Source organism: Dipteris shenzhenensis, chromosome 12, assembly GCF_047967505.1.
Source record: "Dipteris shenzhenensis isolate YYH24624 ecotype China chromosome 12, Dip_SZ_1.0, whole genome shotgun sequence".
NCBI lineage: Eukaryota > Viridiplantae > Streptophyta > Polypodiopsida > Gleicheniales > Dipteridaceae > Dipteris > Dipteris shenzhenensis.
Window position 1 is genome coordinate 36,593,562 of NC_141607.1, and position 70,710 is coordinate 36,664,271.

General features: G+C 44.0%; 1 protein-coding gene across 4 annotated transcripts; it reads right to left on the minus strand.

Moving 5' to 3' along the window:
- Positions 1-210: 210 nt before the first annotated feature.
- LOC147896164 (OVARIAN TUMOR DOMAIN-containing deubiquitinating enzyme 12-like) lies at positions 211-55,384 on the minus strand. Of its 4 annotated transcripts, none has more exons than XM_087382412.1 (11): positions 55,262-55,384; positions 54,289-54,621; positions 53,961-54,127; positions 52,461-52,534; positions 52,286-52,340; positions 8,457-8,531; positions 8,208-8,281; positions 7,992-8,040; positions 861-945; positions 720-776; positions 211-558 (listed from the first exon to the last, which is right to left on the minus strand). In XM_087382412.1, the coding sequence occupies exons 2-11, from the start codon at positions 54,557-54,559 to the stop codon at positions 482-484; spliced, it is 984 nt and encodes a 327-aa protein (XP_087238538.1). In that variant the 5' UTR covers positions 54,560-54,621; positions 55,262-55,384; the 3' UTR covers positions 211-481. The 4 variants fall into 4 exon arrangements, with proteins under 4 accessions (XP_087238538.1, XP_087238535.1, XP_087238537.1 ...); XM_087382409.1 differs by having other exon boundaries at positions 53,961-54,184; XM_087382411.1 differs by having other exon boundaries at positions 211-631; positions 53,961-54,184.
- Positions 55,385-70,710: the final 15,326 nt, after the last annotated feature.

The window sequence follows — 70,710 nt, forward strand, 5'->3', positions numbered from 1 at the left end:
CATTTTTTACTTCTTGTCTAATAACCAAACAAGCAAAACACTTGAAAAGACTCCATATAAGCAACACCAAATGTAAGTCCCTTTCTAATAAACAATTGAGCAAAATATGTCCAAGTATCTCCAAGACGGAAACATGTCAGCAATATGAAAATATAAAGCATTAACAAGTATGTAAAATACTTGAGTTTTCAAAAAATGCAAAATATATTGGCAAGAACCAAGTCTGGATAGTTACAGCAGGTGTTTAATAATAAAAGCCTGCCTCATAAACGCCCTTCTTTGTCAGCACGTATTACATAAATAAAACAATGGCACCATTACATTGGAACCATCTCATAGAAGTTAGAGCTGTAAACAAAAGGAACCTTCAGGAGCCCATATGATCCATCAAAATAAAGGCCTCTTTACAAAGGAGAACTCAATACACCATGTTACATAGCAGATCTCCATCTCCTGGGAGCACTGCAATAACATCTGATCTTCATAATTTTAGCTTATTTTTGAAATATTGCCCCCAATGTCTTTTCTTCTTCTTTTGTCCAAAGAACAAAGGGACGTCTGCCATGCAGGCAAACAAAAAGGGAGGTTCAGAAAGAGAGTGTTCCTTCTTGCATTGTAACCCTCTCTAATCCTAAAAACCGCCCACTATAAACAGTTAAGATTATGCAAGATACCTGCAGGAATTTCAAGGCATTTAACTGGAATTAAAAGATAATTACCTCCTTCAGGATAAACAGAATTATAATGCACCTCAGACCAGAAGCTTAGGAAGATTACTGCAAAACCATACAATTTTCAAATTGATGCAATAATGAAGACAGAGATCACTAAGGAAAACTAAATCTTGAAAAATGGCGAACCTCTTTCAGATCGTTTCTGCCTTGGTAGGATTTGAACAAAACATGTGTCCTTGAATGAAGTCAAGAGACATATCCTCACTCCATACTGACAACCAATTCCACACAAACAAAAAGAACAACTTAGGCTTACGCTCAAAAAGGTTGGGAGGGGAGACACATCACATATACCAGCTCTCTCTCTCTCTCTCTCTCTCTCACACACACACAAAGATGAACACAAGAAGATACTGGAACATCAGCCTAGAACAAATATCCTAAAAGTGCCACAAGCTTAATTCAGCCTGCATGAGGGGTTTAAGGCTGAGAAGACAGAAGTAGACCAAGCCACCCATTTGGAGGGCGATACAAGCACCCTAGGCAACAGGCTCGGGCAGGAAAGGGCTGCTCAAGGCTCTCCTTTAAGGCAGTCCAGCCTGCTGGGAAAGGAGGCAGCAAAGCTAAAAAGGGGGCAGAAAAACTGAAGAGGTATGGCAAGAAACGAAAGGGAAGCGACTTTAAGGAAGGGGGAAAACTGGGGGGGCAGTGGAGGCACAGGAAGAGGTAGGGGGGCAGAAGGCTGGAAGCAGGAGGGGCGGGGCAGGCTATGGCCAGGGAGGGAGGAGCAGCACGCAAGGAGGGAGAGCAGCTCATCGGTCAATGTTGTGTCATGGAAGATGCACCCAGTGTTTCATGTGCAATAACACCTAAAAATATTTGAGACTCCGGAAAAGCAAGCAATTTTTTCTTTTTAAGAACCTTGAAAAAGTATCTAACATCTAGTGCATTGCGAAAAGAGCGCTACTCAACTTCAAATATAACTGCTTCTCAAGACATTATTGAGAACTCATCATACAGGGGTCAATAGGGGATCCTGTTAAGGGGTCAATATGGGGATCCTGTAAGAATAACAGATGGAGATTGCTTCTGTAGCCAACACTTCGCAGCAGAAGAAGATACCCAAGGGTCACACAATGATCATATCAAATCTCACTTCGTCTTGTGCACAAAAGTGTGTTGTGCGGTCTTCTCCCCCTCTCTCCTTCGCTCTTCTCCCCCTCTCTCCTTCCTAATTTCGTGTACTCGCCTAGCTGAATTGTTGCTACCCTTCACTGCTTGAGTTCCCAGCACGCAGTATTGGTCATGGATCCGCAATTCGAAGTGTCTAGAGCTGGTGTGTTTTGATGAAGATACAGAAGTTTGCAAGTCTGCTGAGTTTCACAATGAGTTCAAAGGATCTGGATGGGTGCCCTCCAGACGTTTGCCGATACACAGAGGTTTACAGCAGAACTTCACTTGGGGGACGGGACAGGAGTCGTGCCTTCTCCATTGATCCAGCCTCTCAAACCTACACGATCCAGGGCCTGCGCATTTTCGGGATAGACACACATGATGCAATGCCTCATCCCCGCCCATGCCCTTTGCCTTCACGAAAGGACAGTGTATGGGAGACCATGGTTGACGTGTATGATCGTTCTGATGCATATCATTCGACATTAGTGCAGTACTAAATGAACTAAAAATCTTGAGTGTATGTCTGATGGTATGTTCAATACAACAAAAAAAGACTGATTTAGAGTAGGTACTTGTATAAGCCTTTGAAACTTATTGAAACACAAATATGAACATAGATGCTTGATGGAGATGGACATGGAGAGGAGAGGGGGAGAGAAAGATTCTTGGTGAGACATGGAAGCGGAGATAGCTTGAGCCTTGTCCCTTGATGAAGATGGAGAGGGGAGACTCAAAAGTCGAGAGGTAGATGCTTTGGGTGAGATCATAGTGTGGAGAGAGGGGTTAATATGAACTTTTGGGAGGCCCAAAATCAGTTCGGCAACAACAACAACAACAAAACAAAATCACAACCCCCCCAAAAAAAAGGATGTATGGGACGGTTCCATGAGAGATGGTGTCCAACATCACTGCCTAGAACATCTAGGTTGCCCATTGCAGTTTTGTGATGGAAGGCCAGTAGGTTCCCCCAGCAGCTCCACTCTTCACCATCTTGCAAGAAATTATTGACACCTTGTGCACCATTTGGGAGCCCCAGACTTCAGGATCCAAGATGACCGTCGAGTGGGAGCTGCAAGGCTTGGCCTGCAGGTATATTTCATGTTTTTACCGAGCCAGCTATTCGCTGGATATATGGACCTCCACCTTGGTAGTTAGCCCCTGTTCCAGAGATTCCCTAGGCCGTGAACTAGATTCTCCAGAAACAGGCTGGTTTTTCTGACAGCCCAGTTCCTCTCTTTTTCCCCATGATTAATGCCTTTCAGCTGCTGATTTGTATGGTTGATTTTTCAAGCAGTTATTTTCTCAGGAAAGAAAAACCAAACATTCATAGGGGTTTTACCGACGATACACAGGATGGTTTTAGATGAGCAGCCATGCGTGAACAGAAAGACATTAGAACAAAGCAGCATGCTTTAAAATGCCATGCCTACTCTCACAAGAAGGAAATGGTTGACAAAGTTTTGAGTATATCACCCTAAAAGTTTGTCAAATGGCACCTATTTGCTAGAGGTTCCCAAGCTCTGTCGAATGGCAAATGGAATATATCAATCTGTGAAGGTAATTTGTTCAAGGACACCCACGGATATAGAAGTTTAGCCCATATATGGTGCATGTGTGTGCACGCACACCCACAGCACAGCCACCATTATCTTTATTCATTGGGCATCTCATGTTTCTTGTACTTATACGTTTGGGTCCTAAAGAAAAAATAAACATAAAAATCTCTCTCTGCATGCATTTGCAAATGCTACAAGAAATTTCTTGTGGCCATGACCACATCAACCTTACAAAAAAAATCAAATCTATACAAACATCTTACTCACAGGCTACTAGTTGTATTCTCTCTCCCCACCACTATAGTAACATAATAAAGGCATACATAGAACCCCGCCCCCCCGCCCACATCCTTCCAAAAAGAGTAGCATACCTACTATATCCACTACATTTATGGATCATTATTGGATATCCTATTTTCATTTATTTTTCTTATGATCACATGTTTACTGACTACATGTGTCAGTTCTTGTGAAAAGACTTCACACCCCAGCCAGTTTATCTTCTACAAACCTTGTGCACATGGTTATAACAATTCGGAGCATCTCTTATCATGGTTCATCACCATGTATGCTAACCCTTCAGTATAGCTCTTATCACCTTCAGTGTGACCATGTCACCTCCAATGTGCCTACATTATTTATAGTGTTATCTTTAGTATAACGTATGACTCCTTCACTAGCCTTGGGACCTGGGCTGGTCTCGATGAGCTGTTCCAGTACTATGAGCCTTCTTGGAGAACAAGCGGGGCTCGCTGGGTATCTCAGCCTATTTGTTGATTAAACATTTTAATGCATTTGATGAGCAAAAGAACTCTTAGTGTGAAGTCCTTCTCCTGGTTCAAGATTCCATGGATGCTAGCTGAAAGTTTATGCTTCATTTCTTACTTAGAAGGAGTAGGTGGTGCCAAGTATTGGTTGCTAGGAACAGGCCTAATCTGTGTGCAATTGTTTTGGAACTAAAAAGGCTGCCTATTTGCCATGTTTGGTGGGAGCCATTCTCAGCAAAGAATACGCATTGTTTATGGATGCCTAACGGGCTGTGTAATGTCATTGATGCCAGAGGGATGGTACTTGTATGACTGCCATATTGTTTGCAGTCTTGAGATGCAAGTTCTCCTGTGGGAAATAAGTTGATGTTCAGGATGAATGCTGCCCATAGGGTGAGAGACTATTGGTAGTGACAGTCCTCGACAGTGGCGAAAGCTTCCATATGCTTTCTTTTTCTGCTTTGAGCAGATAGTTAAACTTTTTTGGGCACTAGTGACAGCTATGGGGAATTGTGGGGCTAGGGGTGGTTACTAGTAACAGTTCTGGATAGAGTGCAAGCTTCTTGGATTAGGGATGGAGACCTACTGCCAAGAGTAGTGAGAGCAATGAGCAGTAAAGGCTATGCAGGGTATATGGATGCCTAATGGGATGTGGAATGCCCCGTAACAATTCTGGACAGTGTGCAAGCTTCTTGGATTAGGGATGGAGACCTACAAACCCAGCTAGGCACACAAAGCTAACTGGAAGTTTTTCAAGAAGCAGTACAAGGACCATCCCGAACTGTTCGAGGGTCAGAGGAGAGTTGCGAGGAGATGGTTGGACTCCGTAGGTACTTTGCACTTTGGTGCAGGCGGACGGTTGGCGTTTGAGGCAACCGTGGTAAGTCTACTTCTTCTCATTTAATTTATTGTTCTATTTATTTTATTACATATTGCATGCACTTTATCTAACTCTCATAAATTGAGCCCACAGCAAGCTGCAATGGGTCGCCTTCCCACAGACACATAGAGACAAGACGCACATTTCACATAGGAACAAAGCCGTGGTTTTTTGAGATGAAGGCCATAGGAGCGACGGTCAATTAGGCTGAGGTGACTGCTCGCACGGTATTAATTGTAATCTCACTTTTTAAATTGTTTTATTCTTTAAGTTCCAATCTAATTTTCAATTAATATGGTTTCACTCTTAGAGTGCAAGCTCGAACATCCCATCAGCAGAGGTGCCGTGATGACGAGAGATTAGGCTTACACAGCTTCGACGAGGGCCAGGGATCAGGCGCAACTCATGACAGCCAGGGATCAGGCGTAGCTCACGAGGGCCAGAGATTAGGCCAACGCGACCACGATGAGGACGAGGATGAGAATGACGATTCGAATGAGCAGTAGTAGTAGTAGCATTAGTAGTAATTTGTATATACTTCAGCATGTATATGCTTCTCTATATCGGCTCGTTTGAGCGATTTTGTATCACCCTTTTCAAAAGGGTAATTTTGTTACAAACAATGTTATATATCTTCGGCATGTATATGCTTTTGTCGCTCGGCTCGTTTGAGCGACTTTGTATCACCCATTTCACAATGAAAATTTTATAACAAAGAACATTCTTTTGTAATTACTTTTAAAAAAACATTGGTGGGACAAAACAGGGCTTGATGTGGCCCTGTTTAGCCCCACTAATGTTTTTTTTAAGCTTTTGTTAATCGTCGCTATATAGTGACGTTTACCAGTGTCGCTATATAGCGATGTTTACTAGTGTCGCTATATAGCGACACTTATATAGCGGCCGTTCTTTTCCGACGCTAATAGCGACATAAATATCGACCTTTGCGTCCGTTTTTAAAAAAAAACTTTAGTATAAAAAAGGTCGGTATTTCCGTCGAAAAATAGCATGTGCCTTGTAGTGAGGACCTCCTGATCAAAGATGGGAGAAGGGGCTTCAGACTGCCACAGGAGAGAAGGGAGTGCTGATGATTAGGGAGAAGGGACACTAGACCGCAGGGAAGAAGGGACTCCTGATGATTGGGCGGAAGGCGTACGGCTTTGTAGCCTACTGGACTGTCTCAACTCCACAGGAGTAATCTCAGCTGGTGTGGGATTGGGGTGGTTTGGAATCTGTACTGCCGACTCCTGGGGGGTGTTTAGAGTACCTGTCATATATGTGTATAACTCTCCAAGAGTGGAAGGATGCCCCAAAATGTTATATAACTCCAAAAAAATGACATCCCGAAGATTAGGCGAGGCTGAAGAGCTTCTTGGCCACATGATGAATTGAAGAAAAGAAAAAAAGAAAAAGAAGATTACCATCGAGCATGCCCTCTTTTCATCATGCATGCAATCATTGGGACAAAAGAAAAAATAGAGTGACAGCCTGACATTGAGCAAGCATTTACAAACTCCTACATTCTTTGAATTAGAGTGACAGAAGTCTGTATCTGCTTGCTCAATGTCAGGCTATTGAAGCTTCACGTGTGAAAAAAGAGAGGAGAAAAGAAAGGAGAAGAGAGGGGAAAGAGAGAGGAAAAGAGAGGGAAAAAGAGAGGAAAAGCGAGAACGAAAGAGAGGAGAAAAGAGAGAAAAAGAGAGAAGGAAAGAGAGAAAAAGAGAGAAGGAAAGAGAGAAAAAGAGGGAAAAAAAGAGAGGAGAAGAAAGAGAGAAAAAAAGAGGATAAAAGAGAGAAAAAGAGAGAAGGAAAGAGAGGAGAAAAGAGACGGGAAAAGAGAGGAGAAAAAGAGACAAAAAGAGAGAGAAAAAGAGAGGATAAGAGAGGATAAAAGAAAGAGAAGGAAAGAGAGAAGAAAAGAGAGAAGAAAAAGAGAGGAGATAACAGAGAAAAAGAGAGGAAAAAAGAGGAGGAAAAAGAGGAAAAGAGAGGAGAAAAAAGAGAGGAAAAAAGAGAAGGAAAGAGAGGAGAAAAGAGGGGAAAAGAGGGGAACAAAAAGGAGAAAAAAGAGAGAAAGAATGCTCCATCATGCATGCCCTCTTTCTTTATCCTGCCCTCATGCTTCAGTCCAATTTTCCTCTTTCTTGGACCCACGCTTATGCAATCCCTTATTTCCTCACGAATGCTTAAGGCATTGAAAATTGAGAGAAAGCACCATCTTACCATACCCAATGTTTTTAATATTATCTTATACATGGGGATTCTCCTACTGCCAAGAGTCATGAGAGCAGTGAGCAGTAAAGGCTATGCAGAGTATATGGATGCCTAATGGGATGTGGAATGCCCCGTAACAGTTCTGGACAGTATGCAAGCTTCTTGGATTAGGGATGGAGACCTACTGCCAGGAGTGATGAGAGCAGTGAACAGTAAAGGCTATGTAGGGTATGTAGATGCCTAATGGGATGTGGAATGCCCCAGATGTAAGAAAGAATGTATCCTTTACGTAGCCTGGAATTCCGTGCCTCTCACTTAATTAAAGAAATACTGAAAAAGGTGCCAAGGTTTGGGGCCAATCTGTGTCTTTGTCTTGGTGCAAGGGCGCTCTAGCTCCCAATCTGCTAGTTATACTTTTGCTGAATTATTGATATAACAGTGTTGGCTGGTTATTTGTTAGTTCTACTGCTCTTTAATTTATTGCAGGCCGGTTTCAGTCTCCAGCACCAGAAAGATATGTGTGTGATTGTTAATTTCTAAGTAATGGCTATCTAAGTTTATCGAGTAATTAAATCGAAATTGCACTTCGGCATAAGCACAACTCTAACAAAAAGAAACAGAAAAAACAAAAACCACCATATGCTATTGCAACAAATGTTACAACAAATGCATCTTTTAGATCATGAACCTAACCATAAATCAATCAAACGAGGTTCAGACATACAAAATCAGCAGCAGCTTGCAAAGTAACATGATCGCCCCACTCCCCAGGCCTTGCAAAATAGAAATACATGATGTTAATAATTTGGTTAAGCCAACAAATGACATGCATTCAAGTAAGCTAGAATGTCATCTTTGTTTCGCTCGGAGTTATCAGATATCAGGGCCTTCTCCTGCCAAGATTCCCAAATTTAAACCTCAGGTAGATGAGAAGATATACTTGGCGATTTTTTTGACGTATTCATTGTATGTCATGGGTACATATCCCTCATAAAACTCAGGATGTGCTCTCAGCTGCAAATATCAAAATAATACATAAGAACAACATTTTCTATGACAACAAAAACAAGCTTGTAAAATGGAAGGTTGAAGAGCTTTGCAACACTAATTGAGAACAGAGTATTAAATCAGGTAAAAGCACACCTTCAATGAAAATTTGGCAAGGCAAAAAGGGCAACCTAAAGTATACCTGTTTTACAACATCATCTCTCACAGATTTGTGATGTACAGGCGTCCGATATAGCTGATCTGAGAATGCCCGAAACTGATTTCAAACCATGCATCAACAACAGTAGTAAATCACTACCAAGGCACTGCTTGGCAACTAGAACGAACTCACTCACTCATACTGCCATGTCCTTGGCCATTCCAGCTAGAGCTTATTCCCAGGTAAACAACCATGAAATCATGATTAACATAAAAAATGAATAGATATAAGGATCAAAGCAAACAAGTGTCCAAAGAGCGCAGGAAAAACAGAGAGTGGCTATGCTATACTTCCTTTTTACATAGCAACCCAAAGTGTGGTGTGTGTAAACTGTGGAGTAGGAATGAGTGTCTATGATTCATATATGAATCCATGTAACATGTATGTGTCTCTGTTCATGAGAATACATATATTATGAAAGTATGCATGGATGTCGTATATATGGAAACATGAGTGGAAACTGTGAATGTATACATGGGTGCATGTACTTCACCAGTTGTAACCTAAATTACCACCACCATTGGTCTCCCTTTCTTACAGAAAAAAGGAGGATAGCAGATCACACAGTCAACGACATTAGTTCTTGAAAAAAACCAAAGACACTATTTCCCAAAGTACAATTTACAGGCATGATACTGGCAGACTTTCCATCTTATATGGGTCTCATTTTTGCCCAGAAGAATATCAGTCGCAAGCAATTTCCAGAGTAAGCAATAAGTGTATCATCTGGAAAAAGCCACAGGCTATTCTGAGCTTAAGGGTGGACAACATAATAAGGACACACCAACAATCTGCATTTTGCTGCTGAGGGCATAAAAATTGAAAATACTCTCACAATGTATTCAAGGGCAGAGTCCATTAGCACTTATTTTGTGAATCCTTTCACTGGATAGAATGTTCAATTGGCATGGAAAATGCATGGAAATAGTGTTTTGGTATCTTGTGCGCATTTAAGTGACGTGCATAAACTGTAAGTGTCTGAGAAGCAATCGGCATCTTTAATTCATATGTAGATGCACTGGGTACATGGATGAATTATGAAGGACTCAATCCAGGAGGTCTCACTATTCATAGACCTTCAAAGCCCAGATTTGGAGTGGTGTACATTGTCGTGGAGAGGCTAGTATCAGTGTGGCACCATCTCATGCAAACCGTGTCATGGAGAAATTGAAAAGATAGTAAGAAGACTGGATTTGATCCCACTTGCCTGTGGAGTTCATGTTTGTAGTGTATTATCATGAGATCTCTCTATTCCATTTTACGTATCACAACTCGAGAGGGATTTACTATGGGCCTCTTGTTTGCATCCATGACACGTGCTTAGGAGTCTATAGAGAAGGGACACCCAGATCAGTAACACATGCGAGAGGTGTATAAATTTGGATTTATAACCAATTAGTAATGCAACAATTTTAGTGATGCAACATGCCTTCTTTCTTTTATGGACTTTAAGAACTGTCAATGTTCAAGATGATGGATCTATAGACGTCACACATTGGAATTGGTTTCAAAGACCCATCCATTGTGTTGCCCTCTTTCAAATCCTTTGTAGCGAGCAGATGCAAGTGCAAAAATAAATAAACAACTCACCAAGGGCTGGTTGGCTTACGTTCGTAAAACTTATGACACAAGTAAGGCCACCTATTATATGACCCAATGTTATCATTCCGTAACTAAGTGGGGTTTTTAAGCCATGCAATGGAAAAAAGCCGTAAGGCAGCTAGAAGTCATGTTTCTTGGTGGGAGAAATATTGCAGAAGGTGCAAACATAGACTATTAGGGTCTTATCATAAGTTTCACATTTAGACCTTGAAGCTCTAAACTACACCCTCGCCATTTATTATTCCAATGGATAGATTTAGGAGCTTGCCATTTCAGTTCAGTTTTGTCTTTCCCAACTAGTTGAGTCTTAGCTCTTGACACATGCTACATATACATACTATTGTATACAAGATTGGTCCTCTAGGGCATGCGAGAGATATTGTAGTACACATGCCTTAGTGCCACACAAAGAGGAGAAACAAGGTCTATAATGCCCATATAGAGAGACTTATATTCTGTAGGGAGAAGCAAACCTTTGAGAGCCTTGTTGGACCCATGCAGGTAATATACTTCATGATGACTTGAAATTTTAATCATGACACTGTTACACTTTGACATCTCTTGTATGTACAGTAGGGACTCGGGAGCGAGGACTGCTTCGTGAGTGTGCCCACCTAGTGTGAGGTAGATCATCAAGTTAGGAGGGTGCTAGATCAGTGCTAGGGAAGGGATAGGGGCTGGTTTCTGGACGGAGTCAGGGCCTATGTGGGGCTAGAGTGCCATTTGGAGGCCATCGAGGGACTATTGGAGCGTGCTGCTGAGAGGCTGGGCAGATCGGGTGCGGTTTCTTGACCGAGTCAGGGTCTGTATGTGGGCTAGAGCGCCACGTCAGGCCACCCCAACAGCTAGAGGTTGGGGGCCAGATCGGCCACCCAACCTGGTCGGGTTACACCGACCAAGCACGACCCACTTGGGTCGGGTTAGGCTGACCTGTTGGTCGGCTAGGTCAGTGCCGACTGCAAGGGGGGTCACCCCACTTGCCCCTCTTTTTGTATCTTATACTTGGAGGTTTTCTCAGCAATTGATGCAATTTTTTCCCGATCTTTGAGTGTCGATTGTCTCTTCCTCCATATCATTTTTCCTGCTGTTTGAGTTTGCTTGGTGTGCTCTCAGTTTGTTGTTCGCATTCCACATGGTATTAGAGAGCAGGTCGACTAGAAGCTGGGACCTAGAGAGCGTTTGGAGCAGGCAACAGTTCGGATTTCTTTGCTGCTGTTTGGAGGCCATCAAGGGACTTTTGTAGCGTGCTGCTGAGAGACTGTATAAAGAAAGTACTTGGAGACAAATAAAACAACACTGAAGACTAATGATAGCTGAAGAAGAAATATATATATCACCAAAGGAACTCAATACAAGATAAGAGATATCTGAGAAAGAAACTGTGGAGAGCAAACAGCAGTCCTCCAGAACAGCCAACTGAAGTGGGCTCTGCACTAGCTCCACTAGCTGCAACTAAACCAGATCTGGGTCAGCAACCTATTGCCAGAAGAGCAAAGGTTTGCTGCAGATCTGGAGGAAATAATACAGCAGTAGAGAAATAAGTTGATGCTGATCTGGAGCAGCAGCAGGAGAGGATGATGAAGCGGAGACAGAGGAGGCAGAGATGTTGGAGCTGAAGCAGAGGAGGCAGAGATGTTGGAGCTGAAGCAGGAGAGGCAGAGATGCTGGAGCAGAAGCAGGAGTGGAGTCAGAGGATACTGGAGAGGATGCAGGAGTGGAGGCAGAGAATGCTGGAGAGGATGCAGGAGTGGAGGCAGAGGAGGCAGAAATGCTGGAGCGCAGGTGTGCAGCAGCCTGTTCCAACAAGAGGTGTGTGAGTAGCCACTGCCTTTTATAGGCCTGACCCATCTGGTCGGCCAGTTCTGGTCGGTCAGGTCGGCCAGTTCTGGTTGGCCAGTTATGGCCTTTTTGGCCATTTGTTTGGCCCTGGTTCCTGTGTTTGGAGATTTGCCAGTTTTGGCCTTTCTGGCCATTTGTTTGGCCCTGGCCTCTGCATTTGGAGATTGCTTGTCTTAACACCCCCTCTCAGTGTCCAAGGTAGAATGGTTCCAGGGGTCATCAAAAAATGGTTCCAGGGGTGATCTATCTTCTTCATCAACCTTTTTTTTTTTTTTTTTTAAACAGAGGGTTTTCATTTAGATGGAGATGCCTACAAAGTAGGTTTTCATCTTCGCTAAATGCCCAGTACTGATGGTACAATCATAAAGTACAGAAAGAGAGGTGCTTAAGGAGTGCCCTCGCAGGGGATTTGTTCACTTCCTTAAACACTAGTATACAAACACTGCTAAGGAGAAGGAGGCGGTGCACCAATCCCAAGCTGACACGTCCCAGCACTCCTGAAACCTCTGATCTACAAGCAAACACAAGAACATACACACAACATGAAAGACTGAGCAGGTTGCTCACCACCCAACCATGACATCTACGGGATGTGATCCCGAATCAGGAGATGTCCCCTCTGAGCCACGAGCTGAGCTACTGGCACGAACTCCCAACCAGATCCAAACCAGCCTGGTGTCCCATACCACCAGGTGGCGCTGTGAAGCCTGGGATCTGCTACTGGGCCTTGGGCTATGCTAAGATGCAGGTGCGCGTCCGCAACTCAATCCAGGATCAGACCTAGCACCTGGGAACGAAACTTGCTCCCATCAACTCTCTGAGAACTGAACCCCTGGGCCCCTTTTATAGACTCGGGCCCCAAGCGCCAAAAATAGCGAAGACCTCTAACTGGTTCGTACCCTTGCCACTCAACCCGAGAATCAAGCCTGCCTAGCTCTAAGCCTCCCCCAGGCTAGCTGAGCTAGTCTTGTGTACCCAGTACACGTCAGATACCAATCCGTGCACATGACATACTTCCCCTCCTCTAAGAACTCACTCCTGAGTTAGCTAAAAAACCCGGAAATGTTCTTTGGAGGTTCTGTAATGTCTCCCATGTTGCATCCTCCTCAACACAATCCTTCCACTTGATCTTGTATTCCGTGATAGATCGATTACGAATCTGTCTGTCACGAAATTCAAGAATACACTCTGGTTCGTGTGGAATAAAAGTCAAATCTGTAACTTCTATTATCTCTTGAGGAGAAACAAGTTGATCATCGGCACCCAAGACTTCTTTCAGTCTACTGACATGAAAGATTGGATGTACTTTAACATGAGGAGGCAATTCTAGTCGATATGCAACTGATCCAATTCTTTTAATGACCTTGAACGGACCACAGTATCTGGGGGATAATTTCGGAATCAAACCAGTACTTAGGCTCTTGGATTCCTTGGGAATTCGCAAATATACCATCGTTCCTTCAGAGAACTCTCTATGTGAACGATGTCTATTAGCATAAAATCTGTCCTGATCTTGGACACTTCTAATAGACTCCTTGGCAAACTGCAACATTTCCTGCATGTCTTGCAAGAAGTTCTTAGTAGCATCATTTTGAATCCCTTTTAACCCAACCATAACTGGTGACTTAGGTTGAAACCCGTACATAAGCATAAAAGAACTGTAACCAGTACTGGAATGCTTTGCACTGTTGTAAGAAAATTCTATCATAGGTAGATAATCTTCCCATGAAGACTGTCTCTTAGATACATATGCCCGAAGCATATCTTCAACCAACTGGTTAACCTTCTCTGTACTACCATCGGATTATGCATGATCTGAGGAACTCATACTTAGAGTAGTTTCTAACTTCTCAAAAACAAGTGTCCAAAAGTTACTTGTAAACTTTGAGTCCCTGTCACTGACTATGTCAGATGGCAAACCATACAGCTTAAACAAGTGGTCCACAAACTCGTGAGCCAGCTGAACAGCTGAAATAGTTGTTCTAGTAGGTAAGAATCTAGCCATTTTTGTCAACCGGTCGACTATGACCCAAATGGACATGACCCTTGCGCGTTCGAGGCAAACCAGTAATAAAATCCATGGAAATACTTTCCCATTTATTACCTGGAATCTGTAATGGCTGTAATAAACCCGCGCTTCTAAGGCGTTCTGCCTTAGTAACCTGACAAACCCGGCAACCTACTACGTAGTTCTCAATAAATGCACGCATCTTAGGCCAATAAAAGGTATGCTTCACAAGAGACAGAGTCGATGTATACCCGGATGTCCAGCACTAGGAGCATCATGACACTCCCAGAGAATCTTGGATCTAAGTTCCAGAACATTTGGCACACAAATCTTTCCATTCCAGAACAACAAGCCGTTCCTAATCATCCACTGACCTCCCGCCGCCTGTACCGTAGGTGGCACAATCCCTGAGTCCTGGTCAACCATGGAGCTCCCATCCTGGACTCTCTGCCAATAAGAACTGAAATGACAATCAGTTGCGTAAAGCCCTCTCAAGGATTGAAATAGGTCTGAGGATATTTCCGTAAATGACATAGCATTTACAAACTTGACTCGACTTAAGGCATCCGCCATACTATTCAACGAACCCTTTCGATAACATATTTCAAAATCAAAATTTTGCATTGATTCTGCCCATCTAGCTTTCCGTCCCCTCAATTCAGACCCATCACACACATACTTAATTGACTGATGATCAGTCAATACAAGAAACTTCGAACCATACAAGTAGTGTCTCCAAACCTTAAGGGCATACACTACAGCATAAAGTTCATTTTCTAGTGTGGGCCAACGATATTGGGTGTCGTCTAGCTTCTTACTCTCAAAAGCTACAGGTCTGCCCTCTTGGAATAGAGCTGCCCCAATCGCAAAATCACTCACATCGGCTTCTAAAACATAAGGCCGGGTAGGATCGGGTAATGCAAGAACGGGTGCTTCCTTGATAGAAAACTTCAAGGTTTCAAAAGCCTTGTTCAATGCATCATTCCAAGAAATTGACTGGGTAGACATGCATCCACGACCTTTCAATATGTTTGTCAGGGGTGCCGTGATATGTGAATAATCACGCAAAGATTTCCGTAGAAATATCGTAAATCCTAGGAAAGAACGAAGTTGTTTCACAGTCTGAGGAATAGGCCATTCTAAAACCTTCTGGATACGATCCAGATCAATGCTAATACCTTCAGAAGAAATCTTGTGTCCTAAGTAAATGATCTCCTTCATAAAGAAGTCACATTTACTCATCTTGGCATAGAGCTTATGCTGTCTTAGAATAACTCAGACAATCCGGAGGTGTCCTATGTGATCCTCAAGCGTTCGGCTATATACCAAGATGTCATCTAAGAACACTACAACAAATTTGCCCAGAAAATCTCGGAACAAATCGTTCATCATTTGCTGGAAGGTGGCAGGAGCATTGGTCAAACCAAAAGGTAATACAAGAAACTCGTAGTGGCCATACCTAGTTCGGAATGCGGTTCTATCTATGTGTTTAGCATAGATACGGATTTGGTGATAACCCGTACGCAAATCAATCTTAGTGAAATACTTCGCTCCGGCCAAACGGTCTATCAGATCATTGGAACGAGGTAGAGGGTATCGATTCTTAATTGTCACTTTATTCAATCGTTTATAATCTATACACATTCTCCATGTAAAATCTTTCTTCTTCCTTAAGAGGACAGGTGCACCCCAAGGTGATTTACTTGGGCAAATATAGCCCATATTCAGGTAATCCTGTAGCTGTGTAGCTAGCTCATCCTCCTTAAGCTGGCTCATCCTATATGGTGGTACACTAATAGGTTGAGCGCCAAGTACTAAATCTATGCGATGATCTACTCCCCGTTCTGGAGATAAACCTTCCGGCAGTTGAGCAGGGAATACATCCTTGAAACTATCTAACATTCTCAATTCACGGTGTTCAAACACACTTAAATCATTCTTGTTATTTACACAGATACCAACTGCTCACCACCCAACCATGACATCTCCGGGATGTGATCTCGAATCAGGAGATGTCCCCTCCAAGCCACGAGCTGAGCTACTGGCACGAACTCCCAACCAGATCCAAACCAGCCTGGTGTCCCATACCACCAGGTGGCGCTGTGAAGCCTGGGATCTGCTACTGGGCCTTGGGCTACGCTAAGATGCAGGCGTGCGTCCACGACTCAATCCAGGATCAGACCTAGCACCTGGGAACGAAACTTGCTCCCATCAGCTCTCTGAGAACTGAACCCCTAGGCCCCTTTTATAGACTCGGGCCCCAAGCGCCAAAAATAGCGAAGACCTCTAACTGGTTCGTACCCTTGCCACTCAACCCGAGAATCAAGCCTGCCTAGCTCTAAGCCTCCCCCAGGCTACCTCAGCTAGTCTTGTGTACCCAGTACACGTCAGATACCAACCCGTGCACATGACACAAGCCGTGGGCTAAGATGCTCAAGAACAGGTCGGTTAACCGGCTTGGTAAGAATGTCAGCCTGATTATCGGCAGCTGGAACATATATCAATCAAATAGTACACAATTCCACTTGCTCACGAGTAAAATGAAAGTGTACGCTAACATGTTTGGTGCGGTTGAAGAAAATGGGATTGCCAGCGAGAGCGATGGCACTTTTGTTGTCGACGTAGAGGACCGTTGGTTCAGTACAAGGAAAGTGTAGCTTTGCCAGAAACTGCCGGAGATATATGGCCTCTGTGGTACAATCATACAAGGCCCGGTATTCAGCCTCAGTAGAAGATCCAGCAACACTTTCTTGTTTACGGCTGGACCAAGAAACAGGTGCCGAGCCGAACGAGAAAATATAGCCGCCATGAGAACGGCAATTGTCCGAGTCGCCAGCCCAGTCGGAATCAGTGTATCCCTGTAGTGTTAGTCCTGGTCTGAAATGTAAACCATAAGAGTAAGTACCACGTATGAACCGCAAGATACGAATACATGCATGCCAATGAGTGTGCTTGGGTTCATTAAAGTACTGACTGAGAATAGAAACTCAGTTAGAAAGATCCGGACGAGTGTGAATGAGCCAGAGGAGCTTGCCAACAACGATAGAGATGTTCATCAAAGGGAGGAGACTCCAAGTCCTTTGAGAGCTTGATTGTGGGATCCAAGGGAGTGGCAGCTGGCTTAGGCTCGTGGGGGATGATCTGATCAAGGAGTTGAAGAGCATATTTCTGTTGAGAAACAAAGATACCACCAGAATGCTGGACAACTTCCATGCCCAAGAAATAGGAGAGAAGACCGAGATCGGTCATATCGAATGTGCTGCTGAGTTGTGTTTTAATGAATTGAAGTGTGGTGGGGGTAGAGCCCAAAAGCAAAAGATCATCCACGTAAAGTAAGATAAAGCAGACCCCCTCTGAAGATTGATGTATATATAAGTTCGGATCAAAAGGAGTGGAATGAAACCCATTAGTTTTGAGGAAAGTGTCTATTCGGTGGAACCAGGACCGAGGTGCTTGTTTAAGCCCATAAAGAGCTTTGCGGAGACGGAATACCTTATTTTCATGGCCAGGAGGAGAAAAACATGGTGGGGGAGCCACATAGACTTCCTCATCGAGGTAGCCATTGAGAAAGGCACTCTTGACATCCATCTGATAGATAGACCAGCTGTGATGAGCGACTAGGGCGAGGAGAAGGCGAAAGGATGTTAATCGAGCAGTAGGTGCAAAGGTTTCCTCATAATCGATACCATGTTTTTGGCGAAATCCTTGCACTACTAAGTGAGCTTTGCACTTGTCCAGTGTTCCATCTACTTTGAGTTTTGTTCGAAAGATCCACTTTGTTCCTATGACCTTTTTGTGACTGGGTCTATCGACCAAAATCCAGGTCTCATTGCGATCAATGCTCTCAAGCTCCTATTCCATGGCACAATGCCACTCAGGATGTTGAATTGCCTCCTGCCAAGTGGCAGATTCAGAATGTACGATATAGGCAGTGGTAAAAATGGAGGTAGTGGTAGTGGAAGAAGCTGTCCGAGTAGAGCATCGAGGACCGGGAGGAGGAAGTTCTAAGGGAACAATCCCGGAATCCTTCATAGTTTGTCGATACCAACGTGGCAGCGGGTCGTGAGAAGAGGATCGAGGAACGGGAGAAGCAATGGGTGGAGAGAAAGAAGTTTCGGGGGGAACGGGAGTAGGTGCGTCATCAGCAGGGAGAATAGAGGAATTTTTTAGAACATCTTTTTCATCGAAGACCACATCACGGCGAACCAAAACTTTGTTTGTGTGAGGATCAAATAAGCGATAAGCTTTGGCTTCCGCTGAGTAGCCAACGAGAAGTAGAAGTTCAGCACGAGGTTGTAGTTTACCGCGAGTATCATTGGCAGTATGAGTGTACGCGCGGCATCCAAAGATGCGGATATGAGAAATAGAGGGTCGATAGCCATAGAAAGCCCCAAAAGGCGTCATGTTCGGGATGGGCTCAGTAGGGCAACGATTAAGGAGAGACAGAAGTGATCACGGCTTCTGGCCAGAGACGTTCGGGCAACTCGGCTGCAAAAAGCATGGAGCGTGCCATGTTCATGACTATGCACTGTCTCCTTTTGACACGAGCATTTTGGGAGGGCGAATTGTGAGATGTAAGATGGTGTTGGATACCATGCTCGTGAAGAAAGTGAGTGAATTCATGGGAAATGAATTCACCACCATTATCACTACGAGCAATCCCAATAGGCTTCCCCGTTTGATTCATGGCCAATTGAGCCCAAGTAGCAAAGAAGGAAAAAGTGTCAGATTTCTCTTTCATGAAGAACACCCATTGATATCGAGAGTAATCATCCACAATTAAGAAGAAATATTGTGAGCCATTCAATGAAGGAACAGGAGATTTGCCACTAATATCAAGGTGGATTAGACGCAATATCTCACTGGCTCGAGAAGTGGAATGAGAAGGAAAAGGAGTTCGGCTTTGTTTGCCTAATTGGCATGGACAGCAAATATCTTTGGCTCGCGATAATTGAGGTAGGCCATCAACCAAATGATCCCGAGACATTTCATATAAAGAGTCATAGGACAAATGTCCCAGACGATAATGCCACAATCGTTCTGTGTCAGTTGGATCTTTCAGGGTAGCAAGACCATGAAGCCAATGAAACTCAGAGCCGGTATTGGAAGGAGTCGCAAGAAATTGTGTCATGAGGTACAGACCATGAGGTTGGGCTTTGCTCTGAGCTAAAAGGAGTCCCGATGCCTCATCTATGATTTCGACATGCATCTTTGTAAATAGCACCGCGCGGCCAAGAAGACAAAGTTGATGGACGGAAAGAAGATTGACCCCTAGTTGGGGGACATAAAACACTTGATCCAACTGAGCAAGATTGGGGCCTTTGTCGGTATCAAATGTGATTGAACCAACGCCACAAATAGGAGCGACAGAGTTACTACCACAACGGACTCCCCCTGTTACCGGTTGGCGAGAAATGAAAAGATCACGATGAGGGGTCATATGATGAGTGGCTCCACTATCCACAATCCAAGGGGCTTTAGGGCCACATGGAAGAGTATGGAAAGCTGATTCAGATATGGATGGGGAGGAGTCAAGCTCGGTGATATGGATCAAGGCTTGAGAATTGAAGTCTAGAGAATCTCCAGTGGACCAGTCAGACACGCCTTCGGGAGTGATGAAGGGAGGGGATGGGGTGAAATGATTAGTGACATGGCCCTGTGGTCTCCAAGGTCCAACGTTAGGTGGAGGAAGATCACTCCTAGGGCGCCAACGAGGTGGTAGAGGAGTCGTGGTGGGGGACTGTGGGAGAATGCCTTTGGCTTTGGAGCGACATTCGTCATCAACATGCCCAACTTTCTAGCAATGCCGACAAAACCGGTTCTTTTTGGGAAGGTTGTGCCAGGCGGGTTTAATGCCAGAGGAGTTATTGGAGTCAGTAGTGGGAGAGGGCTTCACGGAGTTGAGTTGATCTTTTTGAATCCCGGAGAGAAGAGCCCCCTCTGAAGCAAGAACACTATGTTTTTGGCGGACCTGAGAGTAGAGACGAGCGTAACGCAAGATTTGACATTCGAACTCATAAAAAGTAGGAAGGGAGGGTTGAGAAATGATTTGCTGCATAAAACTAAAATACTTGGGCGGGAGTTTGTTCAAAAAGAAAGTAACTTGGTCATCCTCGGATTTGGGAGGACCCGTTGTGGCAAATTCAGCAATTAACCGCTGGTAGTATGCCAGTTTGACCTTAAGATCATCGTCAGCAGTGATCTGGAATTGCTGGAGATCGTGGTCAAGATTGATGCGACGAGTACGATCTCGGGCCGCATAGTGGATGTGCCCATCGCTCAGAGGCAAGGTCAAAATGCTGTAATTGAGAGTGAAATTCAGGCAAAAGACCTTGCATGATTTCGACAATGGCAGTGGCATTACGATGTCGCCACGAGCGAACTACCTGATAAGGATAAACATGAGGATCAGGTTGCGGTTCAGTACCTTGAACGAGTTCCCATAGGTCTTGAGAATCAAGCACATAGCGCATGAGATTTGACCAAGTGGTATAATTAGACCCGTTATAACGAGTCATATTAGTAAAAGCATGTTTGGCTGTTGCAGAGATAGGGTGAGAGGAAGAAAGAGAATGATAGGGAGAAGCAACCGATGGATGAGTGAGAGGACTCAGAAGAGGAGCGGAAAGCTTGGAAGATAGATCATCAACTGAAGATGTCTTCTCCTTCTTCCCCAAAGCGATCTAAGCCTGAATCAACCTCTATTCAACCACCACCCTCGTCATATGTCGAGAGAGAGTCTGCAAGGATCGAAGGTGATGAATACCTCTCCAAACTCTTTAAAGAATTTGCTGAATTTCAGAAATGGAAGGAACTTGAAGCAGGTACCCGCACACCCCGTGCTTCTTCTTCTCCACGTTTTTCTCCGATACGTCAACAAGGACCGTTATTCAACTCGGAAGAAGCAGAGCAACATTTCAAGTTCGGTGCCGACAAAGAACAAGTATACCCTGACGAAAGAGGACAGGCCGGCATGAGGACAATGGATTATTCGACAAGGCCTATCCCACAAGAATCAGTGCAAGGTAACTGTGGAGGGAGCAAACAGCAGTCCTCCAGAACAGCCAACTGAAGTGGGCTCTGCACTAGCTCCACTAGCTGGAACTAAACCAGATCTGGGTCAGCAACCTATTGCTAGAAGAGCAAAGGTTTGCTGCAGATCTGGAGGAAATAATACAGCAGTAGAGAAATAAGTCGATGCTGATCTGGAGCAGCAGCAGGCGTTGATGATGAAGCGGAGACAGAGGAGGCAGAGATGTTGGAGCTGAAGCAGAGGAGGCAGAGATGTTGGAGCTGAAGCAGGAGAGGCAGAGATGCTCGAGCGGAAGCAGGAGTGGAGTCAGAGGATGCTGGAGAGGATGCAGGAATGGAGGCAGAGAATGCTGGAGAGGATGCAAGAGTGGAGGCAGAGGAGGCAGAAATGCTGGAGCGCAGGTGTGCAGCAGCCTGTTCCAACAAGAGGTGTGTGAGTAGCCAGGGGGCTACTGCCTTTTATAGGCCTGACCCATCTGGTCGGCCAGTTATGACCTTTTTGGCCATTTGTTTGGCCCTGGTTCCTGTTTTCGGAGATTTGCCAGTTTTGGCCTTTCTGGCCATTTGTTTGGCCCTGGCCTCTGCATTTGGAGATTGCTTGTCTTAACAGACTGGACAGATCGGGTGCATAGAAGCAAGGCAAGGCCTTCTTGGGGCAACGAAGCAACCCCTTCCTCCTTTCCAGCCTGCTCTTCTTTTTCAGCCTCCTCCTCTCTTCTTTCCCAGCCTCTATCTCCCCTTCTTTTCACACCCACCCTCCCTTTCATAAGCTACTTCTCCACGAAATGGCAAGTTTACTAGAGATGGCTGAGAAACATGTCAAGATCCCTGTACTACCCACCTTTCCCCATGACCATCAGTTGGATGGCAGCTGAGTGATGATGGGAGTCCGTACTTCAGTCATATGACCTGGCTGACTCCATCCTTGTGGGCTGCCAACAAGCCCAATCCTCTTGCAAAGCACCTTGGGATCCTTGAAACAAGAAGGCTGAACCTTGGCCCAGCTCTGGGATTGGGTAATGCACATGTCCGCTCCTTTATTTTCTTGAATTGTACTCCTCAAGTTATGAACCACGTCAAACACATGATGTTGGCCAAGGGGATATGGGAGCACCTAGCATCCCTCTACTACAACAGAGTCTCCTTGATGAAGAGACTCTCCCTCAGAGTGCAAACGTGTGTTAAATCCTTCTAAGTCCGCCACCATGTGGGAGCACATCAACGAGCTCCACGCACTTCAGCAGGAGGTTCTCAAGGCAGGGAACAAGATCTCATCCGAGGAAGTCTTGAAGTCTTGGAGCCCTGGATGGAGACATGTGCAGAGAGGCAACACTATCAAGGATCCAATCCCTGAAACCACCAAAATTCAGGCCAATCCTCCCCCCCCCGCCCCCCCCCAAACCCCTTGCAGAAGAAGTCAAAGAATAAAAATCTGCAGATGAGCAAGAAGCCTTTATGAAGCAAGATCGTAGGCAAGCTCTGAAACCCCTAGAAATTATATAGACGGATCTTTGTATTTCTTGGCTCAAAAGGATTTGGCCTTTCCCCGGTTTGATCATGGTGTGCTCTTGTTGAGAATGAATCTGGAGAGGGCTGCGAAAGCAATCCAAGCTGATAAAGAAGGTGAATTTTGCTCGCATGCTTTTGAACGATTTTCCGCTGAAAAAGGCATCAATTGAGAGCTTGCAAACACATGGACCCCATCTGAGAATGGGGTAGATGAAAGGCAAAACAAGATAGTGGTGGAGATGTCACGAAGCATGCTAGAGCACAGTGAAGTTTCCCATTTTCTCTAGGGAAAGGCTACAATGGCAGTCCACATCATCCATTATTCTCCGATGATTTGTAACTCCTTATGAGGCATATTTTGGTAGAAAGACTGCTATGTCTTATTTCCAGGAGTTTGGCTGCGATGCATAGTCCACTGCTATAAATAGCATATGCTATCAATAGCCCCCCTCTATATATAGCAAGCTCTATATATAGCATACTCTACATATAGCAGTCTTGTAGAAAAGGGGGTAGAATAGAAGGAGGGAGAGAGATGGGGGACGAGAGGGAAGGGGAAGGAGAGAGAGAAGGATGAGGGGTAAAGAGAGAGAGTGAGAGAGTAGGGAGGAGAGAAGGTGAGAGAGCGTAGGGAGCAGGTAGTAGGAAGGAGGTGGGAGAGTAGATAGGATTAGATGTCACTTCAAAAAGTGTACAAATAGGGGTGGATGGGGACTCATATAGTCTCTCCACATTTCCCACCTAAGAGGCCTCTAAAGGTTCTCTATATTGCCCCTTTTCACCTTCATTACAGCCATCCCTTCCCAGAGAATTTTGCCCTCAAAATTTCACAGCAAGGCTGTCCAAAGAAAAGTGCAGCAAACAGCAACTACTAATCAGCCCGGTAGAAGATAGGGGTAGTCCTGGACAATGCTTTCTGGCTGCCATGAAGTTTCATCCTCAGGGAGTCCCCGCCACTTCATAAGATACTCTATGTAGACCTTGTTGCGGAGTAGATGGTATCTGAAACCCACAATGCGCTCTGGAACATAGAGGATGTGGCCCTCCTCATCCATAGGTGGCAACTCAGGAAGAACATGGACATGCTGTCCCACAGGTGGTTTTAGCAAAGACACATGGAAAACATCATGGATCTTGGAGGTACTGGGTAGCTCCAACTAATATGCTACCTCTCCAACCTTGCGTATGATCCTTTAAGGACTGTAATACTTATGAGCAAGCTTTGTGTTGGTATTACCTTTCAGCGAGGCATAATGGTTCTTATGGAGACGCAAATGCACATAATCTCCCTCTTTGAAAGACAAATATCTCCTGCGTTCATCCGCATATTTCATATTTCTTCTGCTTCATCCTCTCCAAGTCATTCCATGCTGGCTGATTTTTCACAGCCATGTCAGCAATTGAAGAAGGCATCTTGACCTTGCATCCGTATATTGCCTCAAACGGGCTCGTGCCAATGGAGAGATGCTTGGTACTTTTGTAGCAAAATTCAACCATTTATCCCAAGACTTATGAGCATCATGACAAAAGTGCCTCAATATTCCTCCACCCATTTGTTCACCCTTCCTGACTGTCCATCAGTCTCAGGATGGTAAGTAGTGCTAGGTGTGAGTAAAGTACCCACTGCTATAAATCTCTCCTGCCAAAAGTGACCCATAAATTTTGCATCTCTGTCACTGACAATTTCCTGAGGGAAACCATGATGCTTAAAGACATGCTCAATGAATTGCCAAGCAACCTTTGATGCTGAATACTGGGTCTTAGTGGGTATGAAATGGGCCTGTTTTGTCATTCTATCCACCACAACAAAGATGCTGTCCCATCCCCTGAAATCCATTGCTATGTGCGTCCATTTGCCCTCTGGAATGGGTAATGGCTGCAAGAGACCTGCGGGTGATTTTATTTTTTTGGCAAGGCAAGCACTTAGCCACATATTTAACCACATCTCTCCACATGCCTTCCCAGGTAAAGCTTTGCTTGATTCTTTCATATGTTTTAGTGATACTTGCATGTCCAGCCATGGGAAAGGAGTGCATTTCTTGCAAAACCAGCTGTCTATATTTGGAGTCTGGCACTAAATAAATTATGTTCTGGCACCACAACAGCCCATTATGCATTTTGAATTCCAGATGATCCCCACTAGAAAGCTTCTGCAAATCTGAAAATATGGGAGCTGCCTTAGAATTCTGCATATACTCTTCTTGAATGCCATGAATATATGGTAGATATAGCAGACAAATTGCAAGCCCACATCCTGGACAAGGCATCTGCAACCACATTTTCCTTCCTTTTTTGTACTCAATGTCAAAATCATAGGATTGGACTGCAGCCAACCACCTCTTCTGCTTATATGACAAATTTGGTTGAATGAGGAAGAATCTGAGTGTCCTATGATCTATTTTCACCTTAATTTTACTCCCGTACAGATAGTGGTGCCATTTCTTGAAAGCATGCAAGATATCCAACATCTCTTGATCATATACATGGTAATTAAGCTCTCTGGCATCAAATTTCCTGCTTTCAAAGGCTATTACCCTGTGTTTCTGCCTCAGAACAGCCCTCAATCCTTTGCCACTAGCATTTGCCTCCACAATGAAAGGACGTGAAAAATCAGGGCATACCAAGACAGGTGCATGAGTGAGGGCAAATTTCAGGTATTTGTGCTTTCTTTGACCACCGAAAAGCATCCTTCTTCAAGAGGTCAGTAAGAGGAGCTGCCCTCTTCGCAAATTTGCGAATAAAGTGCTTGCATAAGGAAGCAAGACCTAAAAATCCTCTCAACTGGGTGGGATTTTGTGGCTGTGGCCAATCTTTGATGCATTTCACCTTTGCAAGATCCACCCGAATGTCACAATATGCCCCAGGTACCCAACCTCCTTTGCCATAAAAGTGCATTTGCTGGCTTTTGCATTTAAAGCTGATGCATCCCCAAAATTTCCAGCACCTGCTTTGTTACGCTCTAGCCGAGGTAGCATGACCTCGGAAGAATCAGTCGACATTTCCCTTAAAGGATCTATCTCTGTAATATATGTGTTTGCGCTTCATGTAAATGATCGGGAGGGATTTAATGTCAAGGTCCTAGGTGAGGGCTGATAGCACCAGACTAGATAGATCTAAGACCAAGGGCCTAGTGCCAAGATTGTGCCTAGGGGCAAGGAATTAAATGCATCCCAAGAGAGGGGTGAAAAGTTGCATTAGGAAGGCCCTATATAGATGACATGTGGCATCTAGATCTATCTAGGGATTTGGGGTTTGCTGAGGCTAGAGAGAGAAGAGAAGCTAATGATTCATGTAATTTTTGGTAACGTAGATCTCTGTCTCGCTCGTGAGCCTTAGCAAGAATTGGCTGGGAGGAGAATCATGGTGCTGCTCCCGTGATCTGCAGTAGAGGCTAGAATAGGAGAGTTTGACAATTGGTATCAGAGCGAGGCTACGAAGTGGAAAGGCGTGGAGCGTTGGTGGCGAATCACTCAACGGTGACCTTCACGTGACGTATAGCGTGGGATCGTCAAAGTACCTGTGTGCTGTGACGACGAACAGCGGGAGTCCGTGATAGATGGCGCTGTGACGCCAAAATTTGATATTTTTAACTTGGCATTGATATTGTTATTCTCTATGTTTGATAAGGGTTTGAGTATCAAGTGATAGCCTAGTGGCTCTCACTTATTTCTATTTTCTATGATATTGTATGGGATTGAGAGGATGAGTGGAATGGCTCATTGTAAATACCATAGGTATGAATTATAAATACCTTGGTATGGGGTGAGAGTTATTTGTGTATGGGATATTATGAGTTTTTTAGAAGATAGAAAGAGTGAGTCATATAAAGAGGTGGGCTCATGCCCATGTGTTCCAATAATATAAGAGAGGCCACATGCCAAGCGTGTGGAAGGCATATGGAGGAGTGTGAAGTCAAGAGGAATCCTTCTAGAACTCCTATGTGGAATAAGGAGGATGTGGACATGTGGAAAAGAGAGGGTCCCTATGGGCTCCATGTGGGGAGACTCTTGACTTTCTCAATATTTTAAGAGTCTTGAGCATCTTTTGATGGGACACATGGCAAGAGTAGCCAAAAAGGACATGGATGGTGACATACATGCTTATGTGATTGATGGGGAAAGGAATCTACAGGCAGCAATTGTAAATGGGTGAAGGAGGGTAACAAAATCTCTATAAAAGGAGCCCTCCTCTCCCTTGTTCATCAGAGTCTCTTCCACCATTAGGCCTTATGTTGCTGTAGTTCTAGTCTCCCCAAGCCTCTTCCATGAGCCTTCTCTTCCTCTTGTAGATATTCTCTTATGTAGACTCTTGAGTCCTTCTCTCTCTAGTTTATTCTCTCTCTATGAGTAGTCTTGGAGCTTCCGCTCCCTCTTGTATGTATGAAACCTCTTCTTCTCCCTTGTGTTTCTAGTGTTGAGGTGGATTCTCACTCTATTTGTAATGACGGTCACTTCAGGTTCTCTCTCTCTTGAGTGTCTCTTCCCTTTTCTTTCTTTCAAAGCCTTAAAAGTTCTTTCTATTCGGCTACATGGTCCATTTGTTTCCCGAGCCACTATGCAAACTTCTTCCCCTCTTCTAGGCGAAATCTATGAGGGGTGGATCGTTGATGAAGGTGGAGTCTTGAGGGAGCATCCTGCTCAGGCGAAATTAGCCTGGGTGGAGGGTAGTTTTCATGATAGTTTGACCCCCTGTTAGTGTTTTGCTCATAACTTTCTGCTCGGTAGTCCGATTGTAATGAAATTTATATCAGCGCGAAGCTCTCTTCAAGGCGCACGTTTCTATGTGATCAGATCTTGAATCAGATACTGCTGCAAAAAGTTATAAGTCTCTGTGTTTGACAGTCTGTTTTCATGACAGTTTTTACCCCCTTCCAGTAAACTGTCCATATCTCTTCAACCGTCTGTCTGTTTTCAATGAAACTTATATCAGCGCGAAGCCCATCTCAAGGCGCATCTCTTTTGTGTACTTGAATCTTTGATATCATGTTTCTACTGAAAGTTATAGGCCTCTGTGTCTAATGACAGTTTGTAGAGTGTTTTGAGCTAAGTATAAAGGTGTCTATGAAGGAGGTGCAATGTTTCCTCGGAATCTACCCATCCGACCTAATCAGCCCCTTCAAACTCCTCGATATATATCGGTTCATGTCATGTTGAGCCGCAAGATCTTCTTTCAACAACGTATCGCTCTTCTCTTTGGTGCAGACCGGCTTGCTGAGATTATGGCCTCTGCTGATCCTTTTCTTCTCCCTATGCTTGACTACAACATCACTTGGGATGTTACCATCTTCATTCTCATCTAAGGGAGGAAAGTATGGTGTGGTATCTTGACATAAAAGCTTCTTTCTAATGTCTCATTCTCAATGATAAGTATCTTTGGCAGTCAGTTCGAATGCTGAAGGAAGTGAAGAGGTGCGTGAAGTTTATTACCCCCAACTTCATGTCACAGCGCTCCCGTAAGGCAACTCGAAGGAACGCAATCAAGAGAGCAGTTAACGAAATTGAATGGACGTAGAGAGTGTGAAAGGGAGTGAAGGGGGAAGAAGAGCAAGAGAGTGAGAGTGAGAGAGAGTGACACTCAAGTGCGGGTGTGAAGAATGATGAGCCACACCACAAACTCACTTGTGTTTTATTAGGATTAGGTTTACCCTATGACTGTCTTAAGACAGTCATAGGTGTCCTATCTTTTAATGAAGGGTTGGCAATGTGCCTTTACCCCAACAACCTCCCACCTAAAGGCCAATGTGCCTAAAGGGGAGAAAAGAATAAAAATTACAGCAATATACAGTTACTGTATACAAGACCATAAGGTAAGAATGGTCTCATCCTAATCCCATGATGTGGCGACAGATAACCCAAACGTGACAGTTCTTGCATTCCTTTAACAGACATGTGTCCCAACCGGCTATGCCACAATGAAACCTTTGGCAGCTCGGTTATGGCAACAACATGATTACCCACACTGGAAACATAAAGAGGATACAAGGTATCACTCTTAAAACCCTCAGCCACTACAGTATGGCCATCAGTAATCACCCATTTGGAATCCCCAAATGTGGTGTGGTAACCACTGTCATCCAATAAGCCAGTGCTAATCAGATTTTTCTTGATTTGCGGCACATGGCGGACACCATCAAGCATGAATGTGCGTCCATCAGGAAATACTATCTGTATACTGCCAATCCCTGCAATCTGACATGCATAGTTGTTCCCAAGATGAACAACTCCATGAGTACCTGTGTAGGAAGTAAACCACTCCCTATGAGGAGTAACATGAAAAGAAGCACCTGAATCCAAGAGCCAGGTGTGCATGTCATGGCCATCAATAACCAAAGCATGTGCTATTACAGCAGAAGAGCATAAAACATCATGTATGTCACTGTCACTGTCCTCTGCTGCAACATTCACTGCATCCAAGTCATCTGCCTTGGCCTTGCCTTTGCCTTTGCTTGCATTTCCTACATCCTTTATTTCAGCCTTCTTGGCTTTCTGATCCCAAATGAACTTGAAGCATTTAGACTTCACATGTCCCTTCTTGCCACAATAAAAGCATTCAATGTCCTTTTTGCCACGGGACTGACTGCGGGATTTGGACTTACTAGCAGATCTCCCCTTCTGCTGAGTCCTGCCTCTATCCTGTACCTGCAAAGCATTTGAAGACTTGCTGCCCGCATTATTCTTCCTGCTCATCTCCTCCATGAGGAGAGAGCTCTCTACATCAGCATATATAAGAGTGACATTTGAATTAGACAGGGTGATCTTGAAAGTGTCCCAACTCTCGGGGAGGGTACACAACAAAAAAGTAGCCTTGAACTCCTCATCAAGGTTCAACCCCTGTGCAATCAGCTGTGTAAAGATGGCATTGAACTCACTCAAGTGTGAGGTCATAGCTGTACCTTCCTTCATGCGAAGATCAACCAGCTTCTTCAACCAATAAACCTTACTGGCTGAGCTCTTTTGGGCATACAATTCTTCTAGCCTTTGCCATAGGCCATAAGAGGTCTTTTCAGCCTGTACATTGAACACAAGAGTGTCTGAAATAGTGAGCATGATAGCTGCCCTTGCAGACAAATCAAGCTCTTCCCAGTCATCTGCTGCCATGTCAGATGGCTTGACACCCTTCACCCTTATGGGCTTAGCAATCTTCTTTAACAGAAGTACATTCAAGCACTGTTCTGCCCATAATGCATAGTTGTGTGCTCCTTCCAGTTTCTTTATGTTCAGAATTGAAGAATCACTTCCCCCTGATGCCATATCAGATGAGGAAAGTACCTGACTCCCTGGAAGTAAAAAAAAGACTGAATAAAAATTCTGATTTCTCAGAAGAACCTGCTCTATTCAAGAGCCAGAAGCACTTTCAATGGTGCTGTTTTTTTTTTTACTGTCAGAAAAAATCTGCAGCAAAACAGTAAATGACCCTGCAAATACTGTACATCCTGACACACTGTACTGTGCTCAAAGAGGCATAAAGACAGTAAGTTCAGACTGATAAAGACAGTAAGTTCAGACTGCTGCAGCTGCTCAACAAGTGCTTAACAGTGCATAATCATCTGACAAAGCACAAACACTGCTGTAAACCCTGCTGTACTGTCTGAAAAACCCTGCTGTACTGTCTGAAAAACCCTGCTGTACTGACTGTACTGATCACTTCTCCCACCTCAGATGAGGTATTACACTGAGTTAAATTGCAGAAACCACTTGACAAACACCCCAAAAAAAATGACACTTCAGCCTGTCACAAAACCTGCAACAGTAAATGGGATAAATCCCAAGCAATCACCCTTATACCAAGGGGAGAAAATGCATCTGAAGATCTCTGTCGGTAACCCAAGTGCTATGAAACAAGGTCTGGGCAAAAGCCCCTTGATCTGACACCTGAACCAAGTGAAGGACACCTCAACAGTGAGGTAGCATGCAATATGAAAATCTCTCTGACAAAAATTATCCACCAGTGTAATGCAAATACTGCCCCTGTGTACTCAGTAACAACACAAATCACAACGTACAAACACCAAGAAGAAAATCTTTTGAGCACTGTCAACGATGGGCAGTTAGGGACCGAGTAAACTCGATGCGCCCTGACCAAGCGTGGCTCAACTGAGATTTTCAAAGTGCGTACAAAGAATGTGACCTGCAACAAATGTCACCAGATGCACTGCGGAAACAAAGCAAATGTGTGCTCCCTGGCTCCCTGGCTACACACTGCCTCAAGGCATATACTGCAAACACATCCAGGCAAAAGCCCTTTGAAATGGTCACCCAAAACTGAGAATTGCACTCAGTAAATGCATAGAAGCCTCTGCAAAACAAGCATCTGACCTTCCTGAATGACAAGTAACTGCGCAAACACCACCACTGTGGCACAAGTCACCTCAAACGTGAGGGACACGAGAGTACCTGCTGTACCTCAACAGATGCACAGTATACAGCTGAAATGCTTCAGGAATGCATCAGGAACGCTTCATGTACTTCCGTACTTGCGCGTACATGCATGTACCACGCACAAAACAGAGTGCTTCAGTACTATTCCTCTTGCAAAAAATTTTGTGTGCCTGCTGTACTTTTCTGTACCTGCAGGGTACCTGCTGTACTTTCTGTACCTGCAGAGTACCTGCTGTACTCTCTGTACCTGCAGTAGGCACGCTTCCCCAAAAAAAAATTATACTCACTGCTGCAAAAAAAAAGTCGAAAAGACAGCTCCCTGTACCTGCGCTGTGGAGATCCGTACGACAGTACGACTCCTGTACGGAATCCGTACAGCAGGTACGGATAACCGTACCTGAGCGCGCGCTGCGCGCTCTGGTTTCGCGCATGCTGTGCACAGGCTGCCCTTGCACCGAAGAGCAGCTAGTAGCTGCTGGACAAAGCAAGGACCCGCGCCAAAACGAGGCTAGCGCCCTAGCGTGGAAATGCGCCGCCGCCCTGCGTGCGAAATGCGCCGCCGTACCCTGGTCCGCTGCCCTGCGCCCTGCCTTCGCGATGCGCTGCCGCCCTGCAGCAAAATGCGCCGCCGTACCCTGGTCCGCTGCCCTGCGCAGATCTGGCCGCTCGAGGTCCGTCCATACGGTTGTACGGACGACGTACGGCCGTACGGCGCTGTCCGTACGTCCGTACGGAAAAGGTTGGGTAGGCTAGGGAGAGGAGGCTAGGTAGGCTAGGTAGGCTCTGATACCAGTTGAAAGGGAGTGAAGGGGGAAGAAGAGCAAGAGAGTGAGAGTGAGAGAGAGTGACACTCAAGTGCGGGTGTGAAGAATGATGAGCCACACCACAAACTCACTTGTGTTTTATTAGGATTAGGTTTACCCTATGACTGTCTTAAGACAGTCATAGGTGTCCTATCTTTTAATGAAGGGTTGGCAATGTGCTTTTACCCCAACAGAGTGGAGCTGTCGTGACGACGAACGATAGGCGGGGGCGTACGTGACGGGTTGACAGCCGATGATCTGCGAGGTGTTCCACAAACGAAAAGAGGACTGTTGACGAACCATAGCTGGAACTCGGAATTAGGCAGGTCTTTCGACGAAACGAGGGATGAAGAGCGCAGGAGGGTCCTGCTACTTATGACCTCCATGTGATGGACGTAGTGGACTATGACGACGTGTCTGAGCGTAGCCCTCCCGCACTGATCATAGTAAATGATCGGGCCTGACAGAGGTTCGTGTGACGAAGGTCTTCGACTGCTGTTTGTGTTCGTTGGTCGTTGGTAGAAGGTATCGTTACTGTGTCGAGGTGACCTTGCGGGAGGCTATTCGGTGCTTAGAGAAGCCCGTGGAGAGCTGTTGGTAACAGCTGTCGACTGCTTCCCTGTCGCATATACAGTCAGAGTACGGATGACTTGTGAGACTATGAGGCTAGGCGACAGGTTGACAATCGAGATCTGAGAGCAGGCCGTACGTGCAGGCTGCAAGCTGCGGGATTCGAATTGCGGGGAGTTTCCAGGGAGCACTTTATCTATTTTCCCTTTTGGTTTTCGTTATTCCTGTTTTGTCAGAAGCAGTTAGACTTTTGTGGTTTTAGCAGAGGTCGCAGTTTATGATGCTATAGCAAGGACAGATTATGCTTGAGGATATGCCTGTGTGCTTCAGTTGGAATTAGATTGCAGGAATTTCCCTAGTATAGGAAAAAGCGCCATCTGTGATATATGCCTGTATTAAATGCTTGATCAGTGTGAATGTGGGATTCCAGGAATTCCCTAGTATAGGGAATTGTGTTCAGAGTGTCAGTACACTGAATTGTGTCAGCTTGTGATTACAGTGTTCTAGGGGTGTTTTTTTTTTTTTTTTTTTAAACCCAAAACAAAACACCTATTGAACTAAATGGAAGCAGAAGAAGGGGCTTCCAGGAGGGACCCTGGTGAATCAGGAGTCCGGCCGACCCAGCAGGGATCGCGCCCAGTAGCTCACACTTTATCTGGCAGGATTGCATTGCTGGAGGATGCCTTGCAACAGTTGTTAGCGCAGCAATTACAAGCCAACGCAGGGCAATCTGAACTTAGGAGAGCGTTACAGAGTATGTCTGCCAGACCTTCTCGAGAAGAAAAGGAAAAGGCTCCAATGGAACTGGAGTCTAGCGTATATACGGTCGAGCCTAGGAAGGCTAAAGTGCCAAATATTGCCAATTACAGACCGGAAAAGTATTCTGGTCGGACGAACGACCGTAGCTCCGATGTCATTGAGACCTGGTTACACAAATGGGACGAGGCGTTCGCCATTTGTGAGATCAGAAATGACATCAAAAAGATCCGCGAGGCCACCCATATGTTTAGTGAGGCAGCGGATCGGTGGTGGATTAAACAACAAAAAGATGGCATAGCATCCACTACCTGGGAGGGGTTTAAAAGAGAGTTCAGGAAACACTTCTTACCTCCTGACGAAGCATCCCGAGCTTGGGATCAATATAGGAACCTTCGTCAGAGAAATTTATCAGTGGCAGAATACACTGATAAGTTTCGAGAGAGTGTAATGAAGGTTGATGAACCCCTGCCTCAATCAATCCAAGTGAAAGATTTCATATTTGGATTGAATGATCGAATAAAAATGGAAGTTCGGGCTAAGTACGCGAACACACTAGATGATGCAATAGCTATAGCCCTGAACTACGAGGATGCCAAGGGCAGCAAGCCAAGTGGGTTTGCACAGGTCGGAACCCAGTATGGGTATCCGAAGAAATCTGGGTTTAAGAAGAAGTGGGCTAGTAGAGGGAGTGGTTCGCAGCCGAGTGGTCAAGCCAAGCAGGTTAGACCGGCTGAAACTCCTAAACCAAGTACCACCATTGGAATGAAGAGGAAAGTAACCCCAATGGCAGCCCGGGCTTGGTCTAAATCTCCCTTGAACCCAGAACAGCGGGAAAAAGCGAGGAGAGAAGGCTTCTGCTTTGGTTGCCTTCAACCTCATCAGTGGAGAGATTGTCCACGTAATAAAGATCGTCGGATGGCTGAGATGGTGATCTCCGAGTGCGACGTGGAGATGCAGGGAATGTTGGAAAGGTCACCTCCCCATCTGTAAGCCCCCATATGAGGAGAGCATGGGGGAGGGAGACCTAGGGCAGTGCCCAACAGGAAAAGAGAGAAAGGGGCTGCCACATAGACAGCATCATGGCTGGTATGTGGGCAGCACATCTAGGACTGTTAAGGGCAGGACACAGGGCCAGGAAAGTACGGAGCAGAAGCAAGACATTCTGGGACAGATTGCGCAGGATCTAGGACATGGAGGCGCACTGTTTGCAGAGGCGCAGACATGGCAGGGAGTGCAGGCTCAGATCTGCAGCAAGGAATGTGACTGGCAGTGGGGAGGTGGCAGGCCTTTTATAGGCTGCATATTTGCCTTGAATGGAGGGCCAAAAACCCTGGAAGTTTGGGCCATAAAAGGCCTGAATTGTGAGCCCTTTAAGGGCAGTTTTTCCCAAGAAGACTGGGTCGGTTTTTTGTACAGACTCAGTCGGTTTTTGTACAGACTGAGTCGGTTGGCTGGCCAGGCCCTTGAGGGCTATATAAGGAGGCCATTCAGGCCTCATTTCAGCATCATCTGGAGCAGCAATTCCATCAGCAGAAGGAGCAGCAGCAGGGCTATCTTTGGGCCTACAGTCAGAAGGAGAAAGTAGTACCTTGTGCTGCAGACTTAGCTTGCAGGAAGCTGCCCACCTAGACTGGTTTCCAGACAGCAAGGTGGAGAAGATCATTCTAGACGGAAAGTCTACTCACGCTTGAGGTGGAGCACGCGGACTCTAGTCTAGAGATAGCCAGCAGATAGGAGGAGGACTATTGTGGTAAGATCAGAGGACCACACCATTGGTGGGACTCTGGATCTGTCTCTTTTGTATTGTGTCCATAGTTGTGGACGGAAATATATTATTTGGTGGTTTCTCTATCTGATTGGTTCATTGTCTATTGATGAGTCTGCACACCTATTGTATGCACATAAGTAAAGAAGTCTGTGATTCCACACCCACACCGCACACTGTGTGGGCTCCTGGGCATTACTATAAGTCTTCCGCTACGTGTACCCTCTGTTGGGTATTTTTCTAACATGGTATCAGAGCCCAAGTAGGAGGCTCACAGGTGTGGGAGCCTGAAGGCAGGGACCTTGCTGAAGGACGACCCTGATTCAGAAGCTCTAGGGAATCGACTTCCACGACTGGAGGATTGTGCCCTTGCGAGAAGGAGGGTGACTCAGGTTCAGTCAGGTGCGTTCAGAGTTCTGGGTTACTGCATTTGAGTTTGGTTGATTTTGCTGTGTAATATATACAGCAGAGATGTCGACAGCCTCTTCAGCCCCTGCTATCCCTTCCTCTCCTCCAGTTTTCTCTCTTTCACTATCCCTAACTTTGGAGAGTCCGGGAACCTAGACGGGACTAATTACCCGATCTAGAAAGTGAAGATCTGTAGTCATTTAGTGGCTCAGAAGTTGTGGAAGCTGACCACGGAAGAGAAGTCGAAGCCGGCAGACATGGTGGACAGTAAAGGGAAGGTACTCATGGCAGTAGACAGAGAAGAGCTTGAAGCTTGGGAAGAAAGAGATGCCCATGCCCTGGCAATAATCATAGGGACTATGGCGGACTCTGTTCTTCCGCATATCCAGCTGGCCGAGACGTCAGAAGAGGCATGGGCCACCCTGAAGGATCTGTACGAGACACATAATACCTCCCGGATCGTGCTTCTTCAGCATCAACTCTACAATCTTGATATGGAAGAAGGCGATACGGTGCATGATCATTTGACGAAGGTCAAGGTGGTGCGGGATCAGTTAGCAGCGATTGGTCAGAAGACGGACTCATGCCATCTGGCCTTGATGGTACTGAGGAGATTGCCTCGGAGTTTCAAGAGCTTTGTTACGGCTGTGACAGCAAGACAGAGGACCAAACCTCTGACATTTGAGGAGTTGTGTCCCTTACTGCTACAGGAGGAAGCTCGGGAGAAGCTCTACAACGGGGACAAAGATGACAAGGCGATGCCAGTGAAGGATTCCGCAGGTAAGGGAAAGGGCAAGCCTAACAATGGCAAGTCCAATAAAGATGACTCTGATGACGAGGGGACTTCGAAGAGGAAGCACAAGAAGAAGTGTTTCTATTGTGATACGCCCGGACATTTTGCAAAGGACTGCAGAAAGAAAAAGGCGGATCTGAAAAACAAACAGGAGTCTGACCCAGATTCACAGGGAAAGGCCAAAGCTAATGTGGTAATCGAAGAATTGTTCCTGGCGACATCACCGAGTGTTACCGAGGTCAGGTATGTTGATCCCGAAATCACAGTAAGGATGTCTGACATAGAGAGTTGGGTCGACGAGGAGTCAGATGCCTTTGTGAAGGTGAAGGACAGTATGGAGCGCTTGGTACCTTCCAGGTGTGTAGCTGTTGACACTAACACGAGGGTGGATTCCATGGAAAGCCCTGGGGTCTCATGGTCAGATGGATGCTGGACTTCAGAAGGGGACAGTACAGGATTACACAGAATCTTGGCGAGTGCCTCATACTGGTTTATGGAGACGGTTTAGGGTGGGTTTAAACCTTTATAGCATGCTGTGGAGAGATTCTGCTCTTCATTTGTCTCAGGTGATAAGAGATTGGAAGGAATTGGCCTTCTTCGAAGGCAGAAGGGGAAGTTTTGGTGCTTCTTCAAATCTCCGACGCAGATTGCTAGAAGGTGGTGGACAAAGAGTACTGAAGCCAGAAGAGTACCTGCTTGAGAACTCAGCGAGAGTTCATGGTCCAGGCTATCTGGATAAATTCATTGGTTGCAGACCTTGCCAAAGGAAGGACGGGTTGAAACAGACCCTCAGAGCATGGTGCCTGGAAGACTCCAGGTTGTTCACTCATTATGAGGGGGATGACTGGAAGATCATGACGGCAGGGTTGCTCACGTTCAGAGGCGGGAATGTGCCTGAAGGAGGTGGTACCAGGAGGTGCTACCAGAGATGGACCTGTGTACCAGGATGGTGTGCGGAAGCAGAACCGGACCTGGTGGAGCAGGAGCCATTGGATGAAAAGCCAGGAAAAGATTTCGACACCGAAAGGTTCCAGAGGACTACGACCAGGGAGTTACTGGAGCATCTTCATCGACGTGTTGGCATTGGGCTGAGATGTGTCGGTGAGAGGGGGTGTTGGAAAGGTCACCTCCCCATCTGTAAGCCCCCATATGAGGAGAGCATTGGGGAGGGAGACCTAGGGCAGTGCCCAACAGGAAAAGAGAGAAAGGGGCTGCCACATAGACAGCATCATGGCTGGTATGTGGGCAGCACATCTAGGACTGTTAAGGGCAGGACACAGGGCCAGGAAAGTACGGAGCAGAAGCAAGACATTCTGGGACAGATTGTGCAGGATCTAGGACATGGAGGCGCACTGTTTGCAGAGGCGCAGACATGGCAGGGAGTGCAGGCTCAGATCTGCAGCAAGGAATGTGACTGGCAGTGGGGAGGTGGCAGGCCTTTTATAGGCTGCATATTTGCCTTGAATGGAGGGCCAAAAACCCTGGAAGTTTGGGCCATAAAAGGCCTGAATTGTGAGCCCTTTAAGGGCAGTTTTTCCCAAGAAGACTGGGTCGGTTTTTTGTACAGACTCAGTCGGTTTTTGTACAGACTGAGTCGGTTGGCTGGCCAGGCCCTTGAGGGCTATATAAGGAGGCCATTCAGGCCTCATTTCAGCATCATCTGGAGCAGCAATTCCATCAGCAGAAGGAGCAGCAGCAGGGCTATCTTTGGGCCTACAGTCAGAAGGAGAAAGTAGTACCTTGTGCTGCAGACTTAGCTTGCAGGAAGCTGCCCACCTAGACTGGTTTCCAGACAGCAAGGTGGAGAAGATCATTCTAGACGGAAAGTCTACTCACGCTTGAGGTGGAGCACGCGGACTCTAGTCTAGAGATAGCCACAGCAGATAGGAGGACGACTTTTGTGGTAAGATCAGAGGACCACACCATTGGTGGGACTCTGGATTTGTCTCTTTTGTATTGTGTCCATAGTTGTGGACGGAAATATATTCTTTGGTGGTTTGTCTATCTGATTGGTTCATTGTCTATTGATGAGTCTGCACACCTATTGTATGCACATAAGTAAAGAAGTCTGTGATTCCACACCCACACCGCACACTGTGTGGGCTCCTGGGCATTACTATAAGTCTTCCGCTACGTGTACCCTCTGTTGGGTATTTTTCTAACAGGGAAGTCCCAGAGCGGAAGAGATGCAGATTCAGCTAGCGGGATCTTCTCAGAGGTTAGTACCTTGTTTGTTCTGTGTGTCTGTTGCTAGGTTAGTGATGAGTGCACCTGATAACATCCTATCTAAGCCCGCAGTAACGGGGTATACGGCCTTCAATGATACGGAGTTGATTAAAATGAAAGGGCAAGTGGCCAGCCATGATGTCATTGTGTTGTTTGACTCGGCGTCAACTCACAATGTGATTAACTCCAAGCTCGTGAAGAGGCTGAAACTAAAGACAAGTCCATCTGACTATGCGTATACAGTCAGGATGGCCGATGGAAGTTCAACTGAAGTATGGGACCAAAGGGTTACCCAGTTGGAGCTTCGGATTCAGGACTATGCTGAGAAGCTTGATTTTGAAATAACCAAGCTTGCTCATGCGGATATAGCCCTGGGAATGGCGTGGCATTCTAGGAAGAATCCAGCCATTGATTGGAAAAAGCACGTATATCAATTCAAGATGAATGATGTGCTTTATGTCTTGCGAGGGGAAAGAGAGATACCTCAAGGATCGTTGGTTTCCGTGATGGAAATCAGAAAGGCTCAAGTAGAGTTTTTGTACCTTTGCACAGCATCAATAGAGCCGGTGGATGATTCTTCGGCTAGCACTGATGTTATGCAAAGTGGTGAGATGGCCAAGCTGGCTAATCTTATAACAGAGGAGTTCTCTGAATGTTTTAGGGATGAACTACCTTATGGGTTACCTCCAGAGCGGAAAGTTCAGCATAAGATTGAACTGATCCCGGGGGCAGAACCTGTAAATAGACCTCCCTATAGGATGAGTTTTACTGAAGAGGCGGAGGTGCGTAGACAACTGGAAGAATACCTCAAGTTGGGGCAGATTCAACCAAGTTTCTCACCTTTTGCTTCGCCAGTGATATTAAAGAGGAAAAAGGATGATACGTTTCGCCTCTGTATAGATTACAGAGCATTGAATAATATCACTGTTAAGCACAGGTATCCGATGGCTCGGATTGATGATTTGCTAGATGCATTACATGGAGCCGTGATTTTCAGTAATATAGATCTCAAGTGCGGCTATCATCAGATCCGGATTAGAGCCGAGGATGTGCATAAAACCGCTTTCAAGGGCAGGTTTGGTCATTATGAGTTTTTGGTAATGCCCTTCGGACTTACCAATGCTTCAGCGACCTTCGTCATGCTTATGAACGATTTACTACGTCCGTATATCGGAAAGTTCGTAGTACATTTCATAGACGATATCCTAATATTCAGTAAGAGTGTTACTGAACATCGTGAACACTTAAGGATAGTGTTCAGTACTTTGAGAAAAGCCAGTCTTTATGTGAATAAAAAGAAAACTATACTGTGTATGGTTAGGCTCGAGTATCTAGGGTTCATAATTACTCCACAGGGGGTAGAAATGGATCCGAAGAAAGTGGCTGCGATACTAACTTGGCCAATCCCTCAGAGTCTGACCGCGTTGCGATCATTCTTGGGATTTGTCCAATTTTATAGAAGACATATCAAAGGATATTCCGGAATAGTGTCGCCATTGACTGATCTGACCTCAGATAAAGTACCTTTTGTTTGGAGACAGAATCAACAAGAAAGTTTTAACACCATAAAACAAGCTGTGGTCACAGGACCGGTGTTAAAAATAGTTGATCCCCAGAAACCGTTGTTCCTAGAAACCGATGCAAGTGGCAATGCGGTAGGAGCAGTCCTCCTTCAAGAGGGAAGGCCAGTAGCCTTTGAAAGCAAGAAGCTTTCTCCCTCTCAAAGGAATTGGCCAACTCATGAATTGGAGTTGTATGCAGTTATCCATGCTTTGAAAACATGGAGACATTATCTGTATGGTTCAAAGTTTTATGTGGATGTAGATCATGATACTCTGAAACATTTTTGTAAACAGCCTGACTTGAGGGGCCGCCAAGCTAGGTGGGCAGAGCTCATGCAGGAGTTTAATCTAACGATTCGGTACCGAAGAGGAAAAGACAATAAGATAGCTGATGCGTTGTCTCGCATTACGCACAACCTGAGTTTCACGGTATTAGAGAGTGCTCTAATGACCGAGATCAGAGAAACTCAGAAGGTGGACGAGTTTGTCCAGAGCTTATGGCCTAAAGCTCATGTGTTAAAACCCGGGGAAAGTGAAAAGGATGACCTGGCATCCAGAAAAGGCCAAACTTATGCAAGATATACCATAAGGGATGGTATGCTAGTTAGAAATGGCAAGGTTGTAGTACCTGGTCAGAATGATCTCAGGCAGAGAGTCATTCGACAATGCCATGATAGCCCGTGTGCGGGACATCCAGGAGTCGAGAAGACATATGATCTCGTGAAGCGAGATTTCTTTTGGCCAAAGATGAAAAAGCATATTCATGAATATGTGACACGGTGTTTCTCGTGTCAGGTAAGTAAGGCCGAGCGGGAGAAGTCACCCGGACTTTTACAGCCCTTGGAAATACCACTAAGTAAGTGGGAGAGCATTTCCATGGATTTTATTGTAGGGCTACCTGCAACACAAGGAGGGTATAATTCTATCCTTGTGGTGGTTGATCGTCTAACCAAGATGGCTCACTTCATTCGGACTAGAGAGTCTGTTAGTACCCCACAAGTGGCGGATTTGTTTATTAGACATATATTTCGTCTGCATGGATTGCCTAGATCCATAGTGTCAGACAGAGATGTCAGATTTACCGGTCATTTTTGGACAGCGGTATTTGAGACACTGAGGACTGAGTTAGGAATGAGTAGTGGGGATCATCCTGAGACGGATGGTCAGACGGAGAGAGTCAACCAGACTTTAGAGGATATGCTGAGGGCATATGTGTCATTGAGGCAACATACATGGGACAAGTGGTTGCCATTGTTGGAGTTTGCCTACAATGATAGGAAACATTCATCTACTGGGTTCAGTCCGTTTGAGCTGAACTATGGTTATAGACCAACCAATCCGACTATAGTTGGAGTACCTCAAAAAGTGCCTAGTGCCGCGAACTTTGTAGTTCAGATGCGGGAGATGCTAGCACTTGCGAGAGCTAATATCCGCCAGGCTATGGATAGAGCCAAGGTGTATGCGGATGAAAATCGGTCTATAAGAGTATTTGAAGAAGGAGAAAAAGTTTTTCTCAGAATTCCTTCGCACTCGAAGTCGTTGACTTCAGGAGAGTGTGCTAAGTTATCACCTCGATACTGTGGGCCGTGGTTAATTCTAAAGAGAATAGGCAGTGTAGCCTATAAATTAGAATTGCCACAGGGGTGTAAGGTGCACCCGGTTTTTCATGTTTCACGCTTAAAGAAATTTTTACATACAGGTGACTCACTAATCGAAGGTGTGGTTTTGTTTCAGGAGATAGAGGATATTGCAAGGCGCAAACCAACAAGAATCCTGGACCGAGGAACAATGCAAATACGAAATCGAAAGATACCCACGGTGTTGGTTGCATGGCATGGTCAGCCTCTATCCGAAGCTACCTGGGAATCCGTATATCAGTTGCGGAGAGTGTTCCCAGACTTTATCATCGAGGACGCTGATGTCTGAAGAGGGAAGGAATGTTACGCTCTAGCCGAGGTAGCATGACCTCGGAAGAATCAGTCGACATTTCCCTTAAAGGATCTATCTCTGTAATATATGTGTTTGCGCTTCATGTAAATGATCGGGAGGGATTTAATGTCAAGGTCCTAGGTGAGGGCTGATAGCACCAGACTAGATAGATCTAAGACCAAGGGCCTAGTGCCAAGATTGTGCCTAGGGGCAAGGAATTAAATGCATCCCAAGAGAGGGGTGAAAAGTTGCATTAGGAAGGCCCTATATAGATGACATGTGGCATCTAGATCTATCTAGGGATTTGGGGTTTGCTGAGGCTAGAGAGAGAAGAGAAGCTAATGATTCATGTAATTTTTGGTAACGTAGATCTCTGTCTCGCTCGTGAGCCTTAGCAAGAATTGGCTGGGAGGAGAATCATGGTGCTGCTCCCGTGATCTGCAGTAGAGGCTAGAATAGGAGAGTTTGACATGCTTCACATGCTTAATGTACTTCTGTCTATCCTTGCTGTAAATGAGGATATCATCAAAGAAAGCCAGCACGCATCTGAAAAGAAGTGGCTGCAATATCTTGTTCATCAGCACCTTAAAGGTGGCCGGTGCATTAGTCAATCCAAAAAGACATCACCTTGAATTCATACAAGTCCTGTTTTGTGTGGAAGGCCGTCTTGTGCTCATCTCCTTCGTTCACTCTGATTTGATGGTAACCAGACCTCAAATCTATCTTCGTGAAAAACTGAGTACCCTTGAGTTCATCCAACAGGTCATCTATCTTGGGGATTGGAAACACGTTCTTGATAGTGGCCTTATTTAGATCCCTCCAATCAATGCACACGCATTACGATCCATCTTTCTTCTTCACCAAAAGCACCAGGGAGGCGAAAGGAGAAGTGCTATGAGAGATGAAGTCCTTCTCAAGCGATTCCCGCACCTGTATTGCCACGTCCTCCCACTCAACCTTAGAGAGACAGTATGGAGCTTTGTGTAAGAAATCCTAGATTTACTATATTTAGAAATGTGCTAAGGAACAGAAAGGAGACTGAGATAGCAGAGAACAAGGAATAATTATATTGCTTGAATATCTGTAGGGTAGATGTTGTGTCATCCATACAATTGGGCCTCTCTTATATAGAGAGTGAAGAGTCACACATGAAAAGGTGTGTACTCCAAAGGGTATGTGCATGAAGAGGTGTGCCCCCCTTGTGAAGGGTGTGACCCTTGATGAGGGGGTACATTACAATAGGAATGTCTCTTCATTAGAATGTCTCTTGTGAAGGGTTATGCCTTATTAGGAAGTGTCCCGTCGAAAGGGCAAGAGTTGTGCCTCTGTAAGAAATCCTAGATTTACTATATTTAGAAATGTGCTAAGGAACAGAAAAGAGACTGAGATAGCAGAGAACAAGGAATAATTGTATTGCTTGAATATCTGTAGGGTGGATGTTGTGTCATCCATACAATTGGGCCTCTCTTATATAGAGAGTGAAGAGTCACACATGAAAAGGTGTGTACTCCAAAGGGTATGTGCATGAAGAGGTGTGTACCCCTTGTGAAGGGTGTGACCCTTGATGAGAGGGTACATTACAATAGGAATGTCTCTTCATTAGAATGTCTCTTGTGAAGGGTTATGCCTCATTAGGAAGTGTCCCGTCGAAAGGGCAAGAGTTGTGCCTCTTAGGAAGTGTCCCGTCGAAAGGGCATACCCTTCCACAAGTGTCCATTCATCAAACCATCCATAAGTCTAGAAATAGAGAAAGGAATACGTCACAGATCGTGACATCCCCTCCCACTCAAAAGAAGACCCTGGTGGAGATAATGAACTGATGTAGAAAATATTACGGTAAATTCTGAAAATACTGCTGTAAAATGTCAGGGTACTGCTGTAATTACGTCTTCATCAGACTGCCAAGTAGCGTCGGAGTCGTCCAGATCTCGCCAAAGAACAAGGAATTCCGTGATAAGTCGATGTCGAGTCTCACGCTGTCGATGGTCCAGAATACGCTCAGGAATAAGGAGAACATAATCGTCTTCGATTTCTGGGACATAATCACCTGCAGGAGGAACTGCTTCATCGCCTGGAATGTACGTCTTTAGCCAAGAAATATAAAATGTTGGATGGATTTTACCCCATGATGGTGGTAATTCCAATTTGTAACTTAAAGGTGAATTTTTCTTGACGATCCGGAAAGGTCCATAGTATCTTGGTCGCAACTTAGGAATCACAGACTTAACCGTCTTATAGCGATGTGGGGCTACAAATAATAGCACCATGTCACCAGTGTTAAATTCCAGGTGACGTCTATGTTTGTTGGCAGACCGTTGATACCGCTCTTGCGCTTTTCGCATATGATCCCTGACTTGCAGTAGAATGTCTTGCATTTCTTGAACCAATTGATCACCTAGGGCCACTCGATGTTGAAGTACAAAATTCGTTGGTACAATCGGAGTGTGTCCATAAGCTGCTTGGAATGGAGTCATGCTGATAGCACTATGGAAAGAGTTATTATAAGCAAACTCAAGGAGTGGTAGATACTCTTCCCAAGCTGCTAGGCGTGACTGAACATAATGTCGAAGCATTTCTTCCAGAACTTGGTTGACTCTTTCAGTCTGGCCATCTGATTCTGGGTGGTAGGCTGAACTGAACAGTAGAGTTGTTCCCAAAGATTCGAACAGGGAAATCCAAAAGTGACTGATAAACTTAGGATCTCTGTCGGATATGATATTCTTGGGCAATCCATGGTGTCGGAAGATGTGTTGTATGAAAAGTTTGGCTATGTCCGGAGCCCGTGCACTGCTTTTGCAAGCAACAAAGTGTGCCATTTTGGACAAGCGATCAACAATTACCATAATCTGAGTGTTACCTCTGGAGGATCGTGGTAGTGTTGTAATGAAATCCATGGAAATACTTTCCCACCTTTCAGTTGGAACTGGAAGAGGCTGAAGAAGTCCTGTTGGAAGTCGTCGGCTTGCTTTCATTTGTTGACAAGATAAGAAAGATGTAACCATTTTGATGACATCGCTTTTCATCTGAGGCCAGTAGTATGTTGCACTGAGTAACCGATAAGTCTTATTGATGCCTGGATGGGCAGCATAAGGAACTACATGATGCTCTTTTAACAAAAGACGTCGAACATCCTTGTCATGTGGTACACAGACGCGATCTTGATAATACAGAAGGTCGTCCGTATAAGAATAGGAAGAGCAAATCTTTTGTTCGGAAGTCGAAGGTTGATCTTTTGAAAGAACCTGGACTGCTGTGCCGAAGTCTTTATCATTGAAATACTTTCCTTTGAATGAATTCGGAACATCCACAGATAATGTAGAGATTACCATGGCTGATGCTAGAGGTAACCTGCTGAGAGCATCTGCAACTACATTGCTTAGTCCTGGAATGTACTCAATGGTCATGTGAAAGTTAGCCAGAAACTCAACCCAGTGTGCTTGTCGAGCGTTCATGACTGGCTGAGTAAAGATATACTTTAAAGAGTGATGGTCTGTTTTGACCACAGAGTCGGCTCCCATGAGATAATGTTTCCAAGAGCGATAAGCATGTACAACAGCAAGAAACTCCTTATCATAAACCGGATATCGGGTTTGGATATCAGAATGTTTATGGCTGTCAAAAGCAATAACTATGCCTTCTTGCATCAAGACTGCTCCTGTAGCGATGTCGGAAGCGTCGGTCATGACCTCAAATGGAAGGTTTGGGTCAGCAATAGCCATAACTGGTGTGGTAGTGAGTGCTTGCTTGAGTTGTTGGAAACTATACTCTGTTTCGGAAAGCCACTGAAAAATTGTTGTGCTTTTCAATAATTCGGACATAGGAGCTGCGATTTCGGAAAACTGATAGACCTTTGTATGGTAGAAGTTTGCCAATCCGAGAAAAGAGCGGACATCATGAACATTCTTAGTAGGCCAGTTTCGGATTACCTCGACCTTCTTGGGATCCACAGAGATACCTTGAGCTGAAATAACATCCCAAATATTCAAGTTGGGTCTTGAAGAACTCACTCTTCTCAATGTTGATGTAGAGAGAATTTGCGCGGAGAACTTCAAAAACTTGGTGAAGATGTTGTTTGTGCTCATGTAGGGATCTGCTGAAAACGAGTATGTCATCGAGGTAAACGATGACGAACTTATCGAGGAAAGGCTTGAAGATGTCGTTCATTAGTGCCATGAATGTGACCGGGGCATTGTTTAACCCAAAAGGCATGACCAAACATTCATAGTGTCCATAATTTGTTCGAAAAGCTGTCTTGTACTCACGGTAGTAGAGGAGACACCAACAAAGGACCCTCTTGAATACCTCAACCAATCTTTTTTCCAGCCCTACCTGGATATTTTTCCACAGGAATTGCCAAAGCAGTTACCACCTCGACGACCAGTGGATCACCCAATCGAACTTATTCCCGGCAGTAATCCACCGTCGAAACCTCCTTATCGGATTTCTTACACTCAAAATGAAGAAATCCAAAGACAGGTCACCGAACTACTCGACAAAGGTCACATTCGGCCCAGTCGCAGCCCTTTCGGATCTCCTGTACTACTTGTGGAAAAAAAGAATAAGTCGATGCGCCTCTGCATCGACTACCGAGCCCTCGACAAGATCACTATAAAAAACAAGTATCCAATGCCTCGCATCGATGACCTCTTCGATCAACTTCTACACGCAACACAATTCTCAAAGATTGATCTTCGTTCAGGTTATCATCAAATTCAAGTCTTTACTTGACGTTTACAAACCCACTTCTTTACTTGTACGGCAGAGGCAACTGGGGTTAAAGGAGAGTCCCTAAAACCAATTAGCTCAATAAGTTTTCCCTCGTGGACAAACTGGATAGTATGGCTGCGAAAACTGATTGATGGATCATAGTCGTAGAGCCACTGTTGTCCAAGTATGACATCGTACCGAGAAAGAGGCATGATGTCGAAGTTCAACTTGTCCGTATAATGTTGGATGCGAAAAGACAAGTTTTTGATTCTGGTGTTGCACAAGAAAGTAGTTCCATTTGCGAGTTCAATCTGATAGTCCATGAGACTAGGACTGGTGGTCAACCGAAGTTTGTCGACCACAGAACTGGCTAGGAAATTATGAGAACAGCCACTGTCGATGAGGATGGTGACCGTTGTTCCACGAATCGATCCTTGAACACAAAGTACTTGAGTTGCTAGGGAAGATTCGGGGTTGCTGGCAAGGCTCAGGTGGATGGTATTCGCCATTCGAACAGCTTTGCCTTTCTTGTCTTGTGCTGAGGTAGCATCTTCTTTTTGGGAAGTGCTAGGTTCCATATTGGAATTTTGCTTTGGTCGCTTGGGACAATCGAACCATCTATGGTCGCCTGTACAGATGGTACAAAGTCCTTTTGAGCTAGAGTTGTTCTTCTTGTCAGTGGCCGCACCTTTATGTTGGGGATGTCGGTAATGACTTTGTGAAGAAGAAGAAGCGCGATCCTTGGGGAAGTGCTTCTGTTGGAATCCAGCAAATGATTTATGAGGCTTCTGGGGATCTTGAGACTGTCGCTGACCTTGATTACCGAAGTTTTTTCGAAACCTGGTGTTATCTTGAGGGCGAGCACCTTTGGCCATAGTAGAGTTCTACTCTGCTTCCCTGTGTTTAGGAAATCTGTAATGCGCTCTGCGTAAGCAATAGCGCCATCTATGGTGGTGATGTTTGCTTTAAGAACATCAATGCGTAACGAGGGACTTAGGCCTGAGATGAAAGCCTGAAGGCGATCATCCTCAGTTAAACCATCAATCTCCAGCACCAATGTGGTGAACTAAGAGATGTAGGAAGACAGGGAGCCCGTTTCCTCAAACTGTCGGAGTTTTGAACGTGCTTGGAAGTCCGCATTGGCAGGTATAAACTGCTTACGGAGCACGTGTTCAAAACGTTCCCATGTTAACACGCTTTTTCCGTCCTTTAAGCATCTTTGCCACCATAGAAATGATGTATCCTTCAGGAGGGAGGCTGCCAAGGCGATCTTTTTGCCTTTAGTGAGGTCAACAGTGTCAAAATACATGCGCATTTTCGCGAGCCATTGGTCAACTGTTCAGCGATTGCGTTGACCAGTGTAGGCTTCCGGAAGTTTGACGTCAAGTCTTTTAGTTTTGGAAGCTTGAAGTAATCGGTAGAGGGCACGTAGATCAGTGTTTTCTACCTCTGGTGGGAATGAATCCGTATAGTCGTCTGGTTGCGTCACGTCATCCTCTGTATATGCGGTACTTCGAGAATCTTGAAGTTGTTGAACTTTCTGGACCAAGTCGGAGATGCTGTCCTGAAGCTGGGATATTTGAAGTTGCAATAGTGATTCGCCTTGTACGTTGACTTCACGTGTCTTTTTTGGACTTGATTCTTTGATCTTTGGAGAGGCTTCACGCGAGCGGTGCGACATATCGGAGATCCCTGTGAGAAAAATGCGAACTTGCGCTCTAAGGTTGTACCATTCCTGGAAGAGGGTTCGGGCTGCTCCCTGAGGTTGCTCATGTTGTAGGGGGCAAGCGAGGCAAGATGGAACCACCCGTGGAAATTTGGTAAGGGAGGTCCTGTCTGAGGTAACACTGGTGATGCTGAAAGTGGTGTTACTGCTCGTGATAGGACAGGGGTAGGTAGCAGAGTCCACGGATCTGAAAAGGGATAAGGAGCTGCTGTCGGAAGTGGAGGATATCCAGGAGAGGGAGTGCCTTCAGAGTGTAAATACTGACTTGGAGAAGGTACAACCTGTAGAGGAGGATATCCGGGAGCTGAAGGAGGTGGAGAGTACCCTGGAGATGCCGAAGGTGAGGGGTAAAATTCTCTCCAAAAATGAACAGCAAACTCCTGAGGAATATCGTGTTCCGGATATCTTCGTGTCTCGTGGAACACAACCTGTACTGTGCTGAGGAAATAATGTAACTGAGGTGCCTCACGCAGAAGGTAGAGGATGTGGTCCAAGTCACTAGGAGGGCACGTGACACAGAAGACCCAAGATGCAAAGGCTCCTAAATGGGCTGGCTGTGCAATTTGAACACGATATTGTGTGGTAGCTGATGCCTGAGGTGTCCTTGAAAGGGCAGGTGAATTACCAGGGGCTTCCATGCTTTAAGGTGGATTCTTTCATTTGCTGTAATTTGTTAAAAGGAAAAGAATCCTTAAAAGCAGATTGGAAAGACTCCACCTGGCAATAATTTAATCTGCCAAGTTGTTGCATGGAAGAAGGCTGCAAATCGGTGTCCGGAGATCCATGGTGCAATGGTTTGCGAGGAGCGATCGATACTTGTCTGGTCCGGCTGTCAACAGGCTGTCTTCATCGCGCGAGGAGCTGCAACTGGTGCTTGATTTGGCAGGACCCAATAAATGGCGAAACAAGGGGCTGCAGGCTGTCAATGGCGAGGCTCTAGCATGTGTGTGCAGGGCTGGTCGTACAGAATGGCGCAGGGCTGTGGGAAGGACAGCGTAGGCTGGCTGTACGGCAGTAGGCTGGCTGCAGGGCTTGCGTAGGCTTGTACGGCAAGGGCAAGGGCTGGCTGCAGGGCTTGCGCAGGATTGTACGGCAGGCTTGTGCAGGCTGTACGGCAGGCTGGCGGGTGGTACGGCGCAGGCTGGAAGGCAGAATGGCAAGGGCTTGCGCAGGGCTGTACAGCGAGGTGATGGCTGGCCGTACGGGCTGACGCAGGTGGTACGGAAATCCGTACGTGCAGTTTTTTGTTGGAGAAGAGGCGACTTTTCGTTGGGGCTGCCTAATGGGTTAGTTGCCCCAAAAATTAAATGGGGGGTTTAGTTAACCCTAGGTAGCTAGGGTAATCCTAGGGGTAGGGGATGGGTTTATTTTCTTCCCTTTTTACCCCTCTAGGTACCCTTTTGTAGGTACTTGGGGCCTAAAAGGTGTGCCTATTCGAAGGGGTGTGACCCTTGGAATAGGTGCACCTTTTTATGAAGGGGTATGTCCCTATTGTCAAAAGGGGTGTGACCTTGCATGAATAGGTATGTCCTTTTGTCCACGATGGGGTATGTCCCATGAGTGAGGAGTTGAGACTCGTCACCAAAAGGTGTGTCCCATGGTGGAAAAGGTGCGTCCCTTGGTTTTGGGACAGCCCAAGCACCTGAAAAGACATGATTTTTGTCGTGTCCATTCACATCAACTTGTGATGTGAGGGAGATGGAGAGGCCATAGATGACTTTAGGCCGGGTGGGCGTTTAAAAATTTTACGCTCATCCTCTCCATCTCTTCCATGCACAATGTGCACGGATGTCCTTCTAGCGGAAAAGATGTATCAAGTCACGCTAGAAGGAGGGGGGCATTTCCTACAGGCAGGAGCGAATTTTGCTCTGATACCACTGTAAGAAATCCTAGATTCACTATATTTAGAAATGTGCTAAGAAACAGAAAGGAGACTGAGATAGCAGAGAACAAGGAATAATTATATTGCTTGAATATCTGTAGGGTAGATGTTGTGTCATCCATACAATTGGGCCTCTCTGGTATAGAGAGTGAAGAGTCACACATGAAAAGGTGTGTACTCCAAAGGGTATGTGCATGAAGAGGTGTGTACCCCTTGTGAAGGGTGTGACCCTTGATGAGAGGGTACATTACAATAGGAATGTCTCTTCATTAGAATGTCTCTTGTGAAGCCTCATTAGGAAGTGTCCCGTCGAAAGGGCAAGAGTTGTGCCTCTTAGGAAGTGTCCCGTCGAAAGGGCATACCCTTCCACAAGTGTCCATTCATCAAACCATCCATAAGTTTAGAAATAGAGAAAGGAATACGTCACAAATCGTGACACTTTGTTTATGGGCTTACTTGCCAGGCTCTAGAACATTGGCATGATACACATCCCTCTTGGGAGGCAATTGGGATGGCATATCAGCAAAGAGGAATCTCTTGAAAGCTTACTGGGGTGAAGCCGTGAACCCTGCCGTTCACATCCTCATGATATCTCATTTACGGGTTTTTGGTTCTAATGCATTTGTTCATGTGCATAAAGATGAGTAGACGAAGCTTGATTTCCATAGCCGAAGATGTATCTAAACTGAAGTGTCAAGGCTCAAGGGAGAGCCAACATAACAAAACCCTAGGACTAACTACCCTAACTGGACTAAGTGTCCTAATTGACCTAGATGGTACATAAACTAATTGTACCAATAGTCCTAATTGACTATAACTAGGCCTACAAGGCTCATACCAAGGTATAAGTGGCATCTATGGTTAGCCCATTAGATGGCCTACAGCTTGTGTAGACAGTAATCCTTTACAGATGCCGCTCTTCAACACCTGGGCTGTCTAGGATTCACTGGGAAAGAATAGAAACTTCACATAAATGATTCCTAATAGGGGAGTTAGGGATTAAGGCACAGACACCCTACCCCATCCTACTGGCTGAAACATGTATGATACCTCTAGAAGGGGAAGCATTGTGTCAATTCATGGCTTACCTCAACAAAGTTGAGATGATGGACACCGACAGGATACCACTCAAAGCGATGGAAGCTACACAAATCACAGGTTGGTATATGAAGTGGATGGAATCATGGGGTATAACAACAGCTGATATACCAGAAGATGCATGTGAAATAAGAGAGATTGTGACACAAAAAATGATACAGAAACTATGGCAAAACCCAAGAACAAAAATGCAGTTTTATAAGCAAGAAGTTAACTCAATGGACAGCTGTGGAATGCAGAAATATCTCAGGGAAGACATATCAACGTTTAAAAGACATCTAATCTGCAAAATCAGAACTAGTTCACATGATCTCGAGGTAGAGAGGGGTAGATGGGTCCCTAGAGATGAAAGAATCAGCAAAATCTGCCCCACAAGAGAGGTAGAAAACGAGCAGCACGTACTCATGAGATGTAGACCATATGTGCACATTAGAGAAGGCTATGGGGGAAGCAGAGATATTAAAAATCTGCTGGAACAGCCAGCCAAAAAGCTAGAAAGCTACTTAAAAGAGATTTTGGAACATCACAACAAGGTAGGGGGTTCTTTGTCTCCCAGCAACGGTACGTTCATGAGCTGTTGGAAGCATTCCAGATGGAGAACTGTAAGCCTGTCTCCTCTCCAATGGATCCTAACACAAAGTTATCTCAACATGATCCCAGCGAGCAGTGGATGTACCATTGTACAAGAAACTGATTGGTTCCTTGATCCGGCTCCTCAACACCTGCGTGGATCTCAGTTTTCCAGTAGGGCTATTGTGATCCTTTATGCAGACACCTCTGAAGACCCATTGCGATGCGGGTATGTGGATTCTCAGGTATCTACAGGTACGAGAGATCGATGACTTTTCTATCTGGCAGGTGAGACTCAAGCCGGTATGGAAAAAAATTTGAAACCCGTAACGTACTTTAAATACCATACCTAAATGTGGTTTTGGAAGTTTGGGTCAACCCTGGTCTTACGTCCTCTCTATCTAAAGCTTCCAACTGCGACTCGAACTCAGGTCATAGGAAGTGTTCCTAGAATTTCTTTTTGAATTCCGGCCAAGACTTTGACATCATATCCCTTACCTTTCTAAAGATCCTAAACAATATCCAGAATCAAATTTTCAGATTTCTGGAATGTTTTACATTTGATTATGTTTTGCAAGTGCATCCAAAGTACTAAAACTTCATGATTATAAGACACGTGCCGTGTTGTTTTGTAGTTGAAGCTACCTGACAGTTACCATCACCATCAACTTTAAGCTCGGTCAAACCGTATAGCTTTAACCTGGAACCAGCCATCATAAACGAAGAAAAGTTTATGACCAAGTCTAATGTTCATTATATAAAATCCTAGCTCTTTCACCGGGGGAATAACTAAACCTGCCCATCCAACGAAAGAGAATACCTGTCGAGCAACCGTTGGTGGGCAGCTGATGCATCATCAGAAGTCGGTATTTCTCCATTAATCCTTGGTACATGCTGCAAAAGCAAAAGAATCCTTTTAGATATTCAAAAATAAAATCTTTATAATCCACATAGGATCATCCTTGGATAAAAGCAGTACCACATCCTAAATGCACATCAAATTATCACAAATGAAGCATTCAATACAACTGGAAATGGTAATAGACCTCCATATCTCAAGACCTTGCCCAAAGCACATCGAGATAAAGGTCACACGCTTATGAAGATAAAGGCCTTTATAACATTCTGTAGGCACGCAAGCATGCATTTCTAAAAAAGTGAAATGCAATGAAAAATTAATCTGAAACTTGGAATAGTATGCGTGATGATATCAAGAACACATAAGCCAGTGGAACCCTGGCAATTTTCAGCTCACCTTTTTGTATGGAGATCTTTAGCATCCAAGAAAATAAGAACAGAAAAGCCCACCTCCCAAAACAAACATCACACAACGTAAAATATGCCGCCATTAGCTCACAAAAGTCACCCACAATGACACCGGCTCCATTTCTGCATCTCAAAAATGTGCCAGCATGACATCATTCACAGCTTCATCAACTGCTGAACCATGATCTCTATCATTATATAAACATACATTCTTCCCTTGAGATAATGAGATATGGCACATGAGCCAGGGAATACACACACAAACATATGTTGCATGTATATAGATATATATACATACATGCATATATATGTACGTATGTATGTATTTATTTCTAGCAAGCTCCATGCAGGAGGCAGAGTTGGTCCTAATAAAAACTAGTCCTTAATCAAGATACCATGTGAGGGTTTTATTCTGTTTCATGTTGTTTGACACCCACAAGTCGACAAACCATCAGCTCCCGTATTGCAACAGGAAAACTTGCTAGGCAATAGTATTGCATCCTAGCCCACTCCCCAACAATGGATTATAGCATGTTGATCTTCAAGGCACGTATAGGTTGCTCAGGGGAATTCCAGAGCCCCGCTTCTCAATTTTGAGAATATGGCACAAGTAACATTGGTAGACACTCGCACCAAATGGACCATTTCATGCTTGACCAAAGGGCGCCAGCTAGTAATCAGCTCATAGTAGGTAATGGTCAGCCCACTAAATACAATTACTTTGAACTGCCTCCATCGCTGTTCAAGAGTATCCTAAGCTCTTGAATATGAAACAGTAAGAAATAACATTGTTCTAGTATAAGGAAAACTCAAGCCTATCCAAAACAGCTAAACCTTCTTACAAACTAACAACCCTCTATTCCTGCCACTCAAAAAAAATTCTCCTCGTGTCAGATACAGATGGATCATTAGTCACTTATCCCAAGGAAATTACTATGGACGTCATCCTTGAAAAAAGAAACCTTAACCTTTTCTGTGACCAGACACATGCAAGCAGTACACGTTGAAAATTCAAAGACAAAACCAATCCCAGACAAATGTTTCCACAAGTTACCGGAATTGAATCCATGTGGTGTAATCGTTTCCCAACTTCTCCATCATAGGTGCCAAAATCTTCTGACAATTCTGGTACACCACCATCGTCACTGTCTGGTCCTGAATCATCGTCATAATTGGAATCGTAGTCCACATTGTGAGCTGCTTCTCCAGCTGGCCATGGATCTGATGTCACCAGCCCATAGTTGTTCAGTATCTCACATGCTTTACAATTGCTCTCGTCTGTCCATTCATTTACCGATGATATTACTAGATAATTGAAACAATCAATCAGTTTCCCTTTCTATAACTTCTTAAGAGCTCAGAATTTGAAGCGAAGCATATACCTGTGCTGGGTGCTGACCAATCGCGCCAGTCCTGTGCCCTTTCAGATCCCTCTGCAGCTTGTGATAACTCTTCTTGAAGTGCATGTGCAATTACTTCATCATTTTCAACAGAGCTATAGCCTCTTACCGGGTAAGATTCTCCAACCTGAACAAACTCAGTTCGTGCAGCATCATTCATTTGAACACTGGTCCTGCCGACACCTGTATTTGAAAGGCCTTCTAGCAAGTCATGCAGGCCCCATCTCACTAGAAGTGGATCGTCTGTAACCATCTTTTCCAATCAGAGACCTTTAGTAGTCCAAAAAACTGTAGCTTCAAGTGGCAAGTATGATTCTGCATCCAATGTTGAAACCAGTTGCACTGAAGAAACTTTGGAAAGACCTGTAAATGCAGGCAAACAGCAAATGAAAGGCTTTAAAGAGGGATGCAAGAGAAGACAAACAGAATCATGCCCACAGTGCAAAATCCACGAGTCTATTCAAAAGTTGGACTAGCGCACTTAATAAGACTGGAGAGAGTATGCCACTTATTATTGATTTAGTGGAGACTGCACACTTTATTCTGAGCATCACACTTTGGTGAAGAGTGCATACAAATTACTAATATTTGAGGGGCCTTTGAACCGTTGATCACGCAAAGGAACAATCACATATGCAAAGCCTTGCCTGGAACGTACTCCGTACTAAAACCAGAAGCAAGGTCGAAACACAATGAAAGACCTAAGACAGAGAATGAATAAAAAAGGCGGAGAAAGTTGGAAAAGGGAGAGTGGTGCTTCTCTACGGTATCGGTCTGGTGAAAGTGCGATTAAAATTTGCTGCGAAAGGATGAAAGGAGGCATGTTTCTTCGTTCCAGGGCGGGCTAGATTGTCTGAAAGGAGGAAAAGGGGGTGGGGGGTAGATTGCCTGAAAGAGAAGGGGGAGAAGGGGAAGCGATACGGAGGAGATTGAAGGGGAGGTTAGGGCAACAAACCTGGAGAGAGATTGGTGGCGATGGAGCTCTCCGGAGATGGAACGACAGAAAACTTGCGCAGAAACAACGAAAAACTGCACAAAACAGAGATGATGAAATGAAGTCTTAGAAGAGAAGAAGAAGACGAAAGGTATCCCAAAAGATTTCATGCTGACGTGTCATCGCCTTTTACTCGGCCCGCCCGCCCCAACACGTATCCCTCGCTGACGTGGCATCCGACGCGGCAGCCCCGCCCTTCGGCGCTGACGTGGCGCCCAACGCGGCATCTCGCACCACGTGTCCCCCCTCTCATTCCTTGGGAATTCGAAGCGTTTTGTGCACGCCGCCTTGTTTGTGGGGAGGGCCCCATGGGTCCAATTTTTTAACCCCTCTTTCATGGGTCCTCCGTCCCCCCCACCCGCAAATCCTCACGCAACCAATCGTGCTTATCACTTTCCAAAGGAATTAGAAGATGTCCCCGAAATCGATCGATCGATCGCTCCCCCTACAATGACTCTCCCCTTTTCCCTCCCCTCCCCTCAATACCCCACCCTATCCCTCATGCCTGTCATTCTCACCTCGGACCCCTCCCAAAGGGAATCTCTTACCTTTACATGGGCTCCATGTACTAGGGATCGGTATCCCACACCTCCCATGACTTTCTTGGCAACCTCTCATTTTACTCGAATACACCCCCCTCCACACCTCTCCTCGTACCTCCTCTTGTTGCTTTGTTAGCAACCTCCAAGTTATATCCTTCCATCATTACCTCATATGCCAACTCCTCCTCGTCCCTCGCGCACCTAGCTATTTTCTCGATAACATATACAACCATAAACTCTAGAAAATGCTCTTCAAGGCTCTAGTTTTCATAAACCTCATTGGTTTTCTCCACCCACACACCCTCAGACCTCTGCAACAAAAGTACCCTCTCCCCTTTAGCCTCCTATGTTGAAAACGAGAAGTCAGCCTTCCATTTCTTCCGTGCACACATGCAAGACTTGCCTCCCTCCGACATATCACCACATACAATTTTCTTCATAGATTCCTACGGATTACTGTGCCATGATGTCTTCATTTAAATAATACCATCCCTTCATGCATCAAGGCCATGAGATGAATTTAGCCTCCTTGCCAAAGTACGAGGATAGCATGACGTGTGAGACTCGTCATAAAACCCCACACACCATGAGACAATTATAATGCGTGAAATGCAATTATCCATTCTTGCTATATCTAATTTGATCTTCCTCTTGTATAATTCATGTAATGTCTCCTCTATGTTGAAATCTGTTATTCCAAGAAGGATCTTCATCTTCTTGCTTATAATCCTTCAAACACGTGGGTCACTTAACCTTATAAGGGCAAACTTCATTGGAAAACAACACATTATACCGTACCCCTTGAACTTCACCACCTGCTATACTCATGTCATTAACTGGTTTTGGTTCTCAAGGGGCACATCTATTTGCCATAAACACTATTGTGCTTTTTGTGTTTTGATGCATTATTAACCCAATTAATAGTCCATATTTGAACATGCGAGCAAAAGAGAACAAGATTGATCTATTGATCTATTTGCCAGAAACACTTTGTTGTGCTTTTTGTGTTTTGATGCATTATTAACCCAATTAATAGTCCATATTTGAATATGCAAGCAAAAGACGACAAGATTGATCTATTGTATGTGAAGATGTCTGAACACCCACTTGTATATTGTTTTTTAAAAACGCAATATTTTCCCATTTGGTGCTTAGTATAACATGATATCGACTTTCTTATAGCTCTTTGCTAAGATTAGAAATGTTTGATGTCTTTAGCTATGACTTAAAATTCATGCCCTTGCAATTCCATGTGACTTTTGTTATTTTTAGATTGAATAACATACAATCGATATCCCATGATGTTAAAAGAGAATACATGACGAGCTCCATTTATCAACTAAAGACATAGCCTATCTTCTTTACACTTTTGTTGCTACTAGACACAAATGAAGAGATTTCATGTACAACTATTATTATATTGCTTTCTTAATAGAGTGTGTCCTCTCCAATTTATGCATCAAGAACGATGTAATTTTTTGCATTAGCTTGAGCCTTTAATCTTTTGAGGAAGATTGCAATGTGTGCATGCTAATGCAAGGTAATTATATTTTAATTCATAGCATCATAAGTCCCATGTAGCTATGTGTCTAGATAATAAGGATTCTTTTAGTTGTGTAAAAGTTTTATAATACCATTTCATAAGTAGTTGGATGAGTTAAATTATGCAATCACAACAGTGGATGCACATTGGTAGGATAGTTATTGGATTTCATCTTTTAATAAGATAAGGTGTACATATACACTAATTTCAGCTATTTTAAACATTGAAATTTCCCACATGCCAAGAAGGTTGTGTGCTAACCTATTATGTTATTTGTCAATCATAATAAGTCATTGTGTGAATAGATTAAGATGCACTTTTTGAATAAGTCATATGTTAAAACTCAAGTAATCGAAAATTTGAGATAAATGATACAAGTATAACTCTTTGAAATATATGGGTTTGTGTGGTTCAACCATGTTGAATAGGGATAATGCTAAATTGAGGGTAAGCGAGAGGTAGAGGGGGGTTTAACATGTGAGTAAAGACTGTTGCCCCCCCCCTCGCCCCTCCCCTCTCTCTCTCTCTCTCTCTCTCTCTCTCTCTCTCTCTCTCTCTCTCTCTCTCTCTCTCTCTCTCCCCATTAGTGACTACTATAGACTAATTAAAATTAAAGAGAGAAACCCAATCGAAGATGCAAGAGATACTATTGTAGTAGGCACCCATATGACAGTATTGGTCATGCAAATAAACACATTTAAAAATCAAGTCGTGTTGGACATATCATATAATGACAATCGTAGTGACTCAAAAGCATCGATATAATTTCTAAATTAATAACTCATGTCGCAATGCAATGCAAATTTGTTTTCAAGAAATTGCCGCTGTGCGATGTAGACAATGATATTTGTTTTAAAGATAAGATGGATGGTTGGGCTTTCTATTGTCCCAATAGATTGTAGCTTTTTTGTAAGATACCTAGCCTAACAGCTACACAAACTTCTTATGTCTACATCCAACCCCTCATCTCCCATCCTCTAGCTTTAATCCCCATCTCCATTAGTAGTTGGAGTCCATATTTTAGTCATCATAACTAGCAAGTTTTACATGCTTTATCTCTATTCTTTTATAAATGATTCACATAGTATTCTAAGAATGTAGTACTAGAGCAATGCATTTTGTTGGACTATTATGAAAATCCTGTGATTTTTCAGACAGCTTAAGGCACTTGTTATTTTATTTTGTTGCAATACTATAAAACATGCTAGTTCTAAAACAAAAATGGAACTTGTTTTGAAAATGTAAAATCCCATACATTGTGCAAAAGTTTTTTACATCAAGGGTGGACCTCTTATCTCTCATATCTCATCCTCCGTCCTTGATCTACTATCCCTAGCCCTCAGGCCTCTCATCTCCCATACGTGATCTACTAGCTATATAGCATCTTCAATCTACAACCCCTCTCATCTCCCATCTCTAATCTACTAGCTATATATCATCTTCAATCTACCAACCTCTTATCTCTTGTATCTCATCCTCCGTCCTTGATGTACTATCCCTAGCCCTTAAGCCTGTCATCTCCCATATCCCATCCTTGGTCCCATCCACCACCACCTCACTAGCTCTACTATTATCACTATTGTTTGTCAAAGTCCTTGTGGTCATCTTGCTACCTTTGCTTAATTGCAACCTCTATCATGTGTTATATCCCTCTCTCTCTATCTCACGCATCCATACCATATAGGTCACTTTTGATATATTTACTAATTAATTACTAAGTACCAATAGACACGACCAATCTAGTTATATTCAAGTGTGATAGCCCAAATATTAGTTCTTAAAAAGGACATTATAAGGGAAACTAATTGTAAAACAATATATGGAACCAAAGCAATATGATGATAATTTTAATAGATATGGCATACCTCCACAAAAGGCTCCATGCCTTTCTCTCTCTCTCTCTCTCATAACCTCTCTTGAAGAGCAAGATACCTAACTAGGGTTAGTCTACTTTGTCTCTCTCTCTCTCATAACCTCTCTCGAAGAGCAAGATATCTAACTAGGGTTAGTCTACTTTGTCTCCTTCCTTATGGGCAATCATCCATAGTCCTTTATTTCTAGTTAAATTAAAATATATTAGTCCAAATGAATATAAATGATTAAATTAAAGAAACATATAAAATATACTTATACTCACAAATCGAGCAACATAGGTGAGCCTTTCTCCTTTGCCTACATGTGTCACTATTCCCTTTTGGATTCTTAGATTTTTGCTACATTCTCTTGGATTTACCATGTTTATGGTTTGTTTCTAGTGTGAGAAAAAAACTAATCAAGTGTTACATCTTTGATGGGTGGTCGAAATCTATGAACTTAAACAGCATATGTGCGATATAGAAATACAATATTGTTGAATTATAAATTACACATTTTTGCTCTTATTTCTTGCATGAGAGTTTTGATACATTAAAAGGTCTAGCAGGCTTCCACATGTGCTTTGTCTCTACATTTGATCATAATAGAAAATTTTTAATTTGTGAGGATACTAGATGCAAGAGAATAATGTTTTTCATATAAGACCTTCACATTTATATCAATCTATTTTAAAAATCACAATGTTTTCCAAATGAAAAACATATGCCATTTTAGATTAACCTTCCCTTGTGGGAATATAAAGGAGCCACTCTTCTTTCTCATTGCAATAATATCACTATGGTTTTAACTACGTTGGAATGTAGCATTACTCCATTGAATTGAGTTAAATTTTAAGATACAATAATAACTAAGTGAACGTAACACTTAAGCTCGTTGCATGCCTCGTCAACCTTATCAACATCTGAATTATGATTTTAAGCCTCATCATACATGAGATGGATTCAGAGAGCAAGTCCTCACGTCACAACCATCATAACATATACATTTGAGCACTAGTAACCATGTCCCCCTATCACCATCATCAAAGGATTCTTGATGAGATATAACTGAAAATTTGAGAAGAACGCCACTTGATGGTGTGTGGATGGCAAATGTCTTCTTCATAACAAACTACAAATATGTCACCATATGTGGTGAGCATGAGATGTATAAAAGCAAATGGCTAGGTGCTTTGGAAAGCGTTTGTGTTGCACCAATACCCATGGTATATATATCTTTAATGCACATTTTTGTCTTTAATTCTTTGCATTTTCATGCTACTATGAAACATATAAACATGATCGATATTTACGATAAAGAGATAAGTTGATTGTAGACCATGCTTAAGGACATTCTTTGCATGATCACGATGAGGTCCATAGTGGATCTAGTGGATCCATGACAAGCCATAAGCATGTGGTGCATGCTTGCAATGAGGTGTTAGTAGAGTTGAGTCCTTGTCATCATCCACATGTATTGATGTTGTAACTGAGACCTCTAGAAACTATCTACTTTCTTCTAATTTGGGAGCACTTGTCAGAAGTTATGAATCATAAGGTACATGGCTAATCTTCCTCATGAGTAAGAGGAGTTCTCTTATTGGGGCCATTCGTACATTATAGCTCCATCTATTGTTAGTGGTGCTAGTTGCGGATTATAAATTTTGTAGGATATTCATGTTGTCACATTGATGCCATTATTGCCCCAAATATTCATTGAGTGATTAGCATCAGCTATTTGCTATGTATTTGAGAAGATGTTGCCCCCTTCCCTGTTGCTGCTCCCTCCTCTTGACTCCTTCCCTCTCCCCGCCTGCAACCCCTTGTTGTGCTGCCATGAGCCTCCTTTGCCCCCCTACCTTTGCCCCCTCCATGCTTGTAAAGCACATTTGCAAACTACATTTCTACTCCCCTTGGTGCACAAGCTTCCTGTGTGCTTGTTCACAGAGCTTTTGATGGTGTTCTAGCCCCCTTGGCTGGCTTGTTGTGGCATTTGGTTGAGCTCCTTCTCCTTGTTGGCCTAGCTAGTTTGAACCAACTTGGCTGGCCACCTAAAATAGTATGGATTGAAGTAGGTCGTGTTTCCTACTCCTTCCTTGCCTTTAGCTCCATTTTTGGGGGCTCGTACTCCCTGAAGAGAAGCCCCTCCTTTTTCATCTTCTTTTTGTCCTTTCAACCTACCTATTCTCTTTTTCCCACTTCTTATTTTGGTACCGCAAACAAAATCTTAAAGGTGACTAAAGGAGTATCGTTCCATTCCATCTTCTATTAAAGGATTTTTTGGTATAGTGCTAGAGTCTCTACCACAACTTTAAAATCTAGCAGTACCTCCTCAAGACCTTGTATGAGAGCGAGTTCTATTAAAGAGTCAAGGTCTCGGGAATGCCGGTGTAGTGTTTTTGTTGTAGACAGATGGACACTTGGCAAGAGCCTACTCATGCAATAATAGACAAGTTCCTGAGGCGTAGCCTTGCTTAGGGTAGCAGAAGGCTATGTAGACGCTCTACAGATGGAGTCATTCATATAGAGAGAGACATCTTCATGAGATGTAGACACCATGGGTTGAGCCTTGCGAGGGGGATTGGACCTAGGTGGGCTATAGGAAATGGGCAAAAGTGCTATGAAGAATCATAGACATTTGGTGTGTTGCCAACAATAGGCTAGCATGGGTCCCTCACCATCTCCTCAGACATTAGAGAAGCGGGGAGAGGAGGCCCCACAGGCTGACCCTAGATGCGCAAGGCTAAGGTTTCTTTGATTTCTAGTGGACCCTCTTTCGACAACATCCCAGGTCTCCCAGTGGCTTATGAGTCTACCCCACGTAGGGAGCAAACAAGTAGGGAGCAATCATCAAACCGCTTCCCTGCTTACTCCCCATTACTACCATTTTAGCTCTTAGCTCATCACCTCCTTGACTTCCTACAATTTTTCTCACCTCTCTTTCCTAGACCTTTGACAAGCCTTGTCTACATCTTCAGCTTGCCCCTTAGTAGAGTGGTTTGCTGCAGGAGCCCACATTTTTGAAGCTATGGGCATGTTGTGGTTTTGGTGACTAAAGGTGCCATTGCTAGGTTCCTCCTTATGCCTAGCTCACTTGGAGTTGCTTGCTTTGTAGATGCTTAAACCTATAGGTCAATTTTAGAGTCGTTTTTTCACTTCACCCTTTGGAAGTTGCATTCTCTTGGTAGCGCCCTTGTAGTAGTTTGATTCTTAGGTTAATAGTTTGAGCTTTTCATGCTCTTCTTCGATCATCAGAAGGGTAGTGAGGGCCTATAGTTCTTGGGTTCCTCCCTGAGGTGGGTTTCTTGGCACTTGAGGCCAGTCTATTACTCAGGAGTTTCAAGAGGCTTCTAGCTTTGCATTCATATGACTTTCAAGCTCATGTACAGAAGCATTGGCAGGCTTTATCAAAAGCAAGGGATTTTAGGTTTTTGGCCTCTCTTTTTTTCTTTTTTTCTCTTTTTGGGGTACAGAGCAACCTCCCAATTCACTCCCCTTTCTCTTTTCAAGTAGCACTGAGATTTTTTGCTTGGACTAGGTGGAAAAGGTTCTTAGCATTGACCACTTGGTTTGGCCAGAGGGGCTTAGCACTCTCGACTCCCGAGCCTTAAAAGTTCTTCTTTTGCTTGAGGAAAATTAACAAGTTAAAAGCAAGCGGTCCAATCAAGTTAAGACAAAGTAGTAGTGGGCCACATTGTGGGCATCACACCTTTGAGGAGACATATAAGAGATTGGATTTAGGCAAGCCCAGTAGTAGACAGTGACTGCATCCAAGAGGTCACCATCTATAGGGGGTCCTCTAGCTACGCTCCCCCAACACCACCCTAACACTTGTGGAGTAGAGTCCCATTTTTGTTGGCCCGCACTTGTTGTACCTTTTTCCTGGTACCATGGTTTTACATTGGAGGACATGGATTTGGTATATCAAGTGCCCCACTTCCCAATGATGCTTCACTTCTCGAGGCTCTCGAGGGAGTACATGCATTTTGCCTTCCATTGGACAAGCATTTGACATAATGTTGAGTCTCTCCTAGATTCTGCAACCTTAGTTGTGGTAGGTGATGGAGTGCTCTACCATTGATTGGTTGTAGAGAGCCCAAAGGCCCTTTTGGAGGCAATACTCCTCAAGGACATCGATGGGGGGAGCATAGTTGGAGGGTTGGAATTTATGGGTTACTAGGTGAACGCCTACATTGCAGACTATTGGGCCATTTACCTCCGCATTGCCCCAAAGGTTAGAGTTGGGTCCTCATGCCCCACTAGAGGCCTGCCAGAGACAACAGACATAGCCCTAGCACCCTAGGGCTCCTTACAGATAGCAACAGTAGGACTCCCAGACCCCTTGGGTGGACCACTCCGAAGAAAGTGGACTAAGGTAAATAAAAAACCCCAAGAAAGTGGGACTTGAAGAACTGAAGGCATCACATTGGATTTAGAGAGAGAACAATCATAACACATGAGGCAACATCTCACACCCTAGAGGATCAATTAGGAAACCCACCTAGATGACAAGGCCTTCTTTGATCACCTCATAGATCCCCCAAGGTAGAGGTCCAGAGTACCTAGGTGTGCCTACAGAAAAGCAGCAAGACTCAGGAGCTCCCGTTGCTTCAATGGCTAGTGCCCTTCCCATTCGCCTTGCCATGGTTTTAGGGGAAGGGGCTCATAGCTCTCATGCGCCAACTTAATAGCAAGCTTCTACCTTGCCAGTAGTTGATACCCCTCCTATCTTCTGGCCTCATCCCATCAGACCCCTCCCTTCTTCCTCCCCCACTCAACTCTCTTCTTCTTTCCCCCTCTGCCCATCCCCCTTATTGATGTCACCCTCACCACACTCCCACCCCCTATGCCACTTCCCTTCTTTGTCACAACAATCTGATTTGCTTCTTCTACCTCCCATTCTTCCCTTGAGAGCAGTGGTAGGACAAATAGTAGGAGCACACATTTTCAGTTAGTAAATATTGGACATTGCCAACACCTTCTCTCGGGGGGGGAGGATACCAAAGAGCAAGCAAGGAAAAGCGAGCGAGCCCAATTAAACAAGCATGATTAAACAACAGGCAAGCGAGCAGCCCTTGATCCACTATATGATTAATCAAATTTCATTAGAGAGAGGAGTCATGCCCCAAAATGATATTGCTTCCCTCCTTCCTTCTCATGCTATCACATTAGACTCATTATGGAGAGCGATTCAATAGTATATAAAATATATGATTCACAAAAACAAAGACTACTTAGAGGGCACATTGTTCGAATTGCATATCTCCTTCCTTCTCATATATTTACATTACAATAAATTTGGCAAACAAACACATAGTGGTACTGAATATGAGATTTGAAAAAGAACTAACATTGCACACAAGTTTTACATTACATATCATGCCTGCCATGCTTATATGATTACATATTCCATACATGCATCATGAAGACAAATATCAGGCTACACATATCCTTCCTACCCATACTTGGTATCTTCCTCCATACACCCATCCAAAGAAAAGGAGTAGCCTACACATCATATTAAATACCTTTCTCTCCTTACTTTCACACTGAAATCCTTATGGAGAGACAACAACATAGGAGCAGGTAGAATATAGCCAAAACATGCTCATACTCTACATGTACATATCATGCCTTCCATGTTTGCAGAAGTACATCTTCCAAACATCTGATCCAAAAAATGGAAGGCATGTAGAGCAAAAAAGCACATTACATCTATTGCATCTTCTACTATTCACATTAAAGGTTGACATATCCTGCCTTTAATGCTTGCAGAAGTATATCCTTACTTCCATTACAAAAACATAGAAGGATCCCTACCTCTATAATCTGCATGTTCAGCAAAGAACAACAGAATGTCTTTCACATCATCTAGTCTATGGAAGATGGATTTCTTTTTCCAACCAGTGCTTGAAACAACTCAATCTTAGTCAACGCTACTTGATGCATAAACTGATGCACTATATCACTCAATCCCAGCACTACAATGAACACAAAGTATATGTGCTTGCAAGGCATATAAGGAGTTTTACTTGTCTCCCTTTGAGTGAAATCAAGACATGTACAATGTGGGAATTTTGAAATTGAGACACAGTATGTTAGCCCCTTGGAAATTGAACCTGATGTACGAATGTGGAAAAGATGCACCTCATTTGGAATAATAGTGCTCTCTCTTACAACCTCCCCATTCTCTGCAACTGCCTTGCTTATCCTTTCTTTGAATTCTTTATTCAACCTAGTTCTCCATGACACAAGCTTTCCATCATGACGAGATGGGCGCACATGGCTTGGCGTACAGATTTTTTGCATACGAGATGGGAAGCTCATGACACCAATAGCATCATTAGTCTCAAATACAAATCCTGCCCTTACCAGGGTCTCCCTCTCATCCACAGTAATTGATGTCCCACATGCAACCTTCCACACACCTGGAGAGTTTCCAGGAACACCCTGAATGGAATTATCCACCTTCCATGTATGGGTCATAGTACTATTGCAAAACCAAACAAATTGTAATGTCAATCCATTGGAATGTTGCCTTCTTCCCTTAAGGCAAGGCGCTGGCACACCATTGCTTGCACTTCTACAAAGCACATTGATCATTGCCCCACACCCCTGTCTCCGACTTTTGGTCAAGTAACCAAAGCATGTGACAACACTATGTGCTTCAGTTCTCCTAATTGCCCAATTGGCATCATGAATGTTTGCCTCTCTACAAACTACCTGGTTTGTAGGATTTAAAAAATCAAGCTGTCGTCTTTTTCCAATCACTCTCTTTGTAGTGACAGTGATGTATTCAGGGCGATGACTATCAAGTGCATGGACCATAGTTGAACATGTAGAACTCCTCTTTCTTCTCCTACTTATTGGTTCTGTCATCGGTCTATCCATCTCTGGAGAGTGTAACCCAGCCTCTTCAATCATAGTGTGTGACAAATCAACAAGCCTATTTCTATCTCCTTTACTAGATCCACCACCATCAAGTATTCTTTATCGTAGAACATCCAAATTCGGACCTATACCCAAGTGTTTTCCATTCAAAAAGGCATTATAGTGAGCACTCTGAAGGACACTCATTGCAAGATCTGCAGCACAAGCTTCATACAATGTTATGTATCTTGCATACCCATGTGCTGCTCTCATGTTAGAGTGTTTTGTCTCCGAAAGATTTACTGTAGGAACAAACCCAAAATTTTTCTCTTGCTACAAAAACATTCCCCCCCATTGGTTGACTCTAACATCCCACCAAGCCAACCATGTGTGGAGTGCTGGCAACTCACCCTCTTTCACATGCAATGGAGACCAATACAAGGTCAATGTTCTCTTGCATTGATCTGCAGAAGCAACTGTCGTTGCCTCCATCCATTTCCTACATAGAACCTTATGCTCCTCCTGAAATTGTGGCTTAATGCATCTTTTGGTATGCTCAACCATGCTCATCTCCTAGTGAAAACCACGAGTCCTTTCTTTACCCTCCATTACATTTTTAGGCCCACCATTGTAAACTGTGCGGATAGAAAGCCAATTTGCTCCTGCTCCATCTGCCATGAATCCTCGAAATTCGGGTGGTTCAAAACCATTCTTCTCCATCTGACTATTCAAAATCTTCCAGAATTGCACTTGTGCATGGGTATCTTCCACCTTGAATTCACATATAGCTATTGTTAAGAGTTCCCTTATGTAAGGGTCATACACATGAGCACCCATAGTTGACCATCCTTTTACTCGATGGACGTGGTCAAAATGCACCCATTGTGATCCAAGGCTACCTCCTGGCCGCATTCGATTCACCAAATCAACCCCTGATCTTGGACCAATGATCGACATTTTGAAAATATGTGGTTGTTGTTCATCTTGCAACTGCCCAGGAAACAAGATACTTTGCACATATGGATATCTGCATCTCTTTTTCAAACCCATTATTGAATCCATTTCACCATCTCCTCCTCTAGCATCACATCTTGCACTCTGCACTATTCTTTGAAGCCTTCTCCTTTGTGTCATTGGTGTGATTGTATCCAAAACCTCTTCAAATTGTTGGTAATCTAGAGGTTCCATAGCAACCCCCTCCTTTGCAAGCAACATATACATCATAAGGTCTTATGTAACTGAGACCTCAATGTTTTTGCAAGATGAATTTGCATTTAGCCTAGCACGCATTGAAACAAGATCATCCATCAGAAATTCCTTTGCACGACTTTTTTCTTTCTCAACAGGATGGTCATGGAACCCAACATGCATAGCACATCTTGTCGTCTTCGCTCTTTCATGAGGCAAGCAATAATATATGATAGCACTGCATTGATAAACACACTTTGGGATTTCCAAACAATGCTTACAAACAATTGATCCCAAGGTTGGATCAATTGGACCAGGCAGAGGATTACCAAAAAGCGAGCGAAGAAAAGCGAGCAGCCCCAAATAAGCGAGCAAGATTAAATAGGTTTCAAGCGAGCGAGAACCTCATCCAGCATCTTATTCCTCTCAATATCATTGGAACAATTGATGTGATCATAAGCAAATTAAACGTATTCCAACAATGAAGGCATGCCTGAAACTCACAATTAACTTCTCTTTCATCCCCATACTATCAATTTGAGTCATTGTGGAGAGGTAGAGACACAACAATACATAAAATTTGCGATAAAAAAAGCAAACACTACTCAGATTGAACATCCACACAGCAAGATAATGATAGATCACAATGTAGAATATATGACTGAAAATATGTAAACATGATCATGTGCTACATATACATATAATGTCTTTTATGCTTGCAGAAGATCATCCATACATTCGATCCAAAAACATGGAAACAGAACTAACTATGTCAAAAGAAAAAAAACACATTTTCATCATAAGGATTAATTTTGCTTAGTGAAAATACCTATGTAATCTGGACAATACCATGCTTTAAAAAACTTAGGGAGCCAAAAAAGGATTTTAGCCCTCCATATTTCTATTATGACCAATGTCTGAATGATAGTTCTATCGGAACTAGAAATGAATGCATCTAACCACTATGTTGAGTGCTCATCCAATATCCTATAGACTATTATGTTAAAGTCAATACGTGACCACAAACTCAAGCATAAGAGGAGCATGATTCAAGTGAAATAATTGGCAAAGACACTCGGTAACTAGTATCCTACTGCATCTAACGAAAAATATGCACCAGGCATTAACAAGCTTTTATTTCCACCCGTATAAGCAAACTCGTATCTTGTAGTATGAAAAACTTTAAGGAAAACATTTCACTTAATGCATCAGTTAAGCCAGTGACTACTCATCATGCACAATCAAACAATCATCAAGGAAAGTCTAGTCAAGCAAGTTGAAGCAAAAAACCAAATATCTATTCGGATCTATGCTGTGGTGTATCCGCCAACCATGAGTAGCAAAAGAACCTATGAAAAATGCAAAATAGGGATTATGCCACTCTACCATGATCACTTCCATGCTACAAATAAGGGAATACATAGTCATTTTAGGGTACTTTTAGGGTTCATTCCCAACCACTAAAAAGAGAGCCAATGCTATCTATTTGTATTCATAAAATCTTTATGAACATTATCATGTTCAATATAAGGATATGAGCCAGCTCAATGGGTAGTCTTAAACAAATATAAATACTATTCAAATTTTAACCTTATGCAAAAGCTTTTTTTTAAACACAAAGTAAAACTTGATTATACATATAGATGGGAATCAGGTCACCATTGTAAGTATGTATTTAGTAATTAAGTTGAAAATATTCCCTTAGAAAAATAGCTCAATCAACATAGTACCCATATTATATATCCAAAATTTACAAGATCTCATTCATACCATTAGATTGTTTTCATCACTTGTCATCAGTACTAACCTCAATTGGCATTATGTATTTGGGTCAAAATAGTTTTTAGTATAGGATATAATGGAGCAATACATTTATGTAATATCTAGTGATCATAGTTTCTAATATAGGATAAAATGGAGCATAGAGTAATGTTATCATTCAAAAATGATAATATACCTTCCTTGACCATATACAAGTATCATGCATTCATAAAAAAAGTTAGTCATAAACTGCAATATAATGTGCCCATAATGCATGTACATTAAATCTTCACATGTTAGAATGTGAGAAAGGGAATAATTTAACTATGAAATCAGGGATCAATGTAGGAAATGGTCTTCTATGCACACATATATGCTAAGGGTCCATCTAATACAATATTGGAAATTGATGTGAGTATAAGTGTGCATCCATCGGTGATGTATATGAGTGTATGCATCCATTTGTGATGTATATTGTTGTACTAATCCATCATTGCTTTACGGCTTGAGTTGTTTGTAGCGCAATTAATCACAACAATTTTGTATTTTTTAAAAGAAAAATGCCATAAACATTTCATGCTGCAAAATACACACAAAAAAATGGCATTTGTAGCATTAATCCAAGCATTTCCTACAAGCAATCTCCATCCCTCCCTTTCTTGCTTACTCTTTCAACCACCTCCACCCTCTTGTTGCCCTTCAAGACTGCCTCTTGCCTCCTCGCCTCCTTGCTTCCTCACCTCCTCACCTCCTTGCTTCTTTGCCTTCTCACCTCCTTGCATCATGCTTGTTGCTGGCAATTCCAAGGCTGTCCCTCCCCTCATTGGCCAGCTCCTCTACTCCTCACGTCATCCTTCTCCTCATTTTGGTGTCTCTAATGAATAGCTTGGGGGTCTTGTTTTTGGAGGGGGGAAGCATAAGAATGGCAACACCTTAATGCGCTGTCATTTTTCGTGCTTTTGCCACCCAAAAACAAGACCTGCAAAGCCCTTGCTTAAGCTTGAATGAGCCTCTTGATTTTGGGCGTGTTAAGCCATTTTTGACCATTATACCCCCAAAATCAAGAGGCTCATTTAAGCTTAAGCAAGGGCTTTGCAAGCATTGCAAGTCCAGTAAATGAAATCAATCAGATTAGGAATTGGCAAACTCTATTTGGGAATGGTCAGAAATACTTTGTCTTTGAATAATGCCTTGGATCATGGGATGGGGTCCCGTTAACCTGCTGCCTATGACGACGAATGGTTCTGCCCTCGACTAAAGGTGACGTGTGTAGTAGTAAAAGGATAGCCCTCATGGAATCTCTAAGGGGTCTTGATTTTGGCCATGATTTGCACATTCTAGCACTTGAGCCATATATCAATTTCCAACACTTGAGGCATATAGTGGCTTTGCCCATGCAATGTTTCCAGCTGCAATCCAAGCCTCAAGCAATCTCATATTCTGTATCCAGAGACATCATGAGGGGTAGAGCCTCTTTTTGGTAGTCTCACTAGCAATATGTATTGAAAAAAAAATCTATTCAATTATTATATTCTTCCTTGCTATATGAATGCTCTTAATGCATCCAAATTGTAGAACTACTTCAATACTACTTCTTAGTTATATTGTATAATAACCTCCATATGTATGCTCGTGAGACAACAAAAAAGAGAC

Excerpts from the sequence above, each read along its gene's own strand:
- LOC147896164 (XM_087382409.1), bottom strand. The coding sequence starts at position 54,559 with ATGGTTACAGACGATCCACTTCTAGTGAGATGGGGCCTGCATGACTTG. Across the intron at positions 52,341-52,460 it reads CACCAACGGTTGCTCGACAG|GTTAAAGCTATACGGTTTGA; the intron begins GTATTCTCTTTC and ends GGCTGGTTCCAG. Across the intron at positions 8,282-8,456 it reads GAGATGATGTTGTAAAACAG|CTGAGAGCACATCCTGAGTT; the intron begins GTATACTTTAGG and ends TGATATTTGCAG.